Source organism: Palaemon carinicauda, chromosome 2, assembly GCF_036898095.1.
Source record: "Palaemon carinicauda isolate YSFRI2023 chromosome 2, ASM3689809v2, whole genome shotgun sequence".
Taxonomy (NCBI): Eukaryota; Metazoa; Arthropoda; class Malacostraca; order Decapoda; family Palaemonidae; genus Palaemon; species Palaemon carinicauda.
The window spans coordinates 32,342,384-32,396,017 of NC_090726.1; the positions used below are offsets into that span (position 1 = coordinate 32,342,384).

General features: G+C 39.7%; 1 protein-coding gene across 1 annotated transcript; it reads left to right on the forward strand.

The window, feature by feature from the left end:
- The first annotated feature begins 673 nt into the window (after positions 1–673).
- LOC137615886 (uncharacterized) lies at positions 674–47,044 on the forward strand. The gene is made up of 17 exons (XM_068345576.1): positions 674–827; positions 6,997–7,163; positions 21,486–21,693; positions 23,628–24,473; positions 34,095–34,193; positions 34,576–34,680; positions 37,896–38,046; positions 39,413–39,526; positions 40,171–40,415; positions 41,014–41,128; positions 41,295–41,431; positions 41,974–42,116; positions 42,425–42,597; positions 42,793–42,898; positions 43,050–43,229; positions 45,430–45,458; positions 45,663–47,044. Exons 2-17 carry the CDS (start codon positions 7,009–7,011, stop codon positions 46,814–46,816), a joined length of 3,960 nt encoding a protein of 1,319 aa, XP_068201677.1. The 5' UTR covers positions 674–827; positions 6,997–7,008; the 3' UTR covers positions 46,817–47,044.
- Positions 47,045–53,634: the final 6,590 nt, after the last annotated feature.

A 53,634-nucleotide genomic window follows, 5' to 3' on the forward strand; every position in this document is an offset into this window, starting at 1 on the left:
ATTTGGATGATTCTAGCACCTTTCCCTTGAATATGAAACGTTTCCATGATTAGGGTTATACAATCTTCTTCGGGGTTTCATCCTTTGATATTTTTGTAAATAGAGAAAATGTTAGTTTTTTATACTTGGGATGCTCATTCAACACGTTTCTCTCAACTGCACAGTAAAACAGTTCACTTTATTTATATGGTAATATAATTTGCCTGGCAACTGCACTTATTTACCTGTGTGGAGGGTTGTATTGGGGGTTAAGGTGGATTCCCAGACAAGTTTGGGGAATGGCAGAAAACAGCTGAGTTTAAAGTGCCATCTCCCCCTTTTCCTAAGTAATAAAATGCGTGGATATTCCGGATCTCAATGTAGAAATCAAACTTGGACATGTGGCATGCGTTTGTTACTGAAAGAAAATAGTCAATTGAACGTCATCATTTAGTAAGATATATTTTTCAATGATTCACACAACATAATTTCCGAAATAAAGTTAGTCGGTTAAACCTATTACAAACAGACTACGACAGACGATTGAATTTTAGTGTTAATATACAAAATATGAATAAGTATGAAATATTAAAACTTATTTCAGTATGTGATGATTTTTAAATACATTACTGATAAAAGAAACACATGACAAAATCACGAGTAAAATGCCCTTATTACAAATGTCGCCTACATTCTCGCACGTCAAGACGGGCAAAGGTCTCTAAGAATTGACAAGTTCGTTCATTTCCATGATCACAGTGACTGTTTGCCTGTCTACGGTGGTGTCGTTTAGAACTACTCCTCAATATTGGCCATTAAAGCTGAATTGAATATTTTATCATTAAGATGTAAGTACGTATGCATTCAAGACAAATACCTGTATATTTAGAATGGTGTGGGAAGGCTCGTCATGCTGCATTCACCCCAAAATATGATAACATTTGCTTTCGGCTCTAATCACTCAGGCCTACATTTTTATTTTGTCGTCAAGCCGTATTGACGGTACTCTGTTCATTATACTGTTATTGTGTTATTTAGTTAATAAATCAGATACTTGTATAGTCTGTATAGCGTAGCCGGTTGTGATTTTGAGTGCATTCGGATCTAGTCAAGGTTACAATGGTGAAATGCCAGAGCCCGAGTTAACTCAATCCTTTACGTATATAGTGTTTAATATTTTCATTTTGGTAATTTATCAGGTTTAGTTACGAATGGGAAAAACTTTTTCCCATTGGAAAACTTTCAGAAAAGCGCCCGTTTTCGTTAAAAGAACGGTAAATATGATACTTTAATGTCTAGCCAAATACATGAACCATATCCTACTCGCTATCTTGTGTTTTATGCATTTTTTACCCTGGTTTTTGGGGCAAACCATCGGTTCAGGAGTTTTTGGACCCCCTTATACAAAGACAATTATGGGGGACCCCAGTGGGAAATCAGTTTTTTTTTGGGATGGGGGAATGTTATAAACGAGAGATTTACAGCAATAATAATGGTCAGAAATGTAAAATAAGCCGAAGATAAGCAGTTGGAAAAACATATGGTTCATGTAAATGGCTGAGAACAGTCCAAAACGTAATTATTTAACTTATGAGATTTGTAAAGTGGTACAGAACCTAACAAACCCACCTAACCTAACCTAGTAGTTCCCAGGTCACAATCCCTAGCTGGGGTGTGCAAGCCCCCATACCCCTCTTCCCCCCTTGCCAGGTCATAACCTGTAGACGGGGGAAAGCCCCCGCACTCCCCTTCCGAGGTCACAACCGCTAGCCAGACACCCCCCTTCTCAGGTCACAAACTAGAAGTAAATCACAAATAAATCCTTACCCTATGATTGACACAGTCGCCTTTTATTTATTTATTTATTGTTTTTTCCTTGGCAATTTTTACAAAAGCTTTGCAGTTGAAAATGTGCTGGCCTTCCCTGAAAATTAACTTGGAATCGGACCTTTGAGGCATTATTTCGCTGTTATTTTATAATTTCACTTGAGTAACAATAGCTTTAGACTGAACGGAGAGCATATCCATCATTAACAATTGCCAACATAAATGAAATTACACAATTTCTAGAGATTGATGTGCTTCCCTTAAATTCCCTCTTGGAGATGTTTTTACGAGATGGTGGTTAATTTGAAAGTGAAGACAAAGGTGGGAAAAAAATGGCTGTTGTAGAGCAACATTTGGGAACTTAGGAAGAAGTACTTGTAAGCTATTAATTGGTTTATAAAACCACCTGACAAATACGTCGTTGTAAATGCACAGAAAGCTCCCCAAAACATGGGAAAACACGCATGCTCAATAAGGCCCCTTCAGTCTCTCACAGATTTAAACAATGGACTTAGAGTGTAAAACATACTTCACATTTTAATCGACTGATACGTAAGTTGATATGCCTCAGCCCCTATTAAACATATAGAGAAAAATACTAAACTAGCCAGCACTCGTCCATTTCTTATAGCAAATTCCAGTTAAGCTAGAAATTAGAATATATAATTACCAAAATGACACTTATTTTCACCACAAATAAATACCTACTGAAATATTTATATATTTATATCTGCTGATAATGGGGACCCTCCAGTTTTACCTTTTATCCTAGAGTAGAGATTATGTAAGATAGGCCATACTAGACTACGTCGTGTTAATATAGTAAACTATGGGCTACAAACCCTGCCTTACTCGATGTCGTCCGTACTGTATAAGGTATTTACTGGTAGGCCTACATATTAAGATAGAATTATAGTTCCAGTCGGGACAATATTTTCTAATAAAAAAAAAGTTTTCATATAGTAAATGATGTGCTTTCAACAAATTTGACCTTTTTTTTTACGTATCGGCACGATGTTGTTCTTTCCAATTGACTATCTTCCTCGCATAATGTTGTTGCACCCAGAAATGCTTTAACTCTTTTAATTCCCTTTTATAATGAAACACAATAGTATGATTGCGCTTATTGGGGCACGATGCCCCTCCCAGCAAGTAATGAAATATTTAGTAATGCAAACACTTATCTCATTGCTCCTCTTTTGACAAGTGGTATGTGTATGTGCTGCGCACATCAATTGTGTGTGTCTTTATTTTGGTGATTTTTTTGTCTCATAGAGTAACAATAGCTATATACGGAACGAAGAGGGCTTTAAACATTATTAACCACTGAAATAGATGGAATTACATAAAATTTAGAAATTGTTTGACCTTCCTCTAGGGGACCTCATCTTGTGACAGTGGTCATGCTTGAACTAATGCAGAGGAAAACAAATTTGGGAACTTGTCCATTGATATTTGGAAGCTTTTAATTGTTTCAAAGAGCCAGCTAATGATTATGTCTTACAAAAAACAGAAGAGCTGGTAAAAGCGAATACTGACAGCGCATGTGCATTAACCCACAATCAGGTTGCCAAAAGTGAACAATGAACTTGGACAATGAAATGGTGTTCACATTTTTGTGCATTTATATATTAATCATTGGTATATGATAACCCTAGATACTAAGATGGTCAATGACTCAGAAATGCTGTACCAAACATAAGATAGTTTGGGTTGCACAATGGTGAAGCTTCCTTGGCGAGTATGGTAATGGATCCCAAGTTTGGTTCGGGGAAATGTTAGCTTTCTATGTTTACTAGAAATTTGGCCCTAAGTAAATAGCAACCAAGTCTTTACTAATAAGCATCAAAACCATTAAGACTTGTCGGGAGGGGGTCATCTCTCTAACCCCCAATTACAGTAGCTGTATCCTTACTTCACCACTCGCATACTTACAACTGACTTAGAACACCATATGTATGGTGCCCTGGTGAAGTTGGTAAGTTTATAGTTCAGATCAGTGCTGTATTTGGGACATTAGAATAACATTTATCCTTATAATACTACAGTAGGGGAAAGAAAGAGTATGTCTGTCTTCCTTCAGTGCGTGTTGGCTGAGAAACTAGCCAACTTAGAATGGAATGACGAGCCTATCATGTTACTGTACACCCTCTCACCCTCAGAGGTGAGTGGGAGAGGCGTACAGGGCACGCTACCATATACACGGCAACCTACTCACCCTCACTGGGATGTCAGCGCACATCTATAACTACGTGCCAAACCCATCCCACGCCATCTCAGGACAGACATCAGTGTGCGCATGCGACCATGCTTTATTCCCAACCAACAACTGTTGAGGGGGTTTGGCTTGTACTCGCCAACCATAGGAGTTAAGCGTGCGCCATACTACGCAACAAACACCTACCTCGCCAATTTGGGACTTGGATGAGACTTAAGTACTTGGAGGCCAGCGCCATCCTCTTTATGCAGAACACCATAGGCTAGCTTCGCCTTATCACTTTGACGAGGCATCAACCATGCGTGCTTTGTCTTGCTATGTAGAAGAGAGACAACGTACACGGTCAGTCAAGATGCCTGTGCATTCCGATGCGCAAACTTCCATCCACTTGCAGTTGTCTCACGAGTGCTCACCTCACTAGCACTCCCTGATTAACACTCTCCCTATTTGTGCTCGCCTCGCCATCAAGAGCGCACCTGTGCAGCATTCACCGTATGCATGTGCTTCTTACCTGGATTGTCCTAGTGAGTGCTCTTCTATGCATAGGAAACAAGGCACAGTACTACCTTGAAAACATTCCTTTTCGAAGGATAAGTCCTGGTTTCAAGACCTTGTCCAGGCAGTTGAACAGGTGGTCTGAGAACCTGCCCAAGCTCCCCCGGAAACTCTTAGAAGCACTCTTAGGATTCCTATGGAAGTTTTGGGTTTCTCGGTAAGGAGTTCCACTCTGTCTGACCCTAGATGCTGGAGTGACCAGCAATCCTTACTTCACCACTCGCATACTTACAACTGACTTAGAACACCATATGTATGGTGCCCTGGTGAAGTTGGTAAGTTTATAGTTCAGATCAGTGCTGTATTTGGGACATTAGAATAACATTTATCCTTATAATACTACAGTAGGGGAAAGAAAGAGTATGTCTGTCTACCTTCAGTGCGTGTTGGCTGAGAAACTAGCCAACTTAGAATGGAATGACGAGCCTATCATGTTACTGTACACCCTCTCACCCTCAGAGGTGAGTGGGAGAGGCGTACAGGGCACGCTACCATATACACGGCAACCTACTCACCCTCACTGGGATGTCAGCGCACATCTATAACTACGTGCCAAACCCATCCCACGCCATCTCAGGACAGACATCAGTGTGCGCATACGACCATGCTTTATTCCCAACCAACAACTGTTGAGGGGGTTTGGCTTGTACTCGCTAACCATAGGAGTTAAGCGTGCGCCATACTACGCAACAAACACCTACCTCGCCAATTTGGGACTTGGATGACACATAAGTACTTGGAGGCAGTTGAACAGGTGGTCTGAGAACCTGCCCAAGCTCCCCCAGAAACTCTTAGAAGCACTCTTAGGATTCCTATGGAAGTTTTGGGTTTCTCGGTAAGGAGTTCCACTCTGTCTGACCCTAGATGCTGGAGTGACCAGCAACCCTGCCGTCCGGGTTTACGACTCTGTCGCAGAGGTCTTCCAGATATGAATATCTGAGTTCTAAGGCCTCTGAGATTGGTAGAGATTGGTCATCATTCCAATCAAGCCTCGGAAAAATAGAAGGGGTTGCAACACGAGCAGATACTCCTCCTTCGGGGGACTCGAATCATCCAAGGACCAGTAGGGGCTCAAGTTCTATAAAGGAGATCTCTTTGACTGATAACTATAAGTTGGTTCCGATTGATTTAGAGCGTATGGTTCCTAGTTATTCAGCCCCTAAGGCGCCTCCTCTCCCTTCCTCTCCCAAGGATGCTAGACCAAAAGAAGAGTAAGGAAGAATAGAGTAAGGAAGAATACCACCTCGCTTTTCGTAAACTTCACCATCCGCCCGCGGGAATACTTACTTCCTCGAGAGTACCGTACATTTTGGTACAAAGTTCAAGTGTTCACAGTGTTTTCTCAACACTACATGAATGGACACTTCACGTATCTTCTTCAGTGACTTTCATACAGCTGAACTGCTAGGATCTGTCTTGTGTTCCAGAATTTCCATTACACGATAAGTTGGAAGATCTTCTGATTATTCTCAAAGCTGTACAGGCTACGAGAGCTTACCTTCATATATGCCATGTTTTCCTAGTACCATACCCCTTCATGTCTTATTTTTATGTGAACAATTCGATTGGGTTTGCTCCACGGTCACTGTTTCCCATGCTGTTGGCCTTGTGACGCGCTTTGGAACCTTACGATTGGTTACTGTGATCGAGAATCTTAGTCATTTACTGAGATCAGGAATCTTTTGATTGGGTAACGCGCATGCGCATGTTACCAGTATTTAGTCTCGCATGAGACAAGCATTGCTTGTCAAGACGATGGCAGTTACCCTCATCTCTCCTACCTCGAGACGTTTCCAAGCCGGTTCTGTGATATCATCGCTTGAGATCCCCCTTTTTGCTTATATAGCTCCTCAACCTAAATCTTACCACACTGTGAGATCAAACATTGAGTGTGTTCCTATATCATTGAGATTCTCAATTTTGGTTATGCTTGAAAACTTGGAACAGGTAACTTTTTTACTTTGGCTGCAGCACTCTTATAAGCATGGAGAAGCTACATCGTTTGTATATTTGTGGGAATATTTTAGAAGTAATTTGTATTTTTTCGTAACTCTACAAATTCAATTATTTCAAGAGTCACTTCCCACCACAACCTCCCCGCAAACCCTAGGTTAAGGTCGAAGTGGCTTCTTTTCAGTGTACAGGTACTGGTGAGTGGCTAAGGCTTCCCTGCCTCCTGCCAGTTAACTACCTACACCTTGTTAAAAGTTTTAACAACTGCTTATGGGTTAACTGAAAACATACAGTACTCCTATTATAGGAATCGGGTATATATAGCTAGGAAAAATGAAAGTTGCTTTTAAAATTTGTGATATTTAATACTGTACTTGAAGATAAACTATGTAAAATCAAAACTGACGTACAGTATGTGAAACTGATATAAAGATGGTTATTACTGTACCTAATTATTGTTTCAGATCTAAAGCTAGATGACGTCAGTGGCCAACACAAGCAATGGAGTTGCTGAGGAGAAAGCTTTTGATTCATTTAATGTCTCACAAGGAAAGGAAGCCCTTGATTTGGCAAGCGAAGACTCTTTCCAGTCCATAGGATCGCTACCGTCAGCAGACACACAGTCTAACAGGTTTGTAGCAGAAGATACTTTTTTTTTTTTTTTTTTCTCCACCAAGATCTTGATAGAATTATCTTTGCATATTTGTTTTTGGTTTTGTATGAAGTTATTTGTACAGTAGACTGTTTATAGTTTAGGATTTTATTAAACTCTGCATGTTAGCTCTTATATTAACCCAAATTATTGGACAATTACAAGTTAAGGTTTTGAAAAAGTGATAGATGAAAGTCAAGTTTTGCAAATAGAGTGCTGTATTGTACTTCAGATGCAAAATTTTGTATCAGTATGTTTTGATGAATACATTTTCTATAGGCAAAGAAACTACAATAATAAAGAAATGCTTTGAATTTTGGAAAAAGAAAAAAAAAACCTGGTTTTGGAATAATTTTTGTGGAAACTTGAAATTCTTAGAATGGATACTCATGAGATAAATGCAGCTTTTCTGTTAGAATATGTTAGACAGCAAATAAAGAGAATAGTATTAACATATTGTTGGTAAACGCATACATTAATGAAAAAGGGTGGAAAAATTATATCAAATTTCTAATGCTGTGTCTGAAATTTAAAAGAATAAAACTTGGATGACATTGATATTTAATCAACTTTAAGCTTATGTATGAATTGTGGGTCATTTGAAATTAGTGTCCCAGGAACCAATACAATATACAGTAGTATTATGTGACACTTAAGTTTCTCGCATATATATGTATTTTTAGACAATTGAAGTCTTTTTTTTTTTTGTAAAATTTTACGGGTAAATGTCGATAAACTAAGCTTCTGGAGGCGATGCCATATGAACATCGAAGTGAGTAAAGGAATAAATCATATCTTTAAAATTTCATTTGTTCTGTAATCAAAATACAAACCTTAGCTATTTACATAGGGTTTACTTTCGGCGTAGCTGAAATGACGAGCCATTAGAATTTAACGAGGGTGTATTACCCCTGCGCTAGTTAGCAAGGGGGTAGGGGAGTGGTAGCTAGCTACCCCTCCACCCCTCACACACCGGTGAACTACTTCACTTTTGGCTCGGACGATGAACAGACACGTCTGTCCCATACTCGTATGGCAGCCATTAATGTTTTGTCTTACTTAATTACTTACTTTTCTTATACTTAATATATATATGTAAACATTCTTATGTTTATGTATATATTTGAGTATAGAAATACAGTAAGTTTCCTTTTCAGTGTTTGTGCTGTGTGTGTGTGTAGAAAGTCCACTCATTTGTACGACAACTTCTCCGTGTGGTCCCAGGCCACCACGGTGACTTTTCATGGGTCGCGATCTCTCCCTTGGTCCTTCGGCGGGCGCCGTGGGGAATCGTCATCGCTGGACTTTATTTATTAATCTGTTCTCCGCTGTTCCTCCTTCCCTACGGCCCTATGGGGAACTTGGTCTATCAGCTTAGGGATCTTGGAAGTTTAGTTTGACTACGGTCTCTCTCTCTCTCCCTGAGGTCGTTCACCCTTTTATTTCTACTACGTATTACGGTAGCTTCCTTCCCGTTGCGGGTTGAGTTGCTACTCTGTTTTTTAAATATTTAACTTAGCCGGTGAATATATAATAGCTAACGCTCCGGCGGCTCGACAGAAAAAACACAAAAACTCGCGAGCGATCGCTATGAAGGTTGCGGGTGTGCCCACCAGCGCCAACTATCGGCCAGATACCGCATATACATGTAAACAGCTCCAATTCTTCTCTGTCGGTCTGATCGACAAGACGTACCATTACTCGCTGTTAACCTGGAGTTTTTCAACAGTCTTGGTGAAGTACTTCCTTTTGGTTTGAGCTTTCGCAGTGCAGGTGTTTTATCTTCAACTTAAACTCTTGAACTCTTTTTTGGATAGATTTAATTGTTGATGACTTTGGATTGTTTTTTGGACTTTCTTTGACTTTTTCAAAATGGCTGACCCTTCTCCAATTCTTAGATTTCGTAAATGTAATGCTAGGGATTGCAATAAGCGTCTTCCAAAGGCCTCTCTCGACCCACATACTGTGTGTTCTAATTGTCGGGGTAAAACCTGTCAATTAGGAGATCGGTGTGAGGAGTGCGTGGGCCTTTCGGAATTCGATTGGCTTGAGTTTGACAAGTATTCTTGTAAGCTAGAGAGAGATAGGGTGAGGAGAAGTTCCTCTAGATCGTTAGAATTTTCCTCCTCCCATGCCCCTGAACCTAATCCTTCCCCTGTAGTAGTTGTGCCTGAACCCTCTACTAGCACTCAGGAACCATCAATGCGGGATATGTTACGTGCCATTCATGCTTTGGGCGAGAGAGTTGAGTCATTAGCTACGGACCGTAATCAACTCATGGCAGACGTAAAAGAGTTAAAGTGTCAGAGTGCCACATTAGAAAATCGTGGGAAAGTGATTAGTGCGCAAAGTGTTATCAGTGTTGCGACCGAGGGTTCGTCTGTTCGTGCCTGTCGTTCGCCTAGTCCGAGACCTCTTGCAAGCTCCCAAGCCCCAGGGAGAAGTAATGTCGTAGGACTTATGGGTTCGAGAGGCTTTAATCAGCGAACAGACGTTCCCTCTATGGTTTCAGGCGTGTCTCGTCAAGACCGCCCCTACCATAAGACGAGCGAGACGGTTTTCTCCTCGTCATCCGAAGGCTTTTCGCGTAAGAAACCGTGGAGCAAGGTTTCGAGGCCCTTAAAGCGAAAGTCAGTCCCTTCAGGACAGGTCCAGCGTCCTGGTTGTAGCCATTGGGACAGCTCTGACCCTGTGCAGTCATCGGAAGACTGCTCGCCGCCTAAACAGAAGCGTAACACAGGCTCCGAGAGTCTTGGTGTAGGCAATGTTTTGCAGTCACAGACGTTACCCTCGTCTCTTACCGCACCCATTCCCGTTGATCCTAAATGGGTTGTACTGCAAGACATGCAGAATAAGCTTGCCTCTCTTATGGAGGACTATTCTGCTGTAAAGGTTCACGATGATCCTCGCCGCTTAGCTGATCGAGATCCTGGCCGCTTAGCTGATCGAGATCCTGGCCGTCAGCCGCCCAAACGAGCCTTTGCTCGTCCTGTTGACGTTGGCGTTACAAAGTCACGTCAGTCACGTTTTGTAGAGCCTCACTCGATGCAGTCCCGTGTTGACTTTCAGCCGCATGTGGACGTTCAGCCGCTGCCGAATGCTCTTGTTGACGTTCAGGACGTTCGCCAACCAGCGAAGTTGACTTGTTTTGACGCTGAGCGTCAAGCACCGCAGTCAAGAGTTGTTTTGACTGCTCAGTCTAGGCAGTCAAGGCAGTCTCGAGTTGACGTCGAGCGTCCTCCCGCTCCTGTTGTTGTTGACAGTCAGGCTGTTAAGCAGTTACATGACGTAGCGTCCTGGACTGCTACTGATGCACCGGTGCGTGTGGACTCTGCTTGTCAAGCATTGCCACCAAGGCAGGTCTCGCCTTTGCTTGTAACTCAGCAGTTATTGGACGAAGCTCCTTCAGATGAGGACGTTGCTGATCCTCATCCTGATGATAATCCTTCAGATGTAGATGAACCTAAGGCGGTTCCTCCTTCGATGGACTTTAAGAAGATCATGTTGATTTTCAAGGATCTTTTTCCAGATCACTTTGTTGCTGTTGCTCCTCGTTCGCCGCCGTCTGAGTTTGCTCTAGGCTTACCTGCTACCAAGCCAGCCTTTACTAAGCTAGTGCTTTCTCGCTCTTCCAAGAGGTCTTTACGTCTTCTAGGCGACTGGTTGGATACCAGGAGGAGTTTGGGGAAGACGGCCTTTGCCTTCCCTCCTTCTAAGCTTGCTTCTAGATCGAGCGTCTGGTATGACACGGGAGAAATTCTCGGCTTGGGAGTCCCTGCCTCTGCCCAGGGTGACTTCTCAAGCCTCGTAGACTCTCCCCGTCGCCTGGCCATGAGACGCTCGAAGATTTGTTGGTCCTCCTCGGACCTTGACCATCTGCTTAAAGGCGTATACAGGGCCTTTGAAGTGTTTAACTTTCTTGACTGGTCATTAGGAGCTTTAAGTAGGAAGATCTCGTCTGCCGACCAAGATGTTTCCTTACTTATCATGTCCTGTATGGATAAAGCCATCCGCGATGGCTCCAATGAGCTCGCCTCCACCTTTACGTCGGGAGTCTTAAAGAAGCGAGAAACCCTTTGCTCTTTCCTTTCGGCAGGAGTTACTCCCTGTCAGAGATCGGAACTGCTCTTTGCTCCCTTATCAGCGTCCTTGTTTCCGCAACAGCTGGTTAAGGATATAGCTGCTTCGCTTGTGCAGAAGGACACCCATGACCTGATGGCGTCCTCTGCTCGCAAAGGGGCTCCTTCTGCATCCTTTGCTGTGAGACCCAGGATCGAGACTCCTGCATCTAGATTTATCCCGCCCTTTCGTGGCAGAGCTCCCAGCAGGGGAAGCTCTCGTGCCGAGGGAAAGAGAGGTAAGAAGAGAGGAGCCAAGTCCTCCCGTGGCAGAGTCTGACTGCCGACAGCCTCAGACAGCGGTAGGTGCCAGATTGAAGAGCTTCTGGCAGGCCTGGGAGAAGAGGGGTGCAGACCAAGAGTCTGTTCTGTTGCTCAGAGAGGGGTACAAAATTCCGTTTGTACGCAAACCTCCTCTAGTGACAACTCCCATAGACCTCTCTCCCAGGTACCGTGAGGAGTCAAAGAGACAAGCCCTAAATCAAGAAGTGTCTCTGTTGCTAGAGAAGGGAGCGGTGGTGAAAGTCTCGGACCTTCAATCACCGGGGTTTTACAACCGTCTCTTCCTAGTCCCAAAGCATACAGGAGGTTGGAGACCGGTGCTAGACGTCAGTGCGCTCAACGTTTTTGTTACAAAAACAAAATTCACGATGGAGACCACGAAGTCCGTCTTAGCAGCGGTCAGAGAGGGAGACTGGATGGTCTCTCTCGACCTACGAGATGCGTACTTCCACATTCCTATACACCCGGATTCCCAACCGTTTCTGAGGTTTGTTTACAGGAATGTGGTGTACCAGTTTCGAGCCCTGTGCTTTGGCCTCAGTCCTGCTCCTCTCGTGTTTACGAGGCTCATGAGGAATGTGGCAAAATTCCTCCATCTATCGGGAATCCGAGCCTCCCTGTACTTGGACGACTGGCTTCTCAGAGCATCGTCCAGTCATCGCTGTCTGCAGGATCTACATTGGACGTTGGGTCTGGCCAAGGAATTGGGACTTTTGGTCAACCTAGAAAAGTCCCAACTGATCCCATCCCAGACTATTCTATATTTGGGGATGGAGATTCGCAGTCCAGTTTTTCGGGCTTTTCCGTCTGCCACCCGAATAGAACAAGCCCTGCTCAAAGTCCAACTAATGCTGAAAAGAGAACGTTGTTCAGTCAGGAGTTGGATGAGTCTCGTAGGGACTCTCTCATCCCTGGAGCAGTTTGTCTCGCTAGGGAGACTACACCTTCGGCCTCTCCAGTTCCATCTAGCCTCTCACTGGAACAAGGACAAGACGTTAGAGACGGTATCAATCCCAGTCTCCGGACCAATAAAGGCATGCCTGAAATGGTGGGACAGCAATATCAGTCTGAGAGAGGGACTATCCCTAGCAGTCAAGAACCCAAACCACGTGTTGTTCTCAGACGCGTCGGATTTGGGTTGGGGTGCTTCCCTGGACGGTCGGGAATGCTCGGGTCTGTGGACCTCAAGTCAGAAGAGCATGCACATCAACGGCAAGGAGCTATTAGCAGTCCACTTGGCCTTGATGAAATTCGAAAGCTTTCTTCGAAATAAAGTGGTAGAGGTCAACTCAGACAACACCACAGCTTTGGCGTACATCTCCAAGCAAGGAGGCACACACTCCCTCACGCTGTACGAGATCGCAAGGGACCTTCTCATATGGTCAAGAAATCGAGGCATCTCCCTGTTGACGAGATTCATCCAGGGGGACTTGAACGTCTTGGCAGACTGTCTCAGTCGGAGGGGTCAGGTGATACCCATGGAATGGACCCTCCACAAGGACGTGTGCAAGAGTCTTTGGGCGACTTGGGGTCAACCCACCATAGACCTCTTTGCCACCTCGTTGACCAAAAGATTACCAATCTATTGCTCACCAATCCCAGATCCAGAAGCAATCCACATAGACGCGTTTTTACTGGATTGGTCTCATCTGGACTTATATGCATTCCCACCATTCAAGATAGTCAACAAGGTACTGCAGACGTTCGCCTCTCACGAAGGGACAAGGTTGACGTTGGTTGCTCCCCTCTGGCCCGCGAGAGAGTGGTTCACCGAGGTACTTCAATGGCTGGTAGACATTCCAATAAGTCTTCCTCTAAGGGTAGATCTCTTACGTCAGCCCCACGTAAAGAATGTTCATCAAAGCCTCCCCGCGCTTCGTCTGACTGCCTTCAGACTATCGAGAGACTCTCAAGAGCTCGAGGCTTTTCGAAGGAGGCAGCCAGTGCGATTGCGAGAGCTAGGAGAGCTTCTACCATCAGAGTATACCAGTCGAAGTGGGAAGTCTTTCGAGACTGGTGCAAGTCAGCATCTGTGTCCTCTTCCAGTACCTCTGTAGCCCAAATCAGAGATTTTCTTTTACATCTGAGAAATGTTCGCTCCCTCTCAGCTCCCACGATTAAGGGCTACAGGAGCATGTTGGCTTCGGTCTTTCGTCATAGAGGCTTAGATCTTTCCAACAATAAAGATCTCCAAGATCTCCTTAAGTCTTTCGAGACCTCTAAGGAACGTCGTTTGGCAACTCCTGGATGGAACTTAGACGTGGTCCTAAGGTTCCTCATGTCAGACAGGTTTGAGCCATTACATTCAGCCTCCCTGAAGGATCTCACCCTCAAGACGCTTTTCCTAGTGTGCTTGGCTTCGGCTAAAAGGGTCAGTGAAATTCATGCCTTCAGTAAGAACATCTGCTTTTCTACAGAAAAAGCCACATGTTCACTTCAACTTGGTTTCCTGGCCAAAAATGAACTGCCTTCTCGTCCTTGGCCTAAGTCCTTTGATATACCTTGCCTGTCAGAGATCGTAGGCAACGAACTTGAAAGAGTGCTGTGTCCAGTTAGAGCTCTTAAGTTCTACTTAGCTCGTACTAAGTCCTTACGAGGTGGATCTGAGGCATTATGGTGCTCAGTTAAGAAACCATCATTGCCTATGTCAAAGAATGCTTTGTCATATTTTATCAGATTTTTAATACGAGAGGCTCATTCTCACTTGAATGAAAAAGACCGATGCTTGCTTAAGGTTAAGACGCACGAAGTAAGAGCTATAGCAACTTCCGTGGCCTTTAAGCAAAATAGATCTCTGCAAAGTATTGTGGACGCGACCTTTTGGAGAAGCAAGTCGGTATTCGCGTCATTTTACTTAAAAGATGTCCAGACTCTTTACGAGGACTGCTACACACTGGGTCCATTCGTTGCAGCGAGTGCAGTAGTGGGTGAGTGTTCTACCACTACATTACCTTAATTCCAATATCCTTTTAATCTGTCTCTTGAAATGTTTTTAATCTTGTTTTTGGGTTGTACGGAAGGCTAAAAAGCCTTTCGCATCCTGGTTGATTTGGCGGGTGGTCAAATGTCATTTCTTGAGAGCGCCCAGATTAGGGGTTTGATGAGGTCCTGTTGTATGGGTTACAGCCCTTGATACTTCAGCTCCTGGGAGTCTTTCAGCATCCTAAGAGGATCGCTGGGCTTCGTGAGGAAGACAGACTAACAAGGCAGAGTAATCGTCTAAGTCAACTTCCTTACCAGGTACCTATATATATTTGGGTTTTGTTATGATATAACTGTCAAAAACTCTAAGCATATACGCTGTAAACTTAATTAACTCTGGTCTCTACCCACCACCATGGGTGTGAATCAGCTATTATATATTCACCGGCTAAGTTAAATATTTAAAAAAGATATTTTAATTATAAAATAAATTTTTGAATATACTTACCCGTTGAATATATAAATTAAAGGCCCCCCCTTCCTCCCCGATAGAGACCCAGCGGGATGAGAAGAATTGGAGCTGTTTACATGTATATGCGGTATCTGGCCGATAGTTGGCGCTGGTGGGCACACCCGCAACCTTCATAGCGATCGCTCGCGAGTTTTTGTGTTTTTTCTGTCGAGCCGCCGGAGCGTCAGCTATTATATATTCACCGGGTAAGTATATTCAAAAATTTATTTTATAATTAAAATATCATTTTTCTGGTCCTCAGGCGGTTATGCTCTTGGTGCTGAGCGACCGCTTTTGTAACCATGCTCAAGGGGCTGAGCGGTTGCAAGGCCGGACCATGGAGTTCGTGCGATTATGCTTTTGGTGCTGAGCGGTCGCACTTGCAGCTACGCTCAAGGGGCTGAGCAACTGCAGGAGCTCCTCTTCGGAGGGTTGCTCTTTATGGTCAGCTTGCTGATCCAACGGCCCTAAGGGGCGCATTCATCAGTTCCTCCTGTCTCTTCTACGAAGTGTTCACCTCTCTCGTTCGTGAGAGAGGACACTCTTAGAGACTCCTCTTCGGAGGACTCCCCTGCTGTTGTTGCTGAAGGCTCAGTTTCCCCCTCCGAACATCCTTCGAGGGGGCAGCTGAGACCAACGGTCTCTCCTGCGAGTGTCTCTCCCCCTCGGAGGAGTTCACTAACAGAGACCCCTCTTCGGAGGACTGATGATGGTGCTCCTGTCTGTGGTCGTCTTCATCTTCAGCTGCAGAGGATCCTCCTCGACGAGAACAGACCGTTGCAGCTGCTTCGCTAGACCTGTCGGCAGTTCGTTCGCGATCTCCGACACCTGCCAGATCTTCTTGTCTTCCTTCTCCGTTCCTGGACGCAGAAGCGCAGTGGGCGTCACTCCACCCCGTTTTCCAAACGGGCACCGGTCCCTTCGGGGCAAAGGGCTTATCTCACAATGTGACTAAGTCCCTTTTGTGCCAGGTTTTTACCTGAGCACCTCGTTCTCCTGCGCGCTCGCACGCAGTAGTTCACAAATGCCCTCCTGCTGTGGACCAGACTTCTGCTGAATCAACACTCCTCCTGATCGCCAACTCTTCTGAGACCTTCTGTGCGGCTATGCGCCATGTGCGCCAACGGTAGCCTGCTCGCCGGCGCACATCTGATCGCCCTTTTCTGATAGTGCGCAATGCGCGCCAACGTTCGCCCTCGCGCCCACGATCTCCGGATCTGGGCGCAAGCAGGGAGATTATTTCTTCACTGAACTCCATGTTCGCCATGATGCGCGCCCTTTCCTGATGTACGCAATACGCGCCAACGTTCGCCCACGCGCCCACGATCTTCGGATCTGGGCGCAGGCAGGGAGTTTATTCCTTCGCCTCCTCGCCAACGATCGCTCTGGTTCTGCACCCTCGCTGATATCGTCTGGCCGCGCATATCTTTTGGCCACGCAACTACGCTCCTACGATCTCCTGGTTCCTGCCTCGTTGCGAGTTCAAGGAGTTCCTACGCTAGCGCACAGGCGCTCACAGGTTCTTCTGGACTCGCAGCGCCCTTCTGAAGTTTCGCGCCAAGCGCGCCCACGCGCGGTTCCAGTTCCAGCGCGCCAACGCGCCAGCATGCTTCCACTTCACCGCGCCGCCCCGGAGACACCTAAGCTAGCGCACAGGCGCTCACAGGCTCCCCTGGGCTCTCCTTACGCGCCAGCGATCTCCTTCGTGCCCGCGCGATTCTTCGTCTGCGCGCAAGCGTTTTCAACGCGCCAACGCTTCAATCGTCATAGGATTCCTACGCGCCCACGCATTAACTCTCCTGTACGCGATCGGTCGCTACGCGCCACCGCTCGCCAACGCGCCTTCGCCCGCCTACGAGTCATCGCTCGCCAAGACGCGCCATCGCTCGCTTACGCGCCATTGGTCTCCCGGCCGCCTGCGCTCGCCCTTACGCCCGCGCACACCCATGTTTGCCCGCGCGGGAACCAACGGTTTTTATATCGTGCGAGCGCCAGCGCGATTCCCGCCAGTGAGCCATCGCTCGCCAAAACGTGCCATCGCTCGCCAAAACGTGCCATCGCTCGCCAAAACGTGCCATCGCTCGCCAAAACGTGCCATCGCTCGCCAACACGCCATCGCTCGCCAAAACGCGCCATCGCTCGCCAACACGCGCCATCGCTCGCCAACACGCCATCGCTCGCCAACACGCCATCGCTCGCCTATGCGCCATCGGTCTCCCGTCCGCCAGCGCTCGCCCTCACCTGCGCGCCCACTCGCACTTTCGCCTGCGCGCCCTCGCGCCCACATGCGGGCTCACGAACAACGATTTTCCATCGCGCAAGCGCCAGGGCGATTTCGACCGTGATTCCCGTCGGGTTTTCGCAACACGGGCAACCTGGCGAGTCTTCTGGAGTGCGTACTTCCAGATCACGATCTTCACCCCGCAAACGCAGAGCATGGCACGTGCAAGACCAGGAAGAATCTTCGGAGAGGTCTGGGCAACATTCTTCTCCTTCTTTTCAGGCAGGCCCCATCATCTCTACTCCTCAGGATTGTTCGATTCCCTTCGCCCCAGCGGGAGTCGCTGACACTGCGTCTGTCAGCCGTCAGCAGAGGAGGTACTTCGAGATCATGGGGGAACCTGGTTTAGCCCTTCCTCTCCACCATTCCGGCCCCGGCAGCTAAGACAAGGTGTCTAAACAGCAGCCCCCTCCTGTCAGAGACAAGAAGGGCGGTAAGTCCTCCTGGGGAGGCAATAATCCTGAGGGAGCGGCCGAGGCCGCAAACACTAGGATTGGCAACCCCCCTGCATGGTCCCCAGGGGGGGGGATGCCTAAGGTTGCACACTCAGGTGGCAACAACTCGGGGCCGATTCCTGCACGATCTCCGTGATCAGCTAAGGATATCGCGTCCCGTTCTTTACATCTCTACCTCCACTGACAGCGAATCCAGCGTCGCTGAGCTCCTTTGCCATGGGTTCGGCAAATGGGCTAGCCCTTCGGGCAGGAATCGAGACCATGCCCTAGAAGTATGCTCTCCAAAATGTCATCGACGGCTCTCTCCCCCCCCCCCCCCCCGGCTTCTTCAGTCTACTCTTTCTTGTAAGAAAGCGTCTGAAGGCTGGAGACTTGTCTCGACCTCTCAGCCCTGAACAAGTTTGTCGAACAAACTTCGTTCAGCGTGGAACAGCAGAGTCAATCAGGCTTGTAGTGAGACCACAAGACTTCATGTGCACACTGGATCTGAAGGACGAGTACTTCCAGATCCCAATCCATCCGTTTTCCAGGAAGTACTTGAAATTCAGCCTAGACAACAAGTTATACTAGTTCAAGGTGCTGTGTTTCGATCTCTCCACAGCCCCGCAGGTGTCCACCAAAATGTTCACCCTGTTATCTTCATGGTCCCCCAGGAGCGGCATCCGTCTCCTTCGCTTTCTGGATGACTGGCTAACCCAGGCAGTCTTGGAATCGACCCCCCTTCGACACCGAGACAAGCTTCTGGGACTTTGCCAAGATCTAGAGATCATGGTAATTCTCGAAGTCTTCTCTGCTTCCATCTCAACAACTGGGATATCTAGGCATGATATTAGACTCCAATCTCCAAGCCTTCCCATCAGATGACAGGATAGCAAGGCTGAGGAGAGTCGCAGAACCTTTCCTCAAACGAGGAGAGCTTCCAGCCCAATCTTGGTTACTCCTCCTAGGTCACCTTTCCTTCTTGGCCAGGCTAGTTCCAACGGCCGCCTCAGGATGAGATCCCTGCATCGGCGGCCCAAGTCCCAGTAGAATCAAGACAACGATTCCCCGGACATTCAGGTCCCTTTGGGACCTGCGGAACGAATGGACCTGCAGTGGTAGTTGACCTACGGAAACCTTTGCAAGGGAATGGATCTTCTCGTCCTTCCCCCGCATTTGATGCTGTTCTCGGACTCGTCAAAACAAAGGGGGGGGGGGGGCCCACGTTCTGAATCAGGCCTATGGTCAGAAACAGAAGGGTACCTCCACATCAATCTGCTAGGAATGAAGGCCGTATGCTGGCCCTTCAACACTTCCAACAGACCCTGGCGAGTCACTCCGTGAACGACAACTTTCTCATCTTGCAGTAGAGATTCTGAGATGAACCGAAGTCCACTCAATACCCTATCGGCTCGCTTCATTCCGGACAAACGAATGTGCTCTCCGACAGTCTGAGCAGGGCCTCACAGATAGAGAGTACCGAGTGGTCTTCGGCCCCCCCTGGTAGCCAACAAGTCCTGACCTTGTGGACCTGTTTGCGACAGCCTTGAATTTCAAGCTGCCGCTGTACTACTCCCAGACCCCAAGGCACTCTGGCAAGATGCCCTCCTACACGGTGGGACAACTTCGACGTCTACGTCTTCCCACCGTTCTGTCTGTTGAGAAGGGGGCTCAACAAGACCAGACTGTCGGTCAACCTGTCGATGACTCTGATAGCTCCGCTGCAGCATCATGCAGAGTGGTTCCCGGATATTCTGCATCTCCTGACGGAACTCCTGAGAGAGCTTCCCCCACGACACGAGCTACTCAAACAACCACACTGCAACATCTACCACAAGCCGTAGCATCGCTTTGGCTTCACGCCTGGAGACCATCCAGCATCTCCTCACAGAGAGAAGCGTTCCGCAACAAGTTGCGGAGCGGATGTCTCGACACCTGCGAATCATCTGCAGGGGTCTACCAGGCGAAGTGAAGAGTCTTCTGTGGTTGGTGTCGTGGGAGAGGTACCTCTCCCCTTGATGCCACTATTCCAGCAATAGAGGAGTTATTGTATATCGGCGGGAGGAAATGCGCCTCTTGCTCTCGGCGGTGGAAGCCTATCACTCAGCATTAAGCTTGGCCTTCAGGCTGAAAGGAATAGACATTTCCTCCTCGCTGGATCTTTCTTCGCTCTACGAAACTACGAACTTACCTGCCCCCAGTCGGAAGTGAGACCTCCTCCGTGGAACATGGTTCAGGCTCTTAGGGCTCTTAAGAGATCTCCTTGCGAACCATTACGCCAGGCTTCTGATCATCACCTGTCTTGGAAGACGGTGCTCCTGCTCGCTCTGACCTCGGCCAAGCGTGTCAGCGAACTTCATGGTCTCTCGTACGACGTCGCCCATTCAAGAGGATAGGTGGAGGTAACGTTCAGGTTCGTCCCTGAGTTGGTTACTAGACTCAAAATCTTGGAGTCCCGGAGCTTCGGTTCGACTCCTTCAGGATTTCGAGTCTCCGTTCTGTAACAGATGACCCAGACCTTCTCCTACTATACCCAGTAAGGAGTCGGAGGGGTTATCTTTAAGAACAGCTGCAGTTCGTCCTCACGTGCAAGCCCTGTTTGGGAGCACAGGGAGGACGGAGAGGAGGGTCATCAAGAATGCCTTTTCAGCCTGGACTCAAAGGGTCATCCATCACGCCCTGAATCCAGATCCTCCTCCGTCACGTCGCCTTAGAGCACACAATGTCAGAGGCATCGCAACGTCCCTGGCCTTCAAGAGGAACTACTCTGTGACGCAGGTGCTACAAGCTGGAGTCTGGAAGTGTCTAACGACCTTCACAGCCCACTACCTGCAGGACGTGACCCACAGGAGCCTTGATACGTTTTTTATCGGCCCTGTGGTGGCTACACAACAGCTGGTCTAACCTCAAGCTCCTTAATGGACAGGTAGCAGAAGGTTGAGGGCATTGTTATCCGGTTTTAGACTGCATGAATGAAAGAAGTATGTCTAGCCCTTACTACTTTCTTCATCCTCCCCTCTCTTGGGGAAAGCAGCATCCTGGGTTCTCTGCATAGCTGACCTCAAACCTCTGTAGGTAAACCATGCTTCCTTGTGTTCCTAGTATTAAGCTGATACTGTCGCGTCCCCCATACCCTGACGAGGTGGTATTGGGAACGTCCTAGCCTAGAATTCCAGCTAAAGGACTTCAGATCGACTTCCTAGGACAAGTCACACTTCTTCCCTCCACACACAAGCATATGTAGGCCGCACGTTTCTTGCGAGGTGCAGGGACTCTTTTTCTCGAGTGCTGCTCACTCGGATTCTGAGTCCCCGGGTAAGCCAAAGCCAGTAAGGCTGGGGACTTTCCACCCTACCTAAGGGTAAGTCACCCCATGTAAATAGCGTGGTTTGTATTTCGGTTACGGAACAAATGACATTCGGAGATGATTTGTATTTTTCCTAACCATACAAACCTTAGCTATTTACACATATTTGCCCGCCAGCCCTGTCCCCCAAGGCAAGTCCTACCTCTAAGTGAAGTGAAGCAGTTCACCGGTGTGTGAGGGGGGGAGGGGTAGCTAGCTACCACACCCCTACCCCCTTGCTAACTAGCGCAGGGGTAATACACCCTCGTTAAATTCTAATGGCTTGTCATTTCAGCTACGTCGAAAGTAAACCCTATGTAAATAGCTAAGGTTTGTATGGTTAGGAAAAATACAAATTATCTCCGAATTTGTCATTTTTTGTTTTTTTTTTCAACTTTTCTCCACAGTGATAGTTTAGACACCCCGGCAGACCTTTCAGGCGAGTCATCTCTGCCTTCCCCAGACTCTGCAATAGGTGGCACACCTGGCCTCACACCTGACTTGGAGTTTCACTCTCCTATAGGGAAGGTAACAGAAGAGAAAGTAGTCAGCGAAAGAGCTGGAAAAAACGCTTTGGCAAATGCTGCAACGGCGAATGCCACACCGGAAAATGAGGTAAGGTTGTTGATGCCTTTCATACTTGTTCTATTTCGTCAGATTGTAGTGTTAGGAAATCTTAAGGTATACATTTTGCGAGTTCAGATTTGTTAGGTTTATACCAATTTACTGTTAGTGCTTTTTTTTTTAGATTTATGCCTGTTTAGTGTTTTTGTGTTGAAAGTTATCATGAGTTGATCTTATATGTAGCTAAACTACTGTTATGTTCCTTATGACTGGTAATTCAAGGATTTAAATGGTATATATGGTTGACAAATATTTCCCTGCCCTTAATGAAGTTTGGCAAGATATATTGAATTGAATTACTGTACAAATAAATTTAGTATTACTGAAGGGGATCTGTATCTAATGATGTGAATTATGAAAGCTGGAAGAGAGCAAAGCAGTTCAGATAATTACAGAAGCCAGAAATGGGAGATTTAAAAAAAGAAGAAATCAGCCTTCAGAAATAGAAGTCTGGAACTCAGTTTTATGGTCTTTCATTCAAGAGGGTAGTAATAAATTTCTTGAGCTAATGAAAATTGTATACAATACTGTATTGGTAAAGCTTTCATAAGTTTATTAGAATTCTTTTGCGATGGCTAGGTTCTTGTGTGCCGTGATAATGGAAGATTCGAGTATTACATGGAATAGGTTAACTAGCTGTGCCAAATCACAGAAGAATTTGTAATCTGTTCTTGTTAATAGAAGAGACTTGATAATAGGCAAGAATGTGTATCATAACAGTCCATTGATAAGGCAAAGGTTAAGGTTTGGGTAAAAACTTATCTGTAGTGATTTTCAATTACACAGACCTTCACTCCTCCTAATTAAAATTTAGTCTGTAACATAACAAACTAAGAGTTATAATACAATGAGTCTGTGGTTGTGTTAGGCAGAATTATGGGAGTTGGTAGAGAGTATGACAGTGCAGTTTATTACAGTGGCAAGAATTATGGGATTTGATGGCTGTTCAACCATTCATTTACGTGACGAGAGAGAATTTCATAATTTTTTCAGCTGTAGTAAAACTTTTTGAAAACTGTTGGGCATTGAACCTTATGAGAGGGAATGCTAAGAAAAATTTGGCTAACTGCAAATTTCTGCAAAGGTCAATTCAGAGTTTGTGTCACTTATTTAGAGTATGATTACGATAGAATATTGTAATAAATATAAAAGCTGTCATGGAAATCATAAGTCCTTGCAGACCGTTACTTTATCCAGTGTAAGATCTTCCCAGCCACTTTCAGAAAAGTTATTAAATAATAATATTCATACTTCTTGAAAGTTATGTGAAGGATTTGTTCTAAGATCTAATGGAGAATACTGGATTGACGTCAATTTGTAGTAGTAGGCAAGGGAACAGATGAAAAGTAAAAAATAGATGAATTTCACTATAATTATATTTCTTTACTAATGTTTGTCCTTTATGAATATCATCATTTATGTACAGATTACCCTGTAAGCCAGCCACTAGATTATATAGTAATAATGATCACTAAATAGTAATACCATTTACAGGAAATATAAGTTATGAAATTCTTAAAGTAAATATTTTACTGAATAGTCATTATTGATGTGTAAAGTTTTAAGATGTTTTAGGCTTTGGTTGTGCCTAGAAAATAGGAAATTTGTTTAATTTAATTAAGTTTTTTAATGTGCAGTAGTCCAATTCAGATATCTGATGTATACCTAAAATCCTTGAATTCCTATATTTTTTAGTGATATGATGGTGATAATATCATTAATTGTTCTTAGTTGAGACATTTTGATCCTATGAAAACTTAGTTTTCCCCAGTGAATTATTTTTCCTTTAGCTTCAGTGATACCCACCATTGTGTAGTTAGGATAACCAGTTTCTTTATCCATACATTGGTACTAGTTGGGTTTATGTATATTCTTGTGTGCCTGCAGTTTTATTTACAATTGTATTTCCATGGTGCATATCTAAGCAGACGGTGGTAGAAAATGTCATGGCAAAAGAAGAGGATGATGAAGATGCTGACACGCCTGAGGCTGAAACTGCCAGTACTGCATCCTCATCTTCATCTTCACTCTTAGTCATGGAGAAGGAGGACAGGCTTCTTACAGATTCCACTCAGATTGAAACTCCTACACAAACTCTTATAGATTGCGAGTCAAATACTGAAAAATCTGGCGCTAAAGAGACTGCATCCATAGGCATTATGGATACTGTAGATTCACAGCCAATAAACCCAATTCAGGAACCACTTGTTCCATCTGCTTTTAAAGAGAGTGCCCTGTATACTACGGGTGAGCCAAAGAGTCTGGGTGATTCCCCTAAAGAAAGTCAACAAAAAGTAGATATTGAGTCTCCTGGGAAAAAATCAAGCCTGACCACTCTGGCAGACGTAGAAGAGTTCATTGATGATATTTTGGTGTCCGGTAAAGCCACTGCTGAGAAAAGAGGTAACACATTTGGTACTACTGTTGATGACAGTGTAAGGATGCAAGTATATGGTCAAGAGCCAGATAATGAAATAGAGAAACCTATGGAAGTATCTACAACTAAGCAGAAAATTCAAGATGGTATTTATAGCCCAAAACAGGATCACATCTCAGAGACCAAAAGTGAAACAGTTACAGCATTACCTTCAAAAGCCAAGGCAAGTACTGTGACTGATCCAGAGTCTGAATCTGCTGGTACCCAGAGGCCTGACCTAACCCCTGAAACACCAACAATGGCACTTGATAAAACTTTTGCTGTAGAGTTTGCTGGATGTCCAATTAAAAACACCACCCCACTAACCACACCACTTGTTATACCAGAAATCAAGGTTTGTGTGAAATTGTAATTGTCTTTTAAGTTTTGTAGCCCTTTTGAAAGATGCTATTTACATTGCTTCTTTTCCAATTAAGGTTTTGTGTTTTGGAGAATGATTATGGACAAGTTCTCAGATAGTTGGTTTTGAGTTTTATTTGGATTTTGTTTTGTTTTTATATAGTTCATTACTATCTGTTCATAGTTTGGTATGTATGGCACTTACTATTAGGTGTTCTAGGAGCTTTATAGTTACTATGCACTCTTCACAGAATGAAGGCTATGAAGCAGAAAAAACTCTTATTTTGTTTGTATAAACAAATTGTTTTGTACAATTCAAAAGTGTAAGATATTAATTACTTTGGGTTATTGAAGTGGAGTAGTTGTAGTCTTTAGTGAAAAGAATTAATGATAAAAAAAAAAAATGACAAATTGTCATAAGTACGTTATAATGCAGGTAATGTATAATTAGACTTAGCTACGGCATTTGGCGAATATGTGTGTCATAGTAGACAAGGAAAATCTATAGCTTAATCTAGAGGCAATTATAAATTTCAGTATCCTGATAAAAACTAATAGATGTAAAAAAGAAAATATATAATTTTTTCCTTAAAACAATTTTTTTTTTTTTATATATACACAATTCAACCATTCATATATGTCCACTTTTATGGTCTGACTGTCCCATTGAGCCTCTAGTACCCATCAGCCTTCTGCCTTATATTGTCTGTAGTCTGGATGAGGTTGGAAGAGAAATGGGTGGGGGTTGGGAAGAAGGGAAACTGATTTTTATAAAGGGAAAAGTTTTTAAAGAAAAAATAAATTTATGATTTATTTTTATTTTTTCATCACCAATAGTTTCTCTTAGTAATAGAAGGGGTGTGGTGGAATATGGCAGTATTAATTGTCGTTTTATTGTATCAATAACTTGATTGGCTCCATCTGGCCTGTCGGGTGTATATTGTCAAATTTCTACTACTTGTAGGTATCATAATGCTTGAGTTGACTCCTCTGTAAATCCATTACTTGTGAGACTATACTGGAGTGTCCAGTGTGAAGTTACAACCGCTTGAGGTTTCTAGGGAATTTTTCCTAATTACAACCTGCGTGGTTCGGCAAATTTTGAGAGATTGTGGTTTCTGAGTGTACCTCTCAGAGTACTCCCTCTCACCAAGGTCTGACTACTACTCCCCCTACCTGAGGGACAGGGAGAGACCGACTAGTCATGCGTCTGGCTATGCCGCTGAGCGTGTCCAGAACGAAGTATGTATATATTTATATATATAACCAGACTGAGAGCTCTTTATTATATAGGAAAGATGCTGGTCCAAGTACTAGATGCAGCTAGTTCCATGACCGAGTATTTATCCTTACTGACAAAGTTGGTATCGAAATATCTTGCCCATCCTCCCAGATGAGGTGAAGGATGAAAGTAATATATGCATAGCCTTTTTGCATGATGAGCTACATATCCTTCTGGATATAGGTTCTTCCGCAACTGGCTACTTGTCTTTTGCTAGCAACTTAGCATAACACCTGCTGTGTCTTCATGTTCAGGTAGTTAGGAGGTTGACAGGAATAGTGATTTTTTCTCTCATCAGTACCATAGTGCATTGGTATTTCTTTGTTTAGTAAACAGTCAGTTAGGTTACAAGGATGAGTTTCCTTTAAAGGACATCAGTTTGTGTGTGTTCAAGAACAAATCACAGATCTCTTGAAGTAATTTGTCTTTTGTATTTTTCCTAACTAAACAAACCTGTGTCCCTCAAGTTACACTGTCCACCTCAACTACCCCTCAAGTCATAGGTTAAAGGTCGAAGTAAGGGTTGCTCCACCTGAGAGGTAACTATGCTTACCTCATGAAGTTTAAACAGCTGTTACGGCTTCACTGAAGTCTCACTACTGTTAAAGCATTAAGTTGTATAGTTGGGGAAAAAGTACAAATTACTTGAATGAAATTTTTGATTTTTGTGGGATCCAGGCTGGGAACCATTCGTGCTGTAGACAAAGAAGTATAATTAAGGTAATTTTCTCATTCTTGGATACACAAAGATTATCAAGGGCCTGTTGGTAATGCCGATTGAATGGAAGGCATACAAATCCAGATGCCTTCGGGATATACCTGTTCATCTACTTTCCAGGGTTAGATAAGTAGTATACTGCCAGCTTGTAATTAATGGTCATTACAAACATTACAATAATGCTGTGTTGCATTGATGCCACAGATCAATACAGATTTGTGAATGCAGTAATATTTCTGATGGAAGTATTTGCTTACCCTACTTAAGACTACTGCTACATCATGCTTTTCTTTGATGTCTTGGTACTCTCTTGTCTGAAGATGATTACTGCTTGGTGACATAACATCTGTGATCTTGCACAGGCTTTATTTTGTAACATTCATTGAGTTGTATAAAGCTGAGTAAACTTGGAGGCTTGTGAAGATGGCCATTAATGGAGATAGTTGATGTATTATCTCCTGTCCTGGGAAGTTCAATTTGTACTTCATGGTCATCTAGTAGGTGTGCTCCCTTATCATGGTTTAGTATATGTGAACATTTAAATATCTGGGGATAGATGAATCAACCATCAGAAATGCAATAAAATATGACCGACTTGGGCCAGGTGTAGTCATTATTCTGCTGGTGATCACCAGAAATACATTCATGTATATCTGAAACCTAATACTGTTTTTTGTTGTGCCCACAATGTAACTAGTGCCAAGTTTTGGTTGAAAAGTAGTTGCCAGTGTGAATATTCTTAGCAAAGCAAAGTTATTGACTCTAATTTGTGTGTACAGAGACACAGAAGTATGCATCATGATAAAATGACTTAACTGAAGCCACGTTTCCCATCTCAAATGAGACACATTTCTTGGACTGGTTCAGCATGCTTAGTATGGCATGGTCTTGAATGAACTCAATTTTATCACCTGCTAATGCAATACAGTACTCCCTTGTCTTGTCGAGAACATGGGACTCATGAAGGATGTCTGTTACCATCATGGAATCTTGATGTGATGGCAGCTCTCCTATAATCCAGCTGAATTAGGTCTCCATGATTCAATAAAATGTTTATGGATTAATGACTTAAATTTTGTGGCATCACAGACTTTGGAAAGTCTGCTGTATGCAGTAGTACCGTACAAGGGCATTTCTGATATTGACCTTACTCTAGATATCATCAAGGTATCGTTTTATGCTAGATAATGTTTAGGATAGTTAGATGCTTTTCCTTCTTGTAATTTTTGTCTTATAGTGTAAGCTGGCATTATAAATTAAGTCCATTTGTTGCGGAGGAGGAAAGATTTTATTATAGGGCGGGTTTTCATAGGTATTGTGTTTATATATTTACACTTGCTAGTTTGGTACAGTTTTAGATGTGATATCACAGGAAAGAAAATTCTTTTACTATAAAAGTTTTTTGCATTTTTCATTGAATTTATAGAAACTATTCTCTGTACAATTTGTAGTACAGTAGTTATATATTTTAGTTTGACAGTACTGTTAGATTTTAGCCTGACAGATTTGTAAATTGAGTGTTGATAAAAAGGTTCTGAAATCATTAACAGGAAGAGTAATGTTTGTATCCATGCTTGTTTTATAAGCTCCAATACACAATTTTTTAAGCCTTTGGAAGTAATTTTGTTATTACTTGTGCTACTAATGCTGCTGCTTAAATTCCTGTGGTATGTTTTATTAAGTAATGGTATGGATTAATTTGTGGTTTCTAATGAAAAAATTTGTTATTTTTGCTCTACAATTATTAGATGTCAAACAAATGCTCCTAAATATAATTTATGTCATATATGTGGAAGAAGTTTTAAACACTTGAAAATTATAGAATTAATGTTTTGTTTGAGGGGCGCGACTCGCTATCTTTGCTTGGAATTTTGGAAATTAAGATGATTTATTTTTTGGGTATAAGAACATCTGTATTCCATGTTTTAAATAGTATTTTTAATGAAAACAATGTGTTATTGCTAAAACATCCTTTTATTAATTTTAATGCAAGTGCATCCAGTCCCTCACTCAACCCTTCTCTGGCCAGGGTACCTGTTATTTTTTTCTTCAAGAATTTGAGGGAAAGATATTCATGTCAGTTTCCCATATACTGGAACCCCCACAATTATCTCTTGATTCGAGAGGAGAATCTTGGTTTTCTTTGTTTCTCGATAGTATTGAAGGTAAACGTTTGCTGCACCTTTATATAAGTTATATTCATCGTATTTCTTTGTCTGCTTTTATATATGTTTATAATTTTTATGTTATGGTTATGCCAAAGAATGCATAAAGTGTCAGAGACAGTAACTAAAAGACCAAAGCCTAAAATGTTCCTAGTAAATATGAATATGAGAACATATAATAGCCACGTCTTAATCTTGCGAGAATTTGGTACATATAGCATCTATATTTCTGGATTTGAGGGAAGGGACTCATCACTGCTTTGTAAATAACCCTGAAATATTATAATTATGTCCTTATGATTCCCAGTGTTGATTTTTCAAAACATGAAATTTTCGGAGAATAATTGCCGCTAGTTTTTTTAATATTGATCGATTTTTGTCATTCAAACATGTAAAGATAAGGTTTTTTATAGCCTACAATTTGTATATTCAATTTGAAATAAAATAGAAACTTCTATAAGTAAAATAGTCACCTTTTAAAGTGACTTCTATACATTGATAAAATAAGATAAAGTAGAATAAAAATGTAAAGAGAATTTTCTAAGTACAACTTTCAAGAGTAGAATTCTCTTTCAAATGGTTTTTAAAAGAAAAAAAATCTATCATGAAACTAGAATTCAGTTAGTGTTTGAAGTATCCCCAAAGTAACCTAGCTTTAATGGGGCTGAGTCACGTCCTTTAAGTAAATATTTATTTCAAAGGAATCAATTAAAGTAAATGGCAGATATTTTGAGCTTTCTAAACCACAAAACTAACAGATATAACTGCTTCCTAACCATTGGCATGTGCTGTAATGGTTAACTGCTGAGAGTATAGAAACATGGCAGGAAGTTAATGCAATCCATAAATAACATGACTTTAAATGCCTGCATATATGATTGTTTTTAAATTTTTTTTCTGTAACTTTAATGTAGGTAAAATTGTTTTGAAAATATTCATTTATACAAAAAAAGGATGATGGAAGAGGTTTATACGTTTAGGATCCATTCCTAAATGAAAAGTTTTTATTATAGATACAATACAATACTGTATATACTGTATTTTTTATATTTTAAAAGTGATAACTACATGAGTGGAACTTTGGAGTCTTAAAGTATTCATTATAGACACTTAATGACAACAAACCAATGAATGATATACTGTTTCACTGGAAGATATGCCAGAAGAATTGAGATGGCTGGATAAGCCTTGTGTGTTTTATTCTTTTTCTTCATTATTCATTAAGTAACATTGATAAATTATATTGTTAGTGAAGCTAAAAATCTAGATGTAAGAGCTACTTTGTGATACAACTTTTTACAATTCCTCTGCTTACATGTAAATAATTAATATCCCCCTTAATTCTTCAACTTGTCTAGCCTATGGGATTTTAAGTTTTGAACTCAACTGTAAGAAGCATTCTTTTTCTATGTGACCCCTGTAGTCTTTGGAGCATCCTCTAGTTACCTTCTGGTGTGTTTAGTAACAAGTGATTTTCTCTATGCACTAATGTAGTGCATAAATGCCAAACTCATGTGGGTCTTGCATAATTTTCCAAATGGTATACCTAATAGAGACTGCAAATTTGCTGCAGACAGAAGCATTGCCGAGCCTTAGTATATAGTTAATTTTTTGAAATGGTGCTTTAAGGAACATTTCACGGAGCGACACAGGTTCCTCGCCCAGAAATAGATTTTTCCTTTGTCAAAATCCCTTTTTTATACATCATAATTGAACTTACTGTACACCATTCAGGAAGGAAAAGGAACCAAGTGTGAATGATTAAAGAAGATGATAGTGTAAACCAGATGATTTTTAGTCAGATTACGTAAATTATCGGTGCTTTATTGAAATTTTAAGCTCCTGTAGTTTAAACCTGTTTTGCCAGATATCATAATTTGCTCACTGTTAACATCTTTAGATTTTGAGTTGAATGTTGAAGACAATCTTATTCTGGAAGAAAGTCTCTCTAGATGTGATTGTGGTCCTTTTTTCTAGCTCTTCGTGTTGCAAGCATTCCACCTCTGTGAATTTTTATTCCAAGCAATATTGGATATTTGTACAGTACAGTACTGTATTCCCTACTTAACAATTGGTTTTTCAAAATTGATATCCTGAAGATCCATTATTTGCACTTGACTAGAAATGGAACCACCTCATGAAAATGATAAAAATTGGACATGGCGGGGAAAGAGAAAAGACCTTAGGAAAGTTCTAGAAATCTTGAAACGCCTATCATATTCGTCTATAATGCATTCTACTTTGTCTGTATTTTGAAAAGGGTGTCACTTTTGACTAATTTCTCAACTGATGGCACATAGAAAAGTAATCCTTAGGAGCATCTAACCAATTTAGTCACTTGACCCCTTTTTGGTACAGTGTACATTAATTGCCTTTTTGCCCAGTCTATCCCATGGCATTTGATGATCTGATCATTAAAGGGGCATGAATCTTGTATTATCCAACATCTGTTGAGAAGGCCAGATCACATGCACATGACTCGACCTTTAGAAGAGATGAATCCTGATCTTTCATTTGAAGGAAGGACATTATTGCTTCAAAATGTGATGAAATAATTTTAGTGAATTGAGACTAGATAGAATATAAACTTCAGTACTATAAACCTTCTATTGAATTTACCATCCTTTATAAGGAAAAACTAATGGTGAAAGTCATTTGGATTTGATGAATTAATTGGTGTTATGCAGTCTTCAGTACTTGCAGAATTTTCAGGTTTAAAAACATTTTTCCCTAGGACTGGTTACTCTATCCAGATGTATTTAAAAACTCTTTGGCAAGGTGGGAATCCTCTTGATGATGGTATTCTTAACCAATTTCAATCACAAATTCCTAACATTTTGTAGTGATTTCTTTATTTCTACCAGCTTGAAATTTAGATGCCCTAATCTATCTTGTGGGAATTCTTGAGTTCTAGATGTATGTCATTGACTAAAGCGGTATGCGTGTGCCAACTTTCATATGCTTCCAGTAGATCTTCCCAGGAGTCTTCCTAAGCTGAAAAAACCTCTGCACTAACTGCACTTCCACAGATAATACAGGAATCTGGAAATACTAAAAGTGTTTGTTTCAAGGCAGTGCAGTCCTAATGTCTTTTTTCTTTATAGCAAATATTTAAGTAAAGTTGCAAATCTCAGGCCTGAATTAAGCCACTGCATCCTGCTAGGCCATCACTTGGACCATACTAAGGACCAAGAGGATTTTGGCTCTATTTGAAAGATAGTTTTCATCTCCAAATACACAAGTGGTTTAGAAAAAGTACTTTTAGACTTTTATTGAATACAAGGCACGTAATGAGAAGCTAACACTGTAAGAAGTATCTTTTTCTGGCTATACAAGATATTGTAAAGGCATGTAAACATTTGACACATGGCGAATCAAGTTGCATTGCTTTCCACGAGATCTAAAGTCCTTTGACTTTTCGGCATTTTAAACATTCTCGATGTCATTGTGGTGTTAATGTCAGTCATGTGAAGGTGCTAAACAATATTCCCCAATTTTCCATAAGAGATTTTTTATGCAGGTGTTTAGATTTTTGGGTCTTTTGATACCAGTAGGACAGCTGGTCCCTGCCATGGCCAACTCTATGAGTAATGATAGGCATAGCTGTTTGAAACAGTGTGTCCCATCATTGTATGTGCATTACTACTGGTCATCTTTTTTAAGAAGTGCTTTAGATAATTTTTGGCCATAAAATATGTGTTCATGATGAGTAATGGGGTTACCCAACTTCACTTTTCTAACTTTTTCACTTATAAATTTGGTACAGAATTCCTTAGGTATGAGGCCTATTTATCCTAAGTATTTTTTTTTTTGTGTCCAATTTTGTTTTTCTGTTTGTGTTCAGCAGCTCTCTTATAAATTGTCAGACAAACTTGGCTAATGAATTGTTTAGCCTAGCTCATGGTATGAATCTGTCATCTTTGCTTTTTTACCCAACTTATCATGGTGTAAAAGATTGTTCATGACTCTACTCATCATTTATATTCAGATGCTCCCTGACATACCGTCCATTATGTGCAGTTAATTCCAAGTCTTGCCATTTCTTAAGAGAAGTTCAATATTTCATATTTCTTAAAAGTTCACTTCCTGCTTTGACCGAGATAGGAATTACTTTCCTAATCATCCAATAGAATTGGTGAAGCTTCAGAAGTTATGTTATTGATTTTACAGAATTCTTTAGTTGGTATACAGTTTTTATGTTATTCAACTTTCATAGTTCGTCATCAACTTTCAAGCTTTTTCCCGCACTTGAATAAAGCCCCTATGGGAACCCTTGAGCTTGTAGCATTTTGCTTTTTTAACTAGTGGTAGCTTCGCTTGTATTGATAAGGATAACGATGATATGCAGTGAGATAAAATTGCATATTGAACTCTAAAATACAACTTTATTCATTTGGATTTATTGTACCTATAAGGATACACTTGGAAATGGGTACAGTGAGTCCCCTTATTGAATGTTGCCTATCAATATTTTAAAACTTAAGTTTACAAGTCTTGAGTATAAAGATCTGTTAGTCACAGCATTGAGGACTTAGCCATACCTTTCCTTTGCTCATTGTTTTGCCTATATTTCTTATTTATTCATTTAACAATTTCTAGTATGATAAATTTGAAGTAAATAACAAATAAAATGTTCTGTGGAACAAAACATTATATAAAATGTGAGGATCCTTTCATTCAGTTTTAGTACAGAAAATTAATTCAGTTACAGTACCAATCACACTGTCTTTAGTTACTATGAGATAGAAAACTTGGCAGGGTTTTTAAAAATAGTAATTAGGGGCTGGATCAACACCTGCCTAAAGGTCAGCAGTATTGAACTATGGACTGATTAGTCTATCTTTGGGTGCCTTAAGGGGAAAACCCTTGAGATGATAACTCAGGCTGTAACTGATTTCTGAGGGAGAAGTACTGGGTATTACCACACTTTTCTTTTCTTAAAAGAATGTAGGTTGTATAACAAAATGTTTAAGTTGCTCTGGTAGTACTTGATATCACTAAAGCAAAGATTCTGTTGTTATTCCATATGGTATGCAGTATTGGATAGTCTGGTTAGTGTAGCATTGGTGTGGTAATTGAAAGACTTGAGATTTAGCTTCAAAAGTACATGATTGGCATAGTATCCTTTGGTTAAGTTGGTAGTTTTTTTTTTTTTATTTATTTATATGGGCTGTATGAGTGAAAACTCGATGGCACGGTATATAATTTTGTTTTCAGTTTTACAGTATAATGCTTTTTAATTTAATACTGTATGTTACATAATATTGTCAAGGGTTAATCCTCGTATATCCTCTCTTACAATTTGATGCTCATAAAGAATTTTACACTTTTCCCCTAAAAAATACTCTAACTTATATAATGGCATCTTATCTGTTGATAACAATTGTGGAGTATGAAGATTTGTTCTGTATTTGGAAAGTATGTGATGTTTGTTGCAACTGAATGATGCAGGTGGAGTTCGAGGATGATAGCATAACAGAAGACAAGGGGGAAGATGTCGTGGTAGATACAACAAAGGAGGAAGATAAGTCATCTCCAGCTATAGTAGAGGTAATTCCTTTTTGAATTACTGTACTATATAGTTTGTGGATCATTTGTTTAGGTGATATGTGAGGACAGAAATTTTTAGATAGATGACATCATACTTTTGCAGTGTCCCATTGGCTCATCCTTTTAGCCTTTTACTTTACCCATAGTTGTTCCTCAGCCCTGTATGACATCCCAAGCTCCAGTGCTTGGGCCATTTGGGCAAAATTTCATTAACCAAAATATACTTGGTAAATAATTTATTCCTAAAAATGATTAGATATTACCCCTTGAAAGTTAGGATAATCATTATAATCTATAGGAAATTAGGTACCAGTAAATTTTTTTTTTATGAAAACTAAAGCCTTATTCCCTAATTGCAAATTGTTACTATCAAATATTTCAGACAAAGCGGGGAAAAGATAGTCCGTCTAATGTCAGGAAGAAGATAGAGCAGGATGATGACACAGAAGAGGAGGAATATAAAAAGGCAACTCCAGTTGTTGTAGGGGTAAGTTCTTGATGTAGAAAGTATGTTATTCTTAAATGATTTTAGCAATTGATTTTATATTCATAAGAATAAACGAATTTATATCTGATGTAAATGGTACCCCCCCCTTTTTTTTTTTTTGATGACGACATGTTAGGTTGGATGTCCAAATTAATTCTTTTTCCAAAAGGTTTATAGTACCCCTTCAGGAAGGCTCCGTTGTGCAGATAGTGGTGGTTAAGAGGGGGAAGCTCTAACAAATACAGTATGGGGAATTTATATTTTGAAGTTTTAATTATTCTTGATTACAGTACTTATTTGATTACCCACCCCACAGTTGTATGGCTTTTTCTTGCTCTGAGTAAAGCTAATGATAAATATATGTTTTTAATTCCCCTAAACTCATGACCCTTCAGAAGGCGAGTCATGAGAATCGGCAGTCAGTGCTCTGTATAATGATTTATGATTTATCATTTTATACTATTCCCCCCCCCTTTGTTTTTTTTTAATATCTATCCATAATTTCTATGAATCTCCCCTGATATTTATATTGCGATTGTTTCTTCTCGGGAAGCTGTTTATCAACATTTACCCATAAGATTAAAAGAAAATTATAATTCTCTGTCCTTTGAACACCATAGGTAAAGTAATGAGACACAAGATAAACAGCAGTAACATGCATGGAGCTCTTTATTGTTTCACTCTTGTGATAAGTTGTAATGGGTTTTAAATTGTCTTGCTCTGGATATGATAGCAATTACTGCACAGGGATAGTACTGTGATTTAAATAACCATTATGAAGGGTGTGAAGGCCTCACTGATCCTCTCATGGAAAAGTGTTTCAAGTTCAAAACTCAAGTGAAACTTGCTTTTATTTCAGGGGGTAATTTAGAGAATAGGCAAGTCGCTTATAGTGGGATGATAACTATAATGACGCAAGAGCACCGTTCTCTTATACTTATTTAACCAGCCAAGTTTAGGTAGTGATAAGCCTCAAAAGCTCTTAACTTATATAGCTTCCTATGTTAAATCTCAGAAGGCCAGTGAGTTCACATAAAGGCGGCTATTCTGATCTTGCCTGCCTGGTTGCTAACCCTAACATGACTTCTCAAATCAGAGATTTGGAGGGTAGTATTAAAACAAGTGATTTAGAAAAAGCTAAACTTATGAATGCATATTTCACAACTGTATTCACTAGGGAAGAATCAATGACCCTCCTTGAGCCAGCTATCAAATATGAAAGGCCACAACCACCAAACAGAATCACTTTTACAATAGAAGCTGTCAAAATATAAATAAAGGTACTCAGTAAGTCTAAGGCACCAGGTCCAAATGATATTCATTCAAGAGCGGTTATAGAATTAGAAGAAGTGATAACCCAACACTTTACAAAATTTTTTGAAAGACAATAAATGAAAGAAAGGTACCACAAGGATGGAAACTAGGCAATGTTCGTCCAATCTACAACGAGGGACCAAAATAAGAACCTGGAAATTACAGACTTTACAGATTTGTATGTCTATCTTCAGTGCCTTGCAAAATTTTTTAATCAATTATAGTAGATTCAATCATAGAAAATAAAGAGAAAAACAATCTTCTGATAGACAGCCAACAAAGTTTAGACAGGAGATCCTGTGGGACAAATATGTAATTTGTTCCACACATGGTTAGCATGTATGACAAAAGCAGGACTAAAGAAATCATATACCTGACTTTCAGAAGGCTTTTGACAAAGTCCCTCAAAAGAAATAAATCCTCAAAAGAAATAAATGGTTAAAATTAGAGCACTAAGCATCACTGATGTGCCAGCTGAATGGATTGAAGATGGGCTGACAAACAGAAAATAAAGAGTTGTAATCAATGGAGAAGCATCAGAGTGGGCAGCGTTTAAAAGCCAACTACCTCAAGGATCTATCCTCAGCCCATTACTATTTCTGATATACATTAATGACATAGATTTAGGATTATCTAGTAGAATAGCCAATTTTGCTTATGACACTAAACTAGGCATAAATACTGCGAACTCCGAAAACGTAGAAGCCTTAAGAGAGGATCTAATTATGGATGGAAAATGGTCCAGAAAATGGCAAATGCTTTTCATCTTTGAGAAATGCATAGTTATGCACATAGGTTATAGTAACCCACAAACAGATTACTCACTACTGGGTAATGAAATAAAAAGTGTGGACCCAGAGTAAGATCTCACCATTATTATTAGCAAAGATTTAAAGTTTACCAAACAGCATAAAAGTTAAAAAGAAAGGACAGAAAATAGTGGGTCACATAAAGAGATAATTTAAATACAGAAACAAAGGTAATGTGCTGCAGCTGTACACATCATTAGTAAGCCCACATCTAAAATATGGAGTCCCATTTTGGTCAACAAATATTTAGAAAGATATAGATAGACTGGAAGCTGTACAAGCTAATGCCTCCAAACTAGTTCTAACAAAAAGACACGTATGGATATACATAGAAAATGGAACGTTTGCATTTTTTATCTTCAAACTTTACAACTGAAGGGGACAGCTAATAGAGACATTAAAAATTCTAAAAGGAATAACAAATGTAGACTTCAAAAAATTCTTTGCGCTTCGCACAAATCAGTCCTCAGGTAGTAGATACAAACTGGAATTGAAAATATACAACACCTTGCAATGTGATAATTTCATCACCTATAAAGAAGCAAATAGCAGTAGTAGTGAACAATAACATGATAAACGAATTCAAGAATTAGTTAGACAAGATCACATAGATTCTTAGATGTTTTAACTAATTTGCTCAACCCAAGAACAAATTTAGTCTGCAGATGGACTATAAAGTCTTTGAGACATCCAAAATTCTTGTAACTCTCTCTCATAGATATATATTTGAATCATCTTCCAGTTATTATTCAAAAGCTTGAATTATTGTGAAAAATACTTAAAGAATACTGTAAAAATGTGAGTCCTTTAGTGTTAATCGCATGACTAAAAACATTGCCAGGCAGCCTATTACTTTCCATTTACAAGTTAGGTGTGCTGAGTGTGTTGCTACTTGATATTTCTAAAGTAATCGTATTATTACAGGGATGACAGCTTGACACATGGGTTTAAAGTCATAAATGTATGTTGCAGTACTGTAAACTTTATACTAATGGGTGATGCATAATAGGTTAATTACAATTCTTTTTTGACAAATGTATAAATATTCTGTTTTGATATTTCATAATTTTCTTTTTTCTAAAGGTTCCACAGGTTCCACCAGTAGTAAAAAATGACAAAGTTGAAGATGGAGGGTACGAAGAAGATGAGGAAGAAGGAGAAACTGAAGAGGAGGATGATTTGGTGCTAAGTGATAGTGAAATGGTAGTGGAAGCCTCCATGAAATTTCCTCTGGCAAATAAAGGTTTGAGCATTCATATGGTTAATCTGTATGAAGCTATTCTCTCACAAATATTGCTGCTGTTTTCATGCAAAATTGCATCTTTCAGAAGACTGAAAATGACAGTATATATCAATGTCTTTACCCAGATAGAAGTTTGGGGGGAGAAAAATTTTTTATGGGAAAAACTCCTCGTTTCCTCCTTTTGTAAATTTTCAAAGTACTGTATCATAAGTTATGTTGTCTGGAGGGAAAAGAAAAGGCTTGGGAGGAATGAAGGTAGAAGTTACAGTAATGTCTTCCTTTAAACTATTTTTTTCATAGTAGGTGGTAGTAACGGTAAATGACAAATGATTTGAAATTAGAAATAAACATTTCAAAATTAAAGGAATATATTGCATCCCTCAAGTTCAGATATAGAGGTTATGTTTGTACAAGCTAAGCATATTTCTAATGATAAAGTATAAGAGAAGAGAATGTTGTGTTATTGTTATTTTTTGGGCCTGTGTAAGGCCTCTTTGCTGTACCATACCCTGAAAACTGCCTTCCTGTTAGCTTGGGTCTGCTCCAGCCATGTTAGTGAATTGTATACTTGTTTCTGGCAACATATCACTCAACTGGGTCAGTCTCATGAGAGGACTCACTTAAAGGACAAGAATTGGTTCTTTTTAGAAATCAATATTACTAAGATTAGACCCCTTTATCTCTAAGGCAGGTTATCCTACAGTACATACCATATGTAGATGTGGCGGAAAGGAAGGCTACTCAAATAAATGTAACCTCTACATGAGATTGTTGCCAATTTAGTTAAAATATCGTTATCAGATAACTGTGGTATGCTAATATTTAAAGTTTGCACATAACATGACCTTGCAGGATAGTTAATGGTAGAAATAGCACCTGTTTAATGTTCACTGGTCCTAGAGAGAGTAAGAAATACATTCAATGTGTTGAGAATGGTCCCTGCAGCCGGATTTTTTTTTTTTACGCTGTAAAGTAAATTGCCTTGAAGGAATATGGTAATGATATATAAAAGTTAACCATGAAGTAAGTAGGTCAAATTATTGCAGTTATTATATCTGGCTTTTTATTTATATTGTTAAAATCTATATTTGGTATTATTTGATGTGAGGAATATAGATAGAATTTTTTCATCAGTGATCAGGATTTTATTTTTTCCCTCATTGGAAGCTGATGGAAAAAATATACATTATGTTAATGTATTTTTCCTATTATTTAATCAATTATTTTATTTTGAATATTTTAACCTAGCAATAATCTTTATATTTTAACTGCTTAATATGACATAAGAATTTTCTAGACCTAGATTTAGGTACTGAAAGTATATTGCATTGCACTAATTAAAGGTACCCTTCATGCCTCATTTCAGCGAATCTCCAAGAGGAACAGAAACAGTCTGATGAGAATCCCAGCATTAATGAACCTACTTCAGAGGTTGCTGTTGATATGAATGTACAAGTCACTCAAATAACACAGAAAGAAGGTAAATATATTCATTGCTGTTAGGATTATCAATAGACAACCAACAGCTGTGATTGAAGGCCTTAAACCACCATCGGGTCTTAAATCTTGGGTCCTCATTGTCTCGTGATATAGTTTACAAATTTTATCCTTTTATTTTTTTCTTTTGTAATCCTATCATGTTGATGTTAACTTTGGGAAAAAGTTCCTATTTTTATTTTTATCCTTATCCAAGTTTTTGGCACTCTCTTGGCACAATTTTAACTATTTGAATGAGATATTATTTCAGTTTGTAGCAATACCCATAAAAATGTAATCGGGATATGATGAAAATTGAATGTTAAAAGATTTCTTTGAAGAATTAGCTTCCAGTTTTTTTGTGGTGTGGGATAGAAATTGGACAGGCAAAGATATATTTGATGGGCAGTGTTATTCTTGGTTTTGTGATAAGAGTCTAAAGGTATGAACATCAAGTAAAGGATTAATTTTATTCATAAAGCCTTTTGGGCCTTGAGGCTCATTTAAATTGTCAGCAGTATTTATTAGTCAATTTTTTCTACAAGAAATACCCCTTGTCATTTTCATTATGAGAATTATGTTGTTTCTATTTAACACTTCTTTATTAAAAATAATCTTAGAACCCATTCTCTCATTGTTGTTACACAGCTACGCCCTCTGGTTGTGAAAGTGATATCGAAGATAATGATGAATACAGCACAGAAACAGAGGTTTCAATAGAGGCTCCTGTTGTACCTTCAGAGGCTCCTGCCTTAGCTGCCCCAATAAATAGGGTCCCTGCTTCTTTAGAGCTGCCAGAAACAGTTGTAAGACTGGATACTCCTCAGGGAAGCTCTGTCTTCTTAGTGGGAACCGCTCATTTCTCACGTGAAAGTCAAGATGATGTAGCAAATGTAAGTTCAGTGCCTCTTATATTTTTTGTCTCCCTTTTTTCTAAGGGTAATATTAATTTTGTATTAAGTATAGATTTCTTTTTTATATAATTATAATTGAATAATTAATATTTTTAGTTTAAAGTGAACAAACACAAACAAACAATTAGTTCATGTTACTGTCAGTGTTTGATATTGGATAACGTGAAACCATTTTCCTTTTCAAAATATGCGATTTATTGGAATGTGTTGAATTAATTGAAGTTTTATGATATTAATTTTGAAACTTTTGGACTAAACTGTACTTAAAACACATATTGACGAGGATAGGTCATTTAAATCAATATCAACCTAATGTAGATTCAGTCTTGTTGAAATAAGAGTTTACAATTGAATAAAGGACTTGGCTTAAGGTTCATGAAAGTTAGGGGAACATAACTTTTAACTCAACGTTCTAAGAAATACATGATTGTTTTAATGTTTTAATTTATTTAAAGATTGGGTAACAACTAAACATATGAATTTTATTTTGATATGTTTGTAAAGATGTAGACACTAGTCATCGATACTAAATTGCAAACTTCTTTCATATTATTGCTCTTCTTTTTTTTTCTTTCAGACCATTAGGGCTGTGAAACCAGATATAGTTGTTGTGGAGCTTTGTAAAGCTCGAACTGCTATACTCCAACTGGATGAAGAGACCATTCTAGAAGAATCTAGAAGTCTTGACTTTAGTAAGTGTTACTTTATCTGTATTTTTCTTCAGATGTGAAAACTAAGTCATACTTTTATGCTATATAGAATCAATATTTTGTATTTTATAAGGTTAGTCTAGCCATTTTGGATGACTGATAATTTATAATCATTCCTTACTTGGTCATTTTTAAACTCTCCTTTTAGGGAAGGTTCAGATGATATTGCGGCAGCATGGGAAGGTCCAAGGTATTCTATATTTGTTGCTGCTCTCAGTCTCTGCACACATTACTAAACAACTTGGTATGGCACCAGGTGGAGAGTTTCGAACTGCTTTTGCTGAGGTATTGTGTTTTACATAGTTTACATTTGATTTATTGATTTATTCAAAGTGATTCAAACAGTTTTACTTTAAAATTTTCTTGGGGGAAAAGGGTGATTGCTGGCTTTGAACTTAAAAGAACTTTATGTAGTTTTCATGGGGTATTTGCCTAACTCGTAAGCTAAGTTAGGTGAACTGAACTTGAAACATTTAGAATTACTTTTAGAGTTCATTAGTAGATATAGTTAAGAAAACAATGAATAAAGTAACTATGCTCACTAGTGATCATCATCATATTAAACATAATGGAAGAACACAGTAAAGTTTTACTTTGTGGAAAACATTGATATACTCATAAGCCAAGCTTTGAGAAAGTAGTAGTAACATCAGGGGAGTATAGAAATAAATTTTATTAAAATTCCAAATTTCCTTATTTATTTTATATAGAAGGCAAGAGTATTCAAATGGGGAAGATCAAAATGTGTTTCGGAGTAAAGAAGCCGATTTTTTTTTTCCTTTTTTTTATAATATATATTGAAAATATGTTTATTTTTAAATCTGCAGGCAAGACACTCTGCTCCTGGCTGTTTGATTCAGTTTGGCGATCGTCCCATTCAGGTCACCCTTTCACGTGCCTTAGCATCTTTATCACTGTGGCATAAGATTAAACTTACTTGGCATATTCTTACATCCAAAGAGCCAATCAGGTATGTTACATAATTTGTTTATCATGTTAGGTAGCCTGTACAATGTAATAAATTTTAAGTGATAGTTATGTAGTAAATATACAGATTTTAAGGTTTGATTGAATGCTTGTTAACTCAGTGATATTTAATTAACTTCATTCTGTGGTATGTTATGACTGCTTTTTGGTTTACTGTAAACTTTATAAAAGAAATTGTGATTGGAAAAAATAGTTTTATAGTATATTCACCTCTTGAAATTTATAATTTGGTTTGGGGAAAGGAGATATTTTATTTCTGCAGTTTGAAATTTATTTTATTTTTATTCATAGCAAAGAGGAGGTAGAAAAGTGCAAACAGAGAGATTTTATTGAGGAGATGTTGGCTGAGATGACTGGTCAGTTTCCAGCTATCAGTGAAGTTTTTGTTAAAGAGCGCGACATATACTTATGCCGTTCACTCCAAGCAGCGGCACAACCTGTTCCTAATCCTATGTCCCCTTCAGGTATGTGAAATTATAATTTATTTTGGTTTCACAACAGCTTTTTCTTATGGACTGATAGATTGTGTAGGAAAACTTGAAATTTTCTTTTGTGGGCAGCTGTTGAAGTTAAATTCATACAATACTGAGAATACATTGCTCCGACGGTAGTCTTTATTGGAAAAAAAAATATATGAAAAATATATTTATTTTTTACAGGAATTGCTCCACGAATTGTGGTTGGTGTCGTGGGCATAGGACATGTTCCTGGTATTGTTGAACGGTGGGGTAAGGTCACAGATGAGGATATTCCCCCAATTATGATGTAAGTCTCGTCACAATCCCACTCCTTTGAGAAACGACATGTTTTACCCTTAAATAATTTTTTTACAATATAAAGTCATTAACTGATTTCATAAGTATATTATATTTTTAGGATTATTTGAATTATAATCTTAATTTCTCCTGTTTTGTAGGATCCCACCAACTAGCCTCAGTACGCATGTCCTGAAATTTACTTTGAGAGTAACGTTTTATGGACTGCTGGGTTATGGTGTGTACAAGTGCTTGCCTTCTTCAGCAAAATCCTCTGTTCAGTCATCTGTCCAGTCTGTTATGAAAGTTGTGACTGATACTCTTCCTCAGAAGTGGTTGAAGTAACTGAAGGTGAGATGAAACTTTTTTAGACAGGCCTTAGTTTTTTAATGTACTGTACTGTATTTACTCCTGTTTTTATTAGAAGCTTGTATTTGCTGATTTTTTTTCTCCTTTTATAACATTTGAGTATAACATTTTAATAAAGATTGGATATAAGGTTTTTAGTCTGAATTATATATAATTTTCTGTTTTAATAACTGAACAAACTTATTTCAGCCTAAATAATGTTGTTCAGTGTGCAAAAGTACTATATATTAATTCTATTTTCTAATTTTTACAATTCTCCCCAGTTTTAGAAGAACTGGCATTAGTTTTTATCCTTAAATAGACTGTGAAAAAAAAAATTAATTTGATATGCTTTTACTTGATTTGCTTTCAAAATTGATGTTTATTTCGCCTATCAGGAAATGAAGAGCATTTGTAAATTTTTTAAATCGGCCCCTTGAAGTTTAGAATTGTTCTGCTAAGCAACACTTTATACAACTCTGTTATGCTATAAAAATGTGCATGCTTTGTAGTTACCAATTAGTTGAACAATTTATTGAAGAAAACATCCTGCATGTTTACACAGAAAGGGTTGTAAACAGAAACTAAGTTTGCTGTTTAGGCATGAGAATGTATGAAGTAATTTATGTACTCTACATAGTTAAGTACTGTATATAGATTTGTTACAGCTGGGAGGAACATAGAGAGTAGAGTTCCCCTTTTTGTTTTATTTGTTGATGGTGGCTACCCCCAAAATTGGGGGAAGTGCCTTGGTATATGTATGTACAGCTAAGCTAGGTAGTATATTCTTGAGGGGTAGTTGTTATAGATATGATAGCCAAAAAATCTTTACATTATATCCTAAAGATCTTTGATCAATTATTATGAATCCTAAAACTTCTTAAGGTGATCAACTTTTTCAGTATATTAGTTAATATACAAAAATAAAGGGTGAAAGTATCATGAGTTAATTAAAAAATAACATGAAAAATATTATGCTTCATCTAACAAAGCCCATCTTTATCTTTAGCACAAAACTAAATGTATAATTTGACAAACTATAATCTTCCTGTGACTGAACTACACACTTTATTTTAATATTCAAGCTATGATTGCATGCCTGACTAATGTAATTGAATGAAATAGAACAATTCCTACATCTGGAAGCTACAGTATTATGAATGCCAAAACTTTCTCTTACTATGAACAACCGATCCAATATATTAGGTGATGTGCAAGAATGATGAAAAGTTCTATTAATATATAAGAAGTCTACAGTATCTAGGTTTTATAAGTTGTAGAATTCTTATGCTTTCTTCTTTTTGAATTGCTTCTTATTGAAACAGAAAATAAAATAAGGACAGTATCTTTGGAGAGGTAAAGGGATATACTGTAAAAGTATTAGTACAGTACTGTACTAGAGAATGTGGAGAAGCGTATTACTTCAAGGAAGAGAAGTTTGGTAATTATTAATGTATAAAAGAAAAGCTGAAGCTTTTTAATATTTTTACCTAAATAATTGTGGCCCTTGGTTGGTTGAACATGGCAACAAATGGAAAGTTAGGTCTTTCAAAGTTACAATCGAAGATGGGTGAGGCTGATTGGTTTACTGAAGGGAATGGGAAAGATGAATTGTTTATCTTGATTAGTTTAATTGCAATTGAAGTGAGGAAGACCAAGAATGCAGATTAATTTTCAAGATTGGATAATAAAATGAAAAGGTACAAACCCTAATTTAGTTTCTCGATACAGTACTAGCAAATATTTAATAGGTTACTTTACTATTCTGACAATGTTTCAGTGATTGCATGAAGGAATTTTCATGTTTTGTTTATTTATTTTACTTGTGTTTCTCTCTAGTCCAGTAGTTAGGTGTTATGGTTATTTGTAACCCTTTTGTAAAGGATATTTTGTAATCATGTATGATTGTTACCAACATAAGTTCATAGGAAGTTTTGGTCAGGTTTTATACTATCAAATTACAGACAAGTGGATTAGTTATGTAAAATCTAGCAGCTTGACAAAAATAAAATAAGGTCTATGAATGGTAAATATATTTTTCAATTTTTAGTCCTTAACATATTCTAATGTACTGTACTACAGTAAAATGTAGATAACATGAACAGATTTATTAAAGATTTTATTAGTATTAGATGTAGTTATGCTGAGTATTGCATACCTGAATTTTCTATATTCATTGTGCTTTATTGCTAGACTAAAATCTTCTTCCATTTTTTACAGCTGTGAGTGACTGAGGAGCGCAGTATTCATCTGATAAGTGTTAAGCAGTGTCATTTTAGTGATGTTTGTGTGACTTATTCATAAAGTGAAAATTGAAGCTAAATTTATTTTAGTAACCATGAAAATGTGATTCTGAGAATAGATGAGAGTGGAATAAAAACTGTTGACTTGCATTAATTTAGGATTAAACTGAAAGTGAAACGAAGTACTGTACTGCACTGTGTTAGCAAAATCAAAAATGTCTCAAGGAACATTTGAAGTGCTTCCTGTTGTGGAAAAGGAATTGGATTCAGTGGAACCACAGTCAAAGAGAGTCAAGGCGGAATCTAATCATGCTGCAGATGGCAAATATACTACCCATTGTAAGGATGATGCTGCCTCTCATAGCGATGATGATTATGAGCATGTTCAGAGTGGCCTTGTGTATGTTATTACATCATTTCCGGGGGCCAGCTTACCTCACTACTTGAGCAATGATTACATCGAAGGTTGCAAATGTGGTAAAATCTGTAATGAAAATTGTCAATGTCTTTTACAGCATGGCTGCCCATATGAGATAGGAAAACTGAAAAAAAACTATTATGATAAACCTATTTTTGAATGTAATGAATGGTGCAACTGTAGTAATTACTGCCCTAACCGTGTAGTTCAGCGGGGTCCAGTTACTGGATTAAAAGTTTTGCCTCTTCCAGGAAAGGGGCATGGCGTTGTATCATCATATTTTATTCCCAGGAATTCTTTTGTCTGTGAATATGCAGGAGAGTACATAAGTGTTGAGGAAGCATGCCTTAGATTTTCCCAGCAAAGTGATAAGGATTCAAATTACATTCTTATCCTAAAAGAACATTTCCTGAAATCAGCTTCAGGGCCATGTATCACGATTATTGATCCGACTGTTGTTGGAAACATAGGCCGATATATTAACCATTCATGTAACCCAAACTTGGTTGTGGTACCTGTTCGTATAAACAGCATGCTACCTCATGCTGCTTTTTTTGCAGTTCAAGACATTTTACCAGGAGAGGAACTATGCTATGATTACAGTAGCACTGTATTAGTAAAGGGGGAGTTACCAGTATCTTTGAATGAAAGAAAAGCAACTGGGTCAGCCGACAGCGAGATTAGCCAAGAGGTTGATGCTGGTGACGACAACACAGAAATAGCAAGCTCCTCTTCTTTATTAGGTGGTGGAGAGGTTTTGCAGTCCAAGAAGACTGTTAAATTAGAGGGTTGTAGAGCTTTAATAAGAAATAAGAAATGTCTTGAACCAAATGTTAGCTCTTCATACTCATTGAAACCTTGCCATTGTAAATCTGAGAACTGTAGGAAATTTTTACCTGCTGATAAGGATATTTTTTGAGTGCAAATATAGTACTTATCTGTCATTGGTTGACTTCAATGCTGCCCTTTCATAATTGAAAATAGCATGTTGTTGTAAAGCATAGGGGGCATAGTTTTGATGCTGTAGTCCTGCCTAGACTGAATAGCACTTTATAATTGGGGTATTATCTGTTAAAAGTTATGGAAGTAAGCTAACTTCACTAGTCCAAGGGGTTATATATATATATATATATATATATATATATATATATATATATATATATATATATATATATATATTTTTTTTTTTTTTTTTTTTAATAATTACTTGGTTTACTGGAAGTCCCTTCTTTGAGCTATGATTTGTTTGAATTCTTCATTGTGGAGGGAAAGAATCTGATTACCCTTTCTAATCCATGAATATTTTAAAATACTGTAGTTGTTTACTGCAATACAATTAACGTTTTGTGATTAAGTTTGGCGAGTCAAGATGCAACTTCACTTTGTTCCATGGGAAGCATTTCAGATTTATATAAATATATCCACTTGTGATTTTTATATTTACCTAAACAGACAATCCCATTATTTGAGAAAACTAGATGGCTGTGTGTGAACTGTACTTGTATAAGTTTCCAAGATATTTTTGTCAACAGAATTTTGTAGGTCATACGTTGTCATAAAATGTCGACTTATTTTATTGCTTATCTTTGCCTTTTTATTTTAATGAGGGCTAACTACAGAACAGAGCTAAGAGGAATTTTCAATTGTGTAGATTTGACCTTCCACGTTCATTAGCACTTGTTTGTGGTAGTACTATAAATATTACATTGTTATTCCTTCTTGGTTGTTCAGTGGCATTTTTATCCTTTGCTAAATTGCTCAAGTAGAATACATCTTACCCAGAATGTTAAGGTAGTAATTTTATTGCAAATTGAGTGATTTCATTGTAAAACTGATTGTTGCAAAATTTTATTACCTTGATTACTGTTGGTTTCTCGTCTTGAAATGAGTGCATTTTAATAGTTTTTCACTGCAGATTGAATGTTGCAAGTGGATCTTTCATATTATGGAATTAATTTGTCAATTTGGCTGCTTTTAATGACATTTAAGACAAAAATGGACCTCCTGTTACTGCCAAATCAGTATCTCAGGTTTGAGGCAGTACATATATTATACTCCTGTAAATAGAGAACAATTATTGATGCTTAGTGTTGGAAAATATGGTGATAGGCAAAGCTTTTCAATTATAATTATTCTTATTTGGTTTCTTGAGATTTTATAATGAGCATAGACAATTAAAAGGTCGTCTTCGTAGGTAAAAATATAGTTATGATTCACCATAAGGTTCATTTGCACATCTATGGAGGAGTGGCAATTATTGCTCTTTCCATCATTTAGGAAAATTAAATGAACATCCCAGTTATGTTGTTGAGAATATATCCAAGAAGTTTATATAAAAAGTGTAATGTATCTGAGGATAGTTATTTTGAAATAAATATTAACTTTACTGCTTTTGCTTTATTTCAGTCATTTCACTCCTAGATGGAGAATTGGTACTTCTTTTATATTGAGATTATTGAAGCTTTCTCATTACAAAACTTAATTCTGATTATAAAGATGAATTTGTTTATAGGATTAAAAGGAAATTAAATTATTAGATTTACAAAAATATTTAAGCAAACTTAATGCAATGCAAGTACTTCCAGATATGGTGTTAAAGTGCTGTATTTAAAACCTTTAAAATTTTATTCTAAATATAAAGTGGAACATTAAAGTTAGAACTTTATTTATACCAGAAGGTTAATTCCCCCGTAAAAATTGATGTAAGTTAGAATAATCTAATCCAGATCCTAGAAATCTGTTCATGTAAAAAGTTTAATGTAAAGATAACAAATTTTATAGTTTTGTATTTTTCCTAGCTTTACAAACCTGAGCTTCAAAATAGGGATGTGTATTCAGCAGAGCTTGAGCAGCCATTGAATGCATTAACGAGGTAGTTAACTACAGGTGGTGCTGCCGGATGAGTGGCCGTGGCCACTTGCTTGTCAGAGACTTCCATTTTGATCTTTGGCTCATGACTGAAAGGGGTGTTTTAAGCTTGGAATTTTAAACTTTATAGGACTGGTTTGTATAGCTAGGAGAAATACAAGTTACTTTTTAGTTTCCATCTTTAGTGCCCCCAGACCTAAACTATAGTCCATTTTTCTTAGCGAGTCATATTTGCACCGACTCGCAACGGTGCCCTTTTAGCTCGGAAAAGTTTCCTGGTCGCTGATTGGTTAGAATTATCTTGTCCAACCAATCAGCGATCCAGAAACTTTTCCGAGCTAAAAGGGCACTGCTGCGAGTCGGTGCAAATATGACTCGCTAAAAGAAATGTACTATAGTTGTTTGTGTCTTCCCTGGAAATGTCAAATTGCCTGTTCCTGTAAGAGAACAAAGGAGATGACTCTAGCAACTGTTATTTGCCAATCATAGCATTGTTCTCCTGTCTGATCTTCAGCTGCTGATTCTCAGCTTAATTTGTTGGACAGCAACTTATGGTCCATTAAACTTCTTATTCCTGATCTAGATATTAACCTCTGGCACAGTCGTTCAATTAGTTCATTATGCATGTTGCATAAGGTTTTTTATAATTTTGACCATCCTTTACATTAAGATCTTATGTTGCATAAGGTTTTTTATAATTTTGACCATCCTTTACATTAAGATCTTCCCGAACAGTTCCATCTTGTTCGTAATACTAGGCATGCTGTTAATTTTAATATTCAAGACTTCATCATGAGGCTCAATACCACACTAGAAGTTTTGTTCCTGCTGTGATCAAGATGTGGAATGATCTTCCTAATTGGGTAGTTGAATCAGTGGAACTTCAAAAGTTCAAACTTGCAGCAAATGCTTTTTTTTGTTGAACAGGCTGACTGACATAAGGCTTTTTTTAGTATATATATTATTAAATATCTTTTTATTGTTTTTAAAATATTTTATTTTAATTGTTCATTACTTCTTAAAATAGTCTATTTCCTTAGTTCCTTTCCTCACTGGGCTATTTTTCCATGTTAGAGCCCTTGCGCTTATAGCATCTTGCTTTTTCAACTAGGGTTATAGCTTGGCTAGTAATAATAATAATAGGGATGAATAGGCTGATGGATACCTTCTTTTCCAAAAGGGATACCAGTCTGGATTGACATACCTAGCATATGATGATCAATGGATTGGTATATATTCCACCATTACCCCATGTCCAGGGAGACTGGGGGACATACTTTCCTAGATTATAAGGAATGGAGCTCATAAGTATAGCTTATCAGCATCGTCAGATGGTGAGTAATGGTTCAGCAGCTTCATTCCCACAAGAGGGGAAGGAAAGATGAAAGCAAATTGCCAGTCATTCTACCTTTCATTTGACTTGCATCTAAATTTTATCATAGATAAGGTGCTTCCTGTCCTGTGTGGGGAGCTGGGCAAACTAAACAACAATGTTGGTATACTCCCATTGGTAAAAAGGTGTGAAGGTGGTTTGGCATTCAAAACTCACACCTTCAACATGTGGCCAACTGTGAGATTCCTCATAAAGGCTAGAATGGAGACTATACCTCTGACTTTCTAAGCCCTGGTCCTAGCTGGTTCCTCGACCATCTCAGTAGTTTTAAAGATTTTAAAGTGGCCAGATTCACTGGCAAAGAGTGCTGCAGCCGAGTTGCTACCAAGAAGGTATCCCATTCTCTGTAATGATACTTTTACCATCAATTAAGAATTCTATTTATAACAATTGGCAACAGCATTGGGGTAGTTTAACAGAAAATAAGATGAGAGAAATTGGTATTGTTATATCCTCTTGTAGGTATAATGGGATGCCCCAAAAATGGGAGACTACTCTTTGTCGTCTCCACATTGGTCACACTCGGATGACATACGAGTTTCTGCTGGCTGGCGAATATCAACCATATTGCGATGACTGTGATACCCTTGACAGTGAGGCATTTTTTGAGTGAATGCCCCACTTATAGCACAGAAAGAAATAGATATCTGTTTGAGGCTCATGGTGAGGATGGCAGGTTCATCCTTGCCAATGATCCTTGGACATGATGTGTCGTACAATGCTAGTAGCATTTCTAAATTTATATCGGAACCAGGTCTTCTCAGTGCTATTTAACTTTTATAACATAATTACTTTTCTGATTTTAATTAAATATTCTTTTAATCTTTATTTATAATAACTATATCGGCATTGATGACCTTCCATGACAGGATGCCAGAGAACTTCAAATCATTCATTCATTTAAGACCTCTTTGTTTTGCCAGTGCTAAGGAAGAGGGATTAATGAGGGATTAATACAAAAGCTTATGTTAGGTCCTCTTCAGATGCAGAGCCATCACAGGACACAAAAGCATCTCTTCTCGATTGCCACCTCCTACGGGCTGGCAAAGCAAGAGGCCGTGTTTTACGTAAGGTAAAGCAATCTGAGAGAAAGTAAGAAAGATTGCCACCCTAAGCTTCACGTATAGAGGGGATAGAGAAGCTCTCGAACCTGGGATTGTACAGTGAAGAGCTCTTTGTTTTGGGCACGAACTCTGGCATAAACTTGAAAAGAAAAGATTTCCCTCCAATCCTAATCATGGGTGACTACATAAGAGAGACCATACAACTGGCCTACTCTCTTCACAGATGCTAAGACTAGCAAAATTACAGTCTTGAGAGTTAGATCTGTCTAAAGATTCTCCTATGGCTCAAACGGGGTAAGAAGAGCCTTGAGAGCCAGGGATACGTCCCACTCCTGGGGCTTGAGATCCCTGGGTACGCAAGACTGCTAGAAGCTCCTCGTGAGCATAAACAACAACTATAAACAGGAGAGGCTACAGTATGCCCTTCACCTAAAAGACCATATTCAAGGTTAAGCTGTAGCCTTTGTCAGCTGGATCTGAGAGGAGTTTCTCTCGGTAAAGGAAGGCGAGGAAATCTGTGATCTAGGCTACAGATACTCCGACCAGAGAAATATCTGTTCTACAATACCAGTCTTATAAGATAGCCCACTTTCCCTGGTAGACAGCTACAGAGGACTGTCACCAGTATCCAGACATCTGAGCAGGCTTTACAAAGAACTTTTTGCTTGGAGGAGGTGTTGGATAGTCTCCAACTGTGAAGTTCCATTGACTTCATAGATACCTCTGAAGATGCGGCTGGCAGAAGTGTGAACTATTGGGGCCTGGTATAAATGTCCAGGTGTTAAAATGGGTGTTTCTTTTTCTTTAACCCTACTTCCTAAAGGACCAGGTTTCATAGGTGTGGCCCCGACCCAGCCTTTGACCCAGGTTGACACCCACCCATCCTGAAAACAGCTGCATGTCTGGTGATGGAGAGTCAAGTGGGACTCCTTTGTTGTGATCTTTCAATCACCACTAAAGGAATCTGTGATGAAGGCGCTCGTGTGGAATGAGCTTCTCTAGTGAGGAAAGGTGGCCAAGAAAACTATGCCAGCACCAAACTGGGAGTACTGTCTTGGACAGGAGTGGTCGGGCTATCTCTTTGAGCTTGCTGATGCGATTGTCTGAAGGAAAGACTGCTACCATGTCTGCTTGTGTATCAGATTTGTCTAATCCCAGTTTATCATAATCCCCAGATCGTGACAAAATGCGAGAAATTTATCTCGATTATGTAGTAGATCCACTGAGAGCACGAAATCTATTTCTACAATAGATCTCAACACAGCGTACGGTTTCCATCGTGAACTTTGACTAACTAATTTGTTCAGAGGAGAGTCACTCCAACTCTGGATTGTCTGCCCAAGTACCTTAGGGCAGACAAATCCTAGTACTGTACACTAATAAATACCCAGCAGGGGTAGAGGGTGCTGCTCTTAAGATTCAATACCAACCCCTTCAAATATGAGCACTCTGACCCAAAGACAGAATCAGAAAATGAATTGGAGGCTGATGACAAACAATATCGGAAGTATCCCTGGGGCTAATGTAACCCGTATTCTTCTCTCTGTTGATCAGGGCGGGATGGTGGCCCTGGTCCATGGCTGTCAACTGCAAAAATGTGTGGAATGATAACCTCAAGCGGTGTCATCTTCTCAACTCGGGGTACCGAAGTACTGCAACCATTGAAGAGAGCAGTAGTTTACCTACTAGGTAGAAAGGTGAGGGAGGGTGCCAAAGCTCCTCCGATACATGACCAACAGAAGGTGCACAGGGCCATGCAGCTCTCCCCTACCTGGCTACCAGAGTAGCCTTGGCACTTTGCACGCGGGAACCACTTAGGCTGTGTCCACCCCCTCCCCTCCCACTAAAAGAGAGATGGTGTTGTAAGGAGACCTCTCATGGCTACTGCCGGCCTTCCTGTACCTCTTGGATTTCTTCTTCTTAGAAGGATCCTCAGAATCAGAGTTAGAAGTCATAGAGGAGTTGGAGGAGGAAGAAGAAAGTTTTTTCCACTTAACATCCCTCACCCCAGGCTCTGCATGCAGAGAAGTTGAGGTCTGAGCAACCATCAACAATGAAGCTTCCCCAGGAGAGACCACACTGGTTGATCAAACATGAATAACAACACAGGGGAACACTGTTACAGGGGAAGCGTAGGGCACACTCATTGGAGCTCGCAAAATACACAGCCTGGAGTCACAGGCACAGTGAGTGGTGGCTAAGGGCCCTTAAACCACAGACATAGGGATGGGGGTGACAGACACGGCGGATACCAGGCACTGGAGCAACATGCGTTCATAATCTAGGCCCCGAACCCAACTTACCGCCAGCTTTGGGAATGGCACTCAGTCATGGCTGGGCCTTACTGACACTGGCACACTCACTGGGGAGTGGGTTTTAACAATCCTTTTGTCCTTGGGAACCAAAGTGGGA

Excerpts from the sequence above, each read along its gene's own strand:
- LOC137615886 (XM_068345576.1), top strand. The coding sequence starts at position 7,009 with ATGACGTCAGTGGCCAACACAAGCAATGGAGTTGCTGAGGAGAAAGCT. Across the intron at positions 7,164-21,485 it reads GCAGACACACAGTCTAACAG|TGATAGTTTAGACACCCCGG; the intron begins GTTTGTAGCAGA and ends TTTTCTCCACAG. Across the intron at positions 34,194-34,575 it reads CATCTCCAGCTATAGTAGAG|ACAAAGCGGGGAAAAGATAG; the intron begins GTAATTCCTTTT and ends CAAATATTTCAG.